Here is a 72,089-nt window from a genome sequence, read left to right on the forward strand (position 1 = left end):
ACGAACACTACTGGTCAAAAGTTTTGAAACACTTGACTGAAATGTTTCTCATGATCTTAAAAATCTTTTGATCTGAAGGCGTATGTTTAATGTTTGAAATTAGATTTGTAGACAAAAAATTTATTGTGCCACCATATTAATTTATTTCATTATAAAACTAGCATTTAATTAAAAAAAAAAAAGTTTTTGAAATCGATGACTTGGACCAAATAATAAAGAAGAGCAGCCAATAAGTGCCCAGCATAGATGGGAACTCCTTCAATACAGTTTAAAAAGCATCCCAGGGTGATACCTCAAGAAGTTAGTTGAGAAAATGCCAAGAGTACATGTCTGCAAATTCTAGGCAAAGGGTGACTTCTCTGAAGATGCTAAAATATAACACAGTTTTGATTTATTTTGGATTTTGTTTAGTCACAACATAATTCCTATATTTCCATTTATGTTATTCCATAGTTTTGATGACTTTACTATTATTCTAAAATGTGTAGAAAAAAATGTATAATAAAGAATAAGTGTTTCAAAACTTTTGACCGGTAGTATATAATGGTATTAAAGGTTTTTTGTGGTATCATAATTTTGTTTAATTGGATGAATTTTTTTTTCACCCTCTCTCTAACCCTTAAAATCAGGGACTAAAAACAAAATGTTTTTTCATTTCGGTTCATTCGTTCTGAGCAAAAACAGTATTTTTTCATTCCGGTTCAAAAGTCCTGCAGCCTCCTTTCCAAATGGTAACCCGGCAGTAACAGAAACCCGGCAGCATCAAATCTGTATTAATGCATCATATCTAACAATAATTCAGTGAAGACTTGGAAAGAGAATAGTACTTTTTACATTTAATTATGTTTTCCTTGTATCTGAATTAGCTGTGCATGTATATGTAGTAATTATACATAGTTAAAAAGGTCTTCAGTCACAGAATACGACATCCACAATGGACAATTAGGCAAAGAAATGTGTGATGCAGCAGTTTCCTTCAGGTTCAAAATTTGGCGTAGTTCCAAAATTACACTGTGATAAACTCTTAGACCTTTAGTTTCATGAAAAAATTATCGGAACAAAATTAACCGGGTATAACTGGTTTCCAGCATTTATAATTAACATTTTCACTCTGGAACAACTGAAAATCACTTTTTCCGGTTTTCATTTTAGTTCCTGCTTAAAATTAAACAGGCTGTTTTTGATGCTTTGCCTTTAAGACTTCTAACCAACATGATCACGAGGAAATTGATATGTTGCTTCTGAATGTTCATGGTCTGAAAATTTACCCAGTTCTGCTGAATTACTAACAAGCGCCATCCCCCATCAGACATTTTTGCATCAATTTCAATTATTTGGCATTACTGATGCAATAACCTCAGACTCACAGGTTCTGGTCCCATGGAAAGCAGGAAATAATCGTATTCACATAAACGATGGTGAGCGTGAGGTTAAATTTTACACCACTGACAGTTAAGTTTAGGGTTGGGATATGGGTTAGATGGCAGTGTTAATAAAATATCCATTCCTGTTGACGGTATTACATAATTTACAGCTAAAAGTACAACTCGCTTTTGGTGCCACTCTGTGGACATTTCACCCGTAAACTGGAGCTCACATGTGCCCATACATTCAGCAACCCTTCCAGCTCTGGCCACTGAAGGCAGTTGTTTGAATTTTGAAACACAGATCGGAATCAGCAGCAGAACTTTTGACTTACTGTCACCAAATTCACAGTTACTTTGTTTACATGGAGACCAGAAACCAGCATACTGAGAGAAAACTGTTTATTGCAAGAAAGTAACGTTCCGGTTTACATGCACTGTATAAGCAGTGTACTCATTACTCCCGTATACATGCGGCTCATGACCTGCAGTGGAACTGCGCTGCAATAGTGGTTTCCCTCTCATGTTAAACTCTGGGATTCCCCCAGTGTACGATCGTATATACGCGAACGTGAGGGACTGTCGATATTTTACAATGATGTGTATAAATAGGTATAGTTTGTAGCGTATGTGTTGAATCGGTATAGTTTGTTGTGTATGTGTTGACTTCTTTCTGCTGTGTTGCCTTGTTGTTGGGCTTCATAATGTGACGTTTGTTATCCGGTCTGTTCACACACATGTGCACTCTTCAAACACATCATGTTTTTACGTGGCCACATTAAGCTGCATTCTCGAGGAGAAACCCAGGGCTTTCTCTTAATCCCTTAAATGCCGTAAGTATATCAGCATTCTCGTTTAGATGACATTTCAGAATGGCTCTTTCTGCAAAAACCCTAGAATGAACTGTTCCCTATCTGTCACTCACTCGACGTTTTGTCGATGTAGTGACACTAGGGGTCACTCTTGGGAGCCCGAGACACCTCTGGTCTTTGATAAAAGGCCAATGAAAATTGGCGAGTGGTATTTGCATGCCACTCCCCTGGACATACGGGTATAAAAGGAGCTGGTATGCAACCATTCATTCAGATTTTCTCTTCAGAGCCGAACGGTCATGCTCATTGAGCTGAATACTACTGTTCATTCACCTCTGCTGGATCTGACTGCGCATTTCAGCGGCTTCTCCCTCCTCTGCACTGGTGCACTGCAGAGAACGCCCCTGGGCGCTTCAGCAGAAAAACAAGAGAGTATATTTTCTGAAAGAGCTTTTCCTCCTCTAAAAGAGTATATATTTCTCTAAAAGAGCGGCACACATGGAACGTCTTTTTAAAGACACGTCTTTTTAAAGATGCCTTTCCGATTGTGTGTTATTCCTGGTTGCGGTCGTTATCTCTCAACTTCGGATGGTCATGATCGCTGTCTTTCGTGTCTGGGTGCGACCCACACGGAGGCAGCATTTGTGGATGGTTCATGTTCTCACTGCGAGAACATGACCATGGCAACGTTGCAGTCCACTCCAGCAGCTCCCCGCCTCGGTCCTTCTACCTATGGGTATGAGGACAGCGCGGCTAGCACTGGGGGCGATTTGGGGACCCCAATGGGATCGTCTCCGCCGGGTATCCCCCCATGGACCTCCCATTCCCCAGCACGCTCGTCTGCCCCAATTGGGCTTCCGGATGAGTTCGCCGGCTCGTCTCACGGCGGGCTTGTCCAGTCAGATGCAGAAGCCTCAGCTGGGCTTCCCCCTTCGGGGACGATTGCCCAGTTACAGGCCAATGCCGAAATGATGGACATGCTTTCCCGGACAGCCACGAGCGTCTGGTTAGAGTGGAACCCTCCGCTCTCCCCTGAACTCTCGCGGCTTGATGATTGGTTCCTGGGCTCGCGGCGCCGCTCAAGGCAGTCATGCCCCGCTCCAGTGCCATTCTTCCCGGAAGTGCACGAGGAGCTGACAAAGTCGTGAGAGGCACCTTTTACTGCCCTGCCCTGATTCCACAGTTCCCCTGCTCTCACTACCCTCGATGGCGGGGCAGCCAGGGGCTATACGGCGATTTCCACGGTGGATAAGCACTCGCGGTGCACCTATGCCCGTAGAGCGCCGCCACCTGGTGCGGACGCCCTAAGCTCCCATCCAAGCCCTGTAGGCTCACGTTCTCCCTGACGGCTAAAGCCTACAGTGCTGCTGGACAAACCGCCTCTGCCCTGCACGCCATGGCTCTCCTGCAGATCCACCAAGCCAAGGCGTTGAAAGAACTACACAAGGGTAGTTCCGCCCCAAATTTGATGCAGGAACTGCGCTCCGCGACCAACCTCGCTCTCCGAGCGACGAAGGTCACGGCGCGGTCTCTCGGGCGGATGATGGCCACAGTAGTGGTCCAGGAGCGTCACCTTTGGCTCAACCTGGTCGAGATGGGCGAGGCCGACAAGACACGGTTCCTTGCTGCCCCCATTTCCCAGGCAGGCCTATTCAGCGACACCGTCAAGGACTTAGCCCAGCAGTGCTCGGCGGTGAAGCAGCAGACGGAGGCAATCCGGCACATCCTGCCCCAGCGTGGCTCAAGATCCCGCACCCCGTCTGCTCGTCACCAAGGGCCCAGCCCCAGCGTGGAGCCCACTGCAGGAAGCAGATGCCACCCGTCTCACAGCTGGCGCCTAAGAACCCACGGAGGTCCTCAAAGTGCCCCTGAGACGGGCGACTCAGGGACGAAGGAACCCACTCACATGGAGCTGGTAAAAAGACCACTCCATCCCTCAGTGGAGGGCCGGGCAGAAAATCTTTTGTTGCCTTTTTGTTTGATTTCGCTACATGCCCAAGTGGCTGCGGTACCCAACAGTTCAGCAAAAGAGCGGCTTCCTTCCTCCCTGGGTCACATACCTGGTGTGTAAGGTCATCACCACGACTACCGTCCATGGGTTTTTTCTTGCAGGATTGGCGCTCCAGTGGTGGCCTTTCCGCCCCTGAGTGCCCAGCTGTGGCAGTCTCTACGGGTTACGAGGACAGGCCTCTTCCTCCCCCAATCCCAGGCTGTTCCGGGGGTGGTCACAAGGAGCCAGGTAAGTGCTTCGATGTCCCTAGACTCAGCACGGCCACGACGTGGTGTGGCACCTCGAGCTCCACCCCGCTGCGAGGCCCCACCTGCCGGTACGTCCGACGACATTGTCCCCTTGGTCCCCCTTGCGTGGAATTTGGACGCGTGGCTCGTGCTTTCCAATCCGTCGCAATGGTTGATCCGGACCGTCCGACTCGGCTACGTGATTCAGTTCGCCAGGCATCCGCCCAGGTTCAGCGGTATTCACTTCACCTTGGTCAAGAGCGAAAACGCTGCCACCTTGCGCGCAGAGATCGCTATCCTCCTACGGAAGGGTGCAATAGAACCTGTCCCTCCAGCCGAGATGAAGAAAGGGTTTTACAGCCCCTAGTTCATCGTACCGAAAAAAGGCGGTGGGTTGCGGCCTGCGAGTACTGAACCGGGCTTTACACAGACTCCTGTTCAAGATGCTGATGCAAAAATGCATTCTGGCGAGCATCCGGCATCAAGATTGGTTCGCGGCGGTAGACCTGAAGGATGCGTACTTCCACGTCTCGATCCTTCCTCGACACAGACCCTTCCTGTGGTTTGCATTCAAGGATCAGGCGTATCAGTACAAAGTCCTCCCTTTCGGCCTGTCCCTGTCTCCTCGCGTCTTTACGAAGGTCGCAGAGGCTGCCCTTGCCCCGTTAAGGGAGGTGGGCATTTTCATTCTCAACTATCTCGACAACTGGCTAATCCTAGCTCATTCTCGAGACATGTTGTGCGCACACAGGGGCCTGGTGCTTTCACACCTCAGCCGACTAGGGCTTCGGGTCAACTGGGAAAAGAGCAAGCTCCTCCCGGTTCAGAGCATCTCTTTTCTCAGTTTGGAGTTGGACTTACGAACATGCGTGCCCAGTCGGTGCTGGCCTGTTTGAAGGCGTTCAAACAGAAATCAGCGGTTCCACTGAAACTTTTTCAGAGGCTCCTGGGGCATATGGCATCCTCGGCGGTGGCCACCTTGCTGGCTTGATGCATATGGGTTGATGCATATGAGTCCCGAGATGGGCATGGCGCCACGGGACACATCGCGTGGTCATCACACCGGTCTGTCACCGTCTTTTCAGCCCTTGGACCGAACTCTCGTTTCTTCGGGCAGGTGTTCCTCTAGAACTGGTCTCCAGGTGTGCCGTGGTCACGACAGATGCCTCCAAAATGGGCTGGGGCGCTGTTTGCAATGGGTACGCAGCCGCCGGCCTCTGGACGGGTCCGCGACTGCATTGGCACATCAACTGCCTCGAGTTGCTGGCAGTTCTGCTCGCCCTGCGGAGGTTCTGGCCGTTGATCCAGGGCAAGCATGTGTTAGTTCGGACAGACAACACGGCAACAGTAGCATATGTTAACTGCCAAGGCGGTCTGCGCTCTCATTGTGTGTCACAACTCGCCCGCCATCTCCTCCTTTGGAGTCAGCAGCACTTCAAGTTGCTGCGAGCCACTCACATCCCGGGCAACCTCAACACTACTGCGGACGCGCTGTCATGGCAGGTTACCCTCAGGGGAGAGTGGAGACTCCACCCTCAGGTGGTCCAGCTGATTTGGAGTCGATTCGGACGGGTGCAGGTGGACCTGTTCGCCTCCCAAGAATCCTCCCACTGCCCGCTCTGGTACGCCCTCACCGAGGCTCCCCTCGGCATAGACGCGCTGGCACACAGCTGGCCCCCTGGCCTGCGCAAATATGCGTTTCCCCCAGTGAGCCTGCTTGCACAGACCTTGTGCAAGGTCAGGGAGGACGAGGAGCAGGTCGTCCTGGTAGCACCCTACTGGCCCACCCAGATGTGGTTCTCGGACCTCACGCTCCTCGCGACAGCTCCCCCCTGGCGAATTTCCCTGAGGAAGGACCTTCTTTCTCAGGGACGGGGCACCCTCTGGCACCCGTGACCAGACCTCTGGAATTTCCATGTCTGGCCCCTGGATGGGACCTGTGGTGGTAGACACGATCGCTAAGGCTAGGGCCCCCTCTACGAGGCGCCTGTATGCCTTTAAGTGGCGTCTGTTCGCTAAGTGGTGTTCTTCCCGACGCGAAGACCCCCAGAGATGCACAGTCGGATCAGTGCTTTCCTTCCTGCAGGAGAGATTGGAAGGGAGGCTGTCCCCTTCCACCTTGAAGGTGTACGTTGCCGCCATAGCAGTACACCATGATGCAGTCGACGGTAAGTCCTTAGGGAAGCACGACCTGATCATCAGGTTCCTAAGAGGCACCAGGAGGCTGAATCCCTCCAAAGAGCTGCTAAGAGATTCTAAAGCTCTGCGTGCAATCCAAATAGATGCGCCTCGTTCCCTCATGGGACCTCTCTGTAGTTCTTCAGGGTCTACAGAGAGTCCCCTTTGAGCCTTTGCAGTCAGCCGAGCTTAAGGCACTCTCCTTGAAGACTGCCCTCCTGACTGCGCTCACTTCCATCAAGAGGGTAGGTGACCTGCAAGCGTACTCTGTCAGTGAAACGTGCCTGGAGTTCAGTTCGGGTTACTCTCACGTGATCCTGAGACCCCGACTGGGCTGTGTGCCCAAGGTTCCCACCACCCATTTTAGGGACCAGGTGGTGAACCTGCAAGTGCTGCCCCAGGAGGAGGCAGACCCAGCCCTGTCGTTGCTGTGTCCGGTGCGTGCTTTACGCATCTATTTGGATTGCACGCAGAGCTTTAGAATCTCTTAGCAGCTCTTTGTCTGATTTGGTGCACAGTGGAAAGGAAGCGCTGTCTCCAAGCAGAGGATCGCCCACTGGCTCATTGACGCCATAACTACGGCATATCTCGCCCAGGATATGCGGCCCCCGGTAGGGCTATGAGCCCATTCTACCAGGGGTGTAGCAGCTTCCTGGGTCCTGGCCAGGGGTGCCTCTCTAACAGACATTTGCAGAGCAGCGGGCTTGGCAACAATTAAAAAATTTTTTTTAAATTAATTTGTATATGTTAACATTAGTTAATGCACTATGAACTAACATGAACTAACAGTGAACAATTGTATTTTTATTAACTAACATTAGCAATGATTAATAATTGCTGTAAAAAATATATTGTTCATTGTTTGTTTATGATACCTAGTGCATTAACTAATGTTAATGAATGGAACCTTATTGTGAAGTGTTACCAATGTTTGTAGCTGAATTTAGACTGTAATTTAAAAGTGAATTGTGTCATTTTTTTTTTTACAATTTGAATGCCTTCAATCAAAGTTTATTATCGTTTCCATTTTAATATCTGAATAATGCTCCCAATGACAGCTCCTCTGTTCAAAATGATTTACCTTCTATACTTCTGCTGTATATCCAGCTTGGCAATAGACACTCTCATATTTCAGATTTCAACGCCAGCAGAAAGTGTTGACAACACCTGTAATGATCAGGCCACAAGTTCTGCAATGAACATGTGTGCCGTAAGCATACTGAACAAACCCCCTCACAGCAAATTTGATTAATGGCCCATTATTTGTAGTGTGACAGCGTGATATATGCTCTAATTTTAACAAAAAATACATTCTTATGTAGGTGGCATGTTATGTCTGGTTATTTGTTTGATATGCAAAATGTAAAATTTTTGAAGAGAAAAAAAACAATGAATTTAAACAATTGTTATGCCCCTCTGATCCTACAAAACAACAACACTGATAACAGCTCATGTAGGCCTATTGTATTTCCACTCAAAAATGTTCAAACCTGGTTTGACTGGGATAGACTTTCTCTTCTCTTTTTTCACTCTTATTTTCAATGCATCTTTTATTTATTTATTTTAACTGAGCAAAGAATGTTCTAGCAAATCCATGTAATTGGGAGTTTGTTTAGTTGTCTTCAGAAAGGACAATACTGCATTCAAATTTTCCATGCCTGTTATCATTATTTTCTATCAGGCACTCAGCAAGAACATTCCACACAGAATAGATTTTTTTATACTTTAAAGATATTTGGAATTTATCAGTACACAAGAACCTTATGCCATAAAATCATTCTTAATGCTATTATATATATATATACATACACACACACTACTGGTCAAAAGTTTTGAAACACTTGACTGAAATGTTTTTCATGATCTTAAAAATCTTTTGATCTGAAGGCGTATGCTTAAATGTTTGAAGTGAGTTTTGTAGACAAAAATATAATGGTGCCACCATATTAATTTATTTCATTATAAAACTACAATTATATAAAAAAATTAAAAAAAATTTTTTTTGAAATTGATGACTTGGACCAAATAATAAAGAAAAGCAGCCAATAAGTGCCCAACATAGATGGGAACTCCTTAAATACTGTTTAAAAAACATCCCAGGGTGATACCTCAAGAAGTTGGTTGAGAAAATGTCAAGAGTACATGTCTGCAAATTCTAGGCAAAGGGTGACTACTTTGAAGATGCTAAAATATAACACAGTTTTGATTTATTTTGGATTTTGTTTTGTCATAATTCCCATAGTTCCATTTATGTTATTCCATAGTTTTGATGACTTAACTATTATTCTAAATGTGAAAAAAAAAATATATATATATATATATATAAAATAAAGAATGAGTAAGTGTTTCAAAACTTTTGACCGGTAGTGTGTGTGTGTGTGTGTATATATATATATATATATATATATATATATATATATATATATATATATATATATATATATATATTTGTTAAATGCAATGTTCCTTCAAGTAAGGATCTTCATACATGATCCCAGTGGTATGATGTTGATCTGGTGTTAAACAGCAAAATATACTCTCACTGAGCACTTTATTAGGAACACCTGTACACCTACCTATTCATGCGATTATCTAATCAGCCAATCGTGTGGCAGCAGTGCAATGCATAAAATAATGCAGAAACGGGTCAGGAGCTTCAGTTAATGTTCACATCAACTATCAGAATGGGGGAAAAATGTGATCTCAGTGATTTCGACCGTGGCATGATTGTTGGTGCCAGACGGGCTGGTTTGAGTATTTCTGTAACTGCAGATCTCCTGGAATGGTGCCAAAAACAAAAAACATCCAGTGAGTGGCAGTTCTGTGGATGGAAATGCCTTGTTGATAAGAGAGAGCTCAACAGAGAATGGCCAGACAGGTTTGAGCTCACAGAAAGGCTCAGATAACTCAGATAACCGCTCTGTAAAACTGTAGTGAGCAGAATAGCATCTCAGAATGCACTACACGTCAATCCTTGAGGCAGATGGGCTACAAACGCAGAAGACCACGTCGGGAAATTTATTAGGACTATAGGGTTCCTGATAAAGTATTCAGTGAGTGTATATGTACAGTATATACATTGATGAGCCAAAACATTATGACCACGTGCCTAATATGCTGTTGGTCCTCCATGTGCCGCCAAAACAGCGCTGACCTACTGAGGCATGGACTCCTGAAGGTGTCTTGTGGAATCTGGCACCAAGACATTAGTTGCAGATACTTCAAGTCCTGTAAGTTGCGAGGTGGAGAAGGTGTCCAGAAGATCGGACTTGTTGGTCCAGCACATCCCACAGATGCTCAATCAGATTGAGATCTGGGGAATTTGGAGGCCAGGGCAACACCTTGAACTCTTCATTATGTTCCTCAAACCATTCCCAAACAATGTGTGCAGTGTGGCAGGGCACATTATCCTGCTGAAAGAGGCCACTGCCATCAGGAAATATCATTGCCAGGAAGGGGTCTACCTGGTCTGCAACAATGTTTAGGTAGGTGGCTCATGTCAATATTGACATCCACATGAATGGACTGACCCAGGGTTTCCCAGCAGAACATTTCCCACAGCATCCCACAGCCATTTCAGAGATGCTTAGACCCAGTCGTCTGGCCATAACAATTTGACCCTTGTCAAAGTCTCTCAGGTCTTTACTCCTGGCCATTTCTCCTGCATTCAACACGTTGAGTACGAGAACTGATTGTTTGCTTATCATCTAATCTACCCAGACCTTGTCATGTGGCCTTGTTAGGAGATGATCAACTTCATTCGCGTCACCTGTATGTTTTGGTTTATCTGTGTATATTAGAGCTGTGGGAATTAACGTGTTAATCACATGCGATTAATTTAAAAAGTTTAACACGTTAATTTTTCTTAATCGCATTTACCATTAATATAGCATAAATTAGCCGAAACACTTGCTGGGAGGGTGGAACCTTTGTAATGTGTCCCCCGGAGTCATTACATTGACGGACACACCACAATAGCGCTTCCCTCTCAGTGAAAAAATGATGGAGAAAGGAGCTCTTATCGCTATTTGATGTACAAAACAAGCCCAAATTGAAATTGTGATAGAAATCAAGTATTTTCAGCAAGAACTAAAAACGGTTAAAGGAACAAAAAAGAAAACTGAAAATGAACGAAATTTTTAGCAGAACATAACCGGAAACCGGAACAAAGTGATTTTCAATTGTTCCGGAGTGAAATTTTTTTTTTTAAATGCTGGTAACCAGTTGTAACTAGTCAATTTTGTTCCGATAATTTTTTCATGAAAACAAAGTCCAAATGGTTTATCACAGTAAATTTTTGAAAAATATTTCATTTTTGGTCCCTGATTTTCAGCGTATGTAAGGCACATAACCACTGAAGCATGCTAGGTCTTAACTATCACTTCGTTTTCCTGTGGAGTTCAAAGCGGTGCTGGACGCTGGCATTGACATGATGTGAATCATGAACGCAGCATCACGATTGCTGTAGGAAAGTGTATAGTCACAGTCTACTGGCAGACTGATATTGTGGAGGATGAGAGTTTAAGAGATTTAATGCCCATTGCAATGAATACTAAACCTGTGGGGACTAAAGCCATTGTTACACAACAAAGGTAGCACAGAAGATGCATCTGAAGTGGCAGTTAGGTGTATTTTCACAGAGCATGAATAAATGCATTTACACAGCAGTTGCAAATGCATAAATAATGTTATGAGATTAATATTTTTAATTTAAAATTATGAATATAGAAATATTAATGAATGAAATTATGAATGAACACTCAACCTATGAAGACTAATTATTTCAATAAGTCAACCTCCCAATTAGACTTTGGAAACATTTAATGTTAATAGGTGATGCATTTCTGTCTTTATACCGTTGAAGGCTTTGTTTGGAAAATGTTAATAAAGCATTATATTGTTACATATTGTTTTGTTTTCTTTCCTAAATGGATATAAATGGATTTTGACAGGAAAATAAGTATATATGGTGTCAAATTTCTGCATTTTCAAAATCTGCAATAAATCACAATTAATTAAAAATAAAAATGTGATTAATCGCGATTAAAAAAATTAATCGACTGACAGCCCTACTATACACTCACCGGCCACGGGTTAGGTCTGACAAATCTGGATTTCTGCTGAGGTACACAAATGTTAGGCTCACTGCAGCCTCAGTTTTCTGTTCTTGGCTGACAGAAGTGGAACCCAACATGGTCTTCTGCTGTTGTAGCCCATCCGCCTCAAGGTTTGACATTTAGTGCAGTCTGAGATGCTATTCTGCTCACTACAACTGAACAGAGTGGTTATCTGAGTTACCGTAGCCTTTCTGTCAGCTCAAACCAGTCTGGCCATTCTCTGTTGACCTCTCTCATCAACAAGGCATTTTCGTCCACAGAACTGCCGCTCACTGGATGTTTTTTGGTTTTTGCACCATTCTCTACACACTCTAGAGACTGCGGTGCATGAAAATCCCTGGAGATCACCAGTTACAGAAATACTCAAACCAACCTATCTGGCACCAACAATCATGCCATGGTCTAAATCACTGAGATCACATTTTTCCCCATTCTGATGGTTGATGTGAACATTAACTGAAGCTCCTGACCCATATCTGCGTGATTTTGAACATTACACTGCTGCCACATGATTGGCTGATTAGATAATCGCATGAATAAATAGGTGTACATGTGTACCTAATAAATTGGCCGGTGAGTATATATATATATATATAGTGTTGATTATTATAGTTTGCTTCGATGACTGTTAGTTTGACTTGCTCATCTAGTTCATCAACATCTATTCTGCAATGTTTGTCTATATAGATATACTATACAGATATCAACCTTTCTTAATAAGAAAGTTAATCTTAAGGAAGGTTAACTACGATTTAATGTGCATTAAATATGTACATATTCATTCATTTCAGTGTTTCTATAAAAATAATAATTCAGTTTGCTGTGTTTTATTATACATAGATCTAGATCTATGGCTAGATCTAAAACATTGTGTGCTGATGTTTCAATGGTTTGGCAAGTTTAAAATTTCCTCTCTTTTGTTGATTATCTCCAGAGCTCTCCTGGCTCCACTTGATTGGCTCTAGAGTTGTTGGCTTTGGGCCAGCAGGCTCTCTCTCCATATAACTTAGGAGTGCAGGCAGACAAATTCTAATAGAGAGAGGAGACAACAACCCGTGGTGGTGGACTAACTTTGATAACCTAAATTAAACAGCTCAGAAAATGTGTAAGGGATTAGCTGCCCTGCCCCAGACATGTCTGGAAAGGTAAGCTCTGTGAAACATCTTTGAATCATGATTTACACATGATTGTCAGCCAATTACTTTAAACTTTGAAACTTTTGGATAACAAGTGTGTGTAATCAGACACAGCTGTAAACTCAAATATGTTAGTTGAATATTTGTGGGAAAGTGTCTGTTACCTTGTGTTTGTATAGGTTTAATCATAATATTCATTTATTTATCTATAACATTTATTGATCATTACATGTGGGAAAATGGAACTTTATTCATTTTGGGTTGGGGGTCGGGGGGGGGGGTTTGTTTCAGGCTTGTATCCTTATTGTAGTTTTACAATACTCTTTGTATTACAATACAGTTTTTGCTGTAGTCTTGGTAGACTAACAGTCGTTGTTCAGAGTTGCCTAATTTTTTCTCTAGTTTGCCTAGTTTTGTCTCTGAATACATCCATTAAATAGACGGACCCTGAGATTTGTTTAAATCTCAGTTCATAACAGTATCACTTAAAGCAGTATTTCTGTGAGCAAGCATAGCAATTACAGTAGGGTATTGTAATTATTGGTGCATTATGAGCCATATTCTGATCAGAAGATTTGGGCTGCTGGCTGCTTCACTACACATACATAATGTCCATTATTGTTCTTGGCCCTGTTTTTAAGTTCGATTGACTTGCTTGGTGCCAAGAGAACTTCTGAAAGGTTTGTTTGTCCTTCAGTGTTAAAATTGCAGAATGAGATGGCTTGTGATTAAATATTCTCATTTTAGGATTTGTTTTTTAACTGAGAAATGTGTGCATTGACGTCAGTTATTTTGAGTAAGCTTTGGTCAATTGATCTATCAGTGTCACAGAAAGATTTACCAAACCTCAATAAATTGCCAAATTTGTCTGACATCATTGCATCAACACTTATCTGCTCAATGGGATATGAGATGTTTTCTTAACTCTACAGGGACAGTTAAGGATAGTTAAAAGGTCAACTGAACACTTACTTTCATTGATTTTTATGGGGAAAGTAGAACATGTTGTTTTAGTGTCTCATCTGTCAAACTGTAATAATTACTGTAGTGATGGAAACTAGACAGGTTAGTGAATAATAAATGCTGAAGAGAATGTTGCCATAGCTACAATGATAAATACTAAATAGCCCCAAAGATCATTATCTGACGATCAATACTAAATGTATCCTTAGAAGATAATATATGTGGCTAGGCTGACTGTCTGCAGTCTCTTTGCAGGTATGTTGTAAATGTAGGAAATGTGTCCTAATTGTAAACATCAACAACATTTATATTGAAATTAATTTATAGATGATCATAATAGTCATATAATAATGTGCATTAAAACCTTTATTAACATCTGGATTGGTTTGTGCTTGTGTTGTCCTCAGGGCTAAGGAGATCAAGACTAAATTGGGAACTTTGCTTCAGAAGCCAGAGAACTCCATCGACCTTGGCATCCCCTACCAAGAAAAGCCTGAGAAGAAACCAGAGAAGCTTCAGAAGTGAGTTCCTCTTGGCTCCCTTCACTTTCTCTTTATGTCTCTCGCTTGCAGAGGGTTACTTCAGATCCACACATGTCTTCTCACATGTCTCACATACTCATAGACCCCAAAAGTCAATAAATACATAGAGCAACTTGAAACTTAAATCACATTGGCTGTTTCACAATGTCCGTTCTTTTTGCGTTCTTATGTTCTTGTGGCTTGTTTGATGTCATCACCCACCTCCAAATAAATAAAAAAGTTAAGAGGTCACTGAATCTACATATTACAGCATATCTCAAAACTCGCAAAGATGCTTTTACGTCCTCATGTCTTCTGAGATTGCTCTTTCAAGGTAGTTAGGCAAGACTAATTTTCACAAAAACACAAGAACGAGAAAGCGTTCTTAGCATTGAGAAACACCCATTGTCTTCCATTCACATACAGCAGCCCTGACACTGAAGGGAAATTTCACCCAAAAATGAAAAATCTCTCATCATTTACTCACCCTCATGCCATCCCAGATGTGTATGGCTTTATTTCTTCCACAGAACACAAATGAAGATTTTTAGAAGAATATCTCTGTAGGTTCATACAATGCAAGTGAATGGTGATCAACAATTTAAAGCTCCAAAAAGAACAGACAGTCATTGTAAAAGTAATCCATATGACTCCAGTGGTTAAATTAATGTCTTCTAAAGCAATATGATTGCTTTATGTGAGAAACAGATACATTTTTAAGTCCTTTTCAGTAAAATTGTTTACTTCTGGTTGCTCTCCAATGTGCGTTTTTGAGAGAACTTAGTTCTTGCGTGACGTAAACATGTTGGTATGTTCACGCGAGAACTGATGCAATACAACCGGAAGGGCAGCTCGGTTTATTTACAAGAGAACGCTGTTCACACGCTTCATTGGTTTTGCTTTCATTTGAACATGCCAACACGCTTGCGTCACGCAAGAGGCTGAGTGAACTTGGTCCTCTCATGAACACGCATTGGAGAGCTAACAGAAGTAAAGAATTATAGTGAAAAGGACTTAAATATTGATCTGTTTCTCACCCAAATCTATCGTAGATCATAGAAGACATTCATTTAACCACTGGAGTCGTATTAATTACTTTTACAATGACTGTATGTGCTTTTTGGAGCTTTAAAGTGCTGATCACCATTCACTTGCATTGTATGGACCAATAGAGCTGATATTCTTCTAAAAATCTTCGTTTGTGTTCTGCAAAAGAAATAAAGTCATACACATCTGGGATGACATGAGGGTGAGTAAATGATGAGAGAATTTTCATTTTTGGGTGAACTTTACCTTTAAGTCACAGATGAAAATGCATGAATGCATTTGCATCACATAACATAACGAAATATCAAAGCAAGTGACATCTGGAAGCAAATGATTCCAGTTCCCTTTAAGTTCACACAGGTGTCCTAGCAGAGTTGCACAGGTGTAGTTCATCACATATATAGATATTTTACACAAAGTTTGACACCAAAAAGTGCCTGAATGGATTTTGTCTTGATTTGGAACACTTTAAATATTACTTTATAATGTAAAACTTAACAAACCTCTTTTTGAAATTTATTAAGTCTGGCTTAAAGTGGTAGTTCACCCAAAAAAGGGAGTTCTGTCATCGTTTACTTGATTGAAGAAAATAATATTTATACTGGCCCCAAAAAGATGTTAGGGACTTACAGTCTCAGTCACTATTCACTTTCATTGCCTCATTTTTTTTCTATGTATTGAAAGTAAAAGGTGGCTGAAGCTGTCGTTCTGCCTAGCATCTTCTTTTGTGTTCCACAGATAAGAAAGTCATTTGGGTTTGCATGAATTTCTTTATTTCTCTATTTATTTATTGGTGAACTATCCCTTTAAGTTTCCAAATACTTATTCATTTCAGGTTGATTTAGTCAAATTAAACAACATTTTTTAATTTAATAAAACAAGTTAATTTAGATGTTACCACATGAAGCACATTTTTAGATTACCTCCTAAATAAAAGACCTGAACCCCTGTAGCCTCACAAAATGTTATGTTTGCAAAAAGGGTTTCACTAGAAATAAAGGTGGAAATTCACATCTTAGGAAACATCTCAGGATGATTGATGTTGTTATGTCAATGCATGTTTAGGTTCTTTCTAGTTCTCGTAATTGACATGAGAAGAAAAATGAAGCCATCTACACATTAATTCTCCACCCATCTGTTCATGCCCATCACTGCAAAATTGTGAAAGAAAAGGTTTGACAGTGAAGAGCAAGTGAGGGTGATAGAGAGAAATTGGGAAGACTAGGTTAGTACATCATGGAATGGAAAAATGCAAAGAGATTGTTTATGACATAAATTGTGTCCAAATTGCCCATAAAAAAACATTTACACAACACTTCAGCTCCCTTTTACTTATGTAATAACTTATGCAAGTGTCATTTACAGGCAAGTGTTTTATTTGGGCAGATTCAGAACACACAAATTAAAGGTAAGGGCCTGTTCACAAGGCAAGACTTTGCGGATTGAAACCACAAGAGTTGTGACTTTACCTCAGTAATCAAGTTAGGCTGAGAGACTTGTATAAGAACTTGTGTAAGCTGAAAAAGTCTTATTAGAAAAGAAGAGACAAGAATTGAAAACAAACTGAGGACCCACTTTATATTAGGTGTCTTTAGCTATTATTTACTTAAGCATTTGGTACAATGTACTTCTTTTGTACATACATGTTGTTGCAATGTACTTACATTTAAAGTACCTTAATTTAATTACATCTGTAGTTAAACTTTTAACCTTACCCCAACCCTTTCTCTAAACCCATAAACCCTATCTCTAACCCTTAGCCTAATCATTTTGCCTTTCTGAGCATACTTTTCTGTTCACAAATAGGAACACGTTCGACACATGCACACTACAACTGCTTTGTGACACTTTTTTAGTACAGTCAATGGCCAGCACATGCGCAGACGACCCGCGCAACCTTGATTTTCTTGGCACGTGCACGCGGTCAAGCTGCACGGCTGTGCTGATGACGCAATTTGCGTCACACATACTGTGTGCGGAGTGATCCACAACGTCACACCCGAAGTATACTTTGGCCTTAATTCTAACCCTAAACCTAACCCTACTCCTAAACCTGCCCATGCCTCAGCCTCAGTAGCAGTAAATGTGAATCTAGTGAGAATTTTGCAAAACATGTAGTAACACAATAAATGCACTGTATTGTATGTATTTTAATGTTAGTTAAAGACACCTAATATAAAGTGGGACCCAAACTTAGATTGAACATATGTCTTTGTCAGTTCATTATCTCTTGTTGTATATTACATCCTCCAAAACAAATCTTGACAATAAAGGATTCATAAGAATTTATAGACATTATAATGAGGTTTATAAGGGTGACATAACCCTTTGAAAAAAGTACGGTGGTGGTACTATGATACACTGGTGGTAATGCCATGTTACTTTGGTATATACCATGGTCCTGAAATTCATGTAGTATTACCATGGTAAATGTCCAGAGGACCATAGTAGTACCAAGGTACTTCTTAGTACGTTTTTGCAAATACATTTAATTCTGTTTAGAATACGCAATGAAGCATTTGGTCATCATTTACTCACCCTCATGTTTTTCGAAATCCATATGACTTTCTTCGGTAGAATGTAAGGCAAAATGTTTTGGGACTGACAGCCTCAGTCACCATTTACTTTCATTTTATGCGAAAAAATATGCAGTGAATGGTGACTTAGGTTAAAAATAACATCTTTTGCGTTCCATGGAAAAATTCAAGGTCTAATGGTTTTGGAACTACATGAAGGTGATAAAATGATGACAAAATTATCATTTTTGGGTGATCACTTTAACACCCTGTTTTGCTGGCATAAGCACCATCAGCCAGTTGCTTGAAACCCTGAAGTTAAAAAGCCCTTAGTGAATATAGCCTTAAGGAGCAGTCACACTACACTTCGCGCTCCATTCAGTTCCATTCAAACGCATCCGAATGCAGCAGAGCTGAAATGCAAGCTCATGCAAAGAAATGTTGTTCTACTCTGTGTACCAAAGTTCAAGCTTGGTGAACTCTGAACCGTGAATTTGTATGACAAGAGGACGTGCGACCAATAGGAGACTGAAAAACTCTTGGCTCAATTCAAATGATACTTATTTCAAAGCTGCAAGATTTATAGTTGCAGGAAAGTGAGTAGACAAAATATTTTAATATTTTTAATATAATATTATTTCTTTTTTGTGATCTATTATTTACTTACACCATAAGTCCTCCCATGTGACATCATATCCTGGTCCGTTGAGTTGTACGAAAAAATTATGCATGCTCAATGCTAGCGGGACTGCCCTTTACAGTTATAATTCACGATTTTCTTAAGTGATTTCTTGAAACTGGGCCCATATTTCTGGAACACATCATATGTAATTTTTACAAAAACGTAAAAAAATAAAATAAAAAAAAACTCAATATAGTACAAACTAGTGGTTAGGGTATTGTGTTCCTCCTTACATTGCTGGATAATGTGCAATGCAAAACTGAGCCAAAGTGTTTGCTTTTTCTTGAAAACAACACCAGAACTTACCCCATATCACTGACATCACCAAACTCAGAATAGAGCATAATTAAACTACAAAGATTGTTTATGGAAACAGTCTGTTGGCCATGATTTATTAATATGGCAGAAAACTAAATTAAGAACTTTGCTTGTTTTGTCCAGACCTACACCTGAAGAGGCAGCTCAATGGCGTGAGTCCCTTGATAAGGTCCTCTCCAACAGCTGTAAGTATGATGTTTATCTTAATGGTCAATGGGTTGCATTTTGCATCTGAAATGTTCTTTCAGGAACGACCACTGATTGGAAGGTTTAGTTTATCAGTTGGGTCTGTAAAAAACATTTAGTACTTTGTTAATATCCACTGGCTGGGAACCTCACAAAAATCTACGAAGTTACACTGATGCACTTTTGGTATGTGTAAACTGCCTGTGTTTTAGCAGTCAGATTAATCTTTAGATGCTACACACTTGAGAGAATGTTCCTAAGAGTAGTTTAGTTAAAATAAATGAATATGTCTGTCTGATATACCCTTGAACACTGTGACGAGGAGGAGGGTAGGGCCAGGCCTTGACTAAGCACACCCGGCCCCCAATCGGGCTAATCAGCCGAGGAGAGGGATAAGTGCCTCGGAATGCGGCAGTTTGGGAGAGAGAGAGTGAGAGAGTGGCCCAGAGCAACAGACCTTTCGGGGAGAAAGCTATTTTGAGTTGGCCACCAAGAGCCGTTTTTGCTTTATGTTTGTGCATGTGGGTGAAGCTGAATTAGAGAATAAACACTCAACTGTTTGCTGTCTCCTGACTCCTCCATTGCCCACGAACCTACCCTTATCACAGTGGTGCCGAAAATCCAGCTTTGGAGGAGATCGCCGTTACGGAGTCCTCAACCCTGGGCGAAGTCTTCAAGACCCTCACCAGCATCAAGCCCTCACGGATGTGCACCCGGAGCCTGATCGCCAGAAAGGGGGCTGGTGCTGCGACCTCCCCGGAGCCTACCCCACCTGTGGCCTTGATGAATATTGGGCCAAATGATGATCCGGAGGCCTTCCTCGACCTGTTCAAGATGACAGCCGAGGTATGGAGGTGGCCTCCCAATCAGTGGGCGGCCCGCCTGTTGCCCTTACTCTCCGGGGAGGTGCAGCTAGCGGCACAGCAACTTCCCACCGCCAGCCTCCTTAATTACAATCACCTGAAAAAGGCCATCCAGCAATGGGTCGGTCGTAGCCTAGAGCAGAGTCGGCAGCTGCGTGTGGCTCTCTCTCTCCCGAACTGCCGCATTCCGAGGCACTTATCCCTCGGTTCGGCTGATTAGCCCGATTGGGGGCTGGGCATGCGTAGTCATGGCCCGGCCCCACCCTCCTCCTCGTCACAAACACACATTGCAAACAGACACGCATGCATCTCTTGTGTGTACTCAGATCCATACACACACCAAGGAAAAATGTTCGGTGAAGATACAAACACACACAATTTTGCCAAGATACAGTACAAACTACTCATAATTTAAAGTAGTTAAACTACAGTCAACCACCTACAGTATGGGTTGTTTCTTCAACTTTGGACTTTCAGCACTATGAATTTCTAGGAAGTAAAATCATGTAAAACAAATTAAATTAAAAAAAAAATTCACATTCCCACTAGTTGATTTATTTTGTCGACTTTATTTAAACAAAAATAATAATTATTAACGTTTTAATGATTCAAAAACAGGATTAAAGAAACAAAACATACACACAGAATCAAATTATATCTAATTATTTGTTCCTCACCCTGAAAATCTTGGGTAGGCCTAGCCCACTTTTGTCAAGCGTCCTATGTAACATACTGAAATGTAATCTGGGACGTTTACCATTCCAAATGAAGGACTTCGCTATGCTATCAAATTGCTTGAAATAAGAGAGGGGGACATCTATAGGGAGAGATTGTAGCAGGTAGTTGAATTCTGGAATACAATTTATTTTAATAACATTAACCTTCCCAGTCATAGATAAATGTAATGAAGCCTACCTGCCCACATCACTCGAAAACCTTTTTATTAAAGGGTCAAAATTAACTCTAACTAAATCACACAAATTTGCTGGGAATAAAATACCCAAATACTTAATGCCCTGTTTGGGCCACTGGAAGGCACCCAGCTGAAAAGCCAATACCGGGCAGTACGCTGTCAGAGACAAAGCATCAGATTTAGACCAATTCACTCTGTATCCTGAGAACTTAGAAAAGGAATTAATAATTCTGTGGAGGCAAGGCATAGATCTAGCAGGGTCGGAGACAAATAATAAAATATCATCTGTGTAAAGCAAAAGCGTATGCGCCACACCTCCCGCCACCACCCCTGGAAAATCATCCTCCTTTCTTATCGTGGCTGCTAATGGTTCCAGGGCAAGACAGAACAATAAGGGGGAAAGAGGGCAACCCTGCCGGGTGCCCCTATCCAGAGTAAAATAATCTGAAATTAATCCATTTGTTTGAACCACCGCTACCGGGTATCTATAAAGTAACTTAATCCATCCGATAAAAGTATTCCTGAGCCCATACATTTCCAAAATCTTAAAAAGATAATCCCATTCTACCATATCAAATGCCTTTTTGGCGTCAAGTGAGATGGCAGCGACCGGAGTCTAATCGTTCCCCACTGCCCACATGACATTAATGAAATGCCTAATGTTATCAGAAGAGTTATGGACCTGAATAAACCCTAATTTATCTGTATGTATAAGAGATGTCATAACTTTACTTAATCGGTTAGCCTATATTTTAACATCTAGCTGGATCAGGGAAATTGGACGGTAACTTTTACACTCACTTGGATCTTTGTCCTTTTTAAGAACAGACTAATCCGGGCTTGCATCATGGTTGGTGGAAGATTTCCATTCTTTAATGATTCCGTATAAACTTCTAGCAAAAGTGGAGCCAGTTCTGTAGCATAAGATCTAAAAAATTCAGAGGCAGAGTTGTCTGGCCCTGGAGCCTTGCCTGTAAGCAAGGACTTAATTACCTCACCAAGCTCCTCCAAGGTTATCTCAGAATCAAGAATTTGTTTTTTGCTCAGCCGTCAGTTTAGGAAGTTGTAATGGTTCCACAAAGTTTCTAATATCCTCTTCAGTAACGAAGATGTGGAACTATAAAGATCAAGATAGACTTCTTTAAAATCATTATTAATATCAATGGCCGAGGTATATATTTCACCACCAGCAGATTTCACCTAGGAAATGGTAGAAAAAGACTCTCTCTGTTTTATATATCTAGCCAGAAGTTTCCAAGATTTTTACACATCCTGTGAAGTGTCAATGTTACTCTAGGGGGCATACACACTTTTGCTTCACTATGATCAAGGACTGAGTCCATCAAAAGATTAAAGTCTCCTCCCAATATTATATCATGAGGGGTGTCAGCGGCTTGCAACATCCCTTCAAGATCTATAAAAAAGCCCTGATCATCAACGTTAGGTGCATAAATATTAGCCAAAATAAGACTTTACCCCTGAATTTCAGCTAAAACAATAATAACTCTTCCTAATTTGTTTAATCTCTTTGAGACATTTTAATTGTAGATATTTACTTGTCAGCATAATGATTCCCATGCTCTTACTTGAGCCAGCACTAGAAAATATGCCCACCCCATATCCTCCCAAATTTTTTAGATTTCTGCTGAGAAAGATGCGTTTCTTGAAGAAACACTGTATCATATTTCTTACGCATAAGAAGAGAAATAACCTTCCTTCTTTTTATAGGGTGCCCCAACCCATTCACATTCCATGTGGAGAGAGACAATTTATGAAAAAATAGATCATGTGTCAAAAACAAGATTATAAAGATCACATTCCAACATTAGTGCAACAATCAAAACCCGAACATCCCTCCAAACTCAAACAGTCCATGCCCACCTATGAGAACCCCCGTGACAACCTTGCCTTCAGATTGCTTAAGTCCTATATTTGCTATATAAATTTGTACCATGACATTTTTTTACATTTTTTAAATAAAATGGCTTTTACTGCTTTGTCTAGCTAAGGGTGGATTCATAGGTTACATTTTATGTATCCTAAACACACACAATTACATAATATATTCACACTTTAAACAATATATTTTTACAGCATTTATTAATCTTTGTTATTGTTAATTATTAAAAATAAAATTGTTCATTATTAGTTGATGTTAGTTCATAGTGCATTAACTAATATTTACATATACAATTTTTTTTTTAAATGTATTACTATATATTGAAATTAACATTAACCAAGATAAATAAATGCTGTAAATGTATATTTCATTGTTAGTTCATGTTAACTAATGTTGTTTACTAATGTTAACAAATGGAACCTTATTGTAAAGTGTTACCAAATGTTCTACTCACTAGTGATATTTTTCTTGATTTTTCTTTGTTTTCTTCAAACATCACTTCTCATATTTCATGTCAAGTATGCTCTTTACTGGCACATTTGTCAACTTGGTCTTGAAGTTCTGAAGTTCAAGACCAATCTTTGAAAAACTTTATTAGGGGCAAAACTGTTTTGTATGGTGGAAATTATACCAAAATCTGTATTAAATCTGTAAGTTTTAAGAAATATCAACCTCTGGCACATGGAATTTAAATCTGAAAGTGTTTATACAGTATACTGTGTGTGTGCGTGCGTGCGTGCGTGCGTGCGTGCGTGTGTGTGTGTGTGTGTGTGCTATATATACACTGGCGGCCAAAAGTTTGGAATAATGTACAGATTTTGCTGTTTCGGAAGGAAATTGATACTTTAATTCCCCAAAGTGGCATTCAACTGATCACAATGTATAGTCAGGACATTACTGATGAAAAAAACAGCACCATCACTATTTGAAAAAAGTAATTTTTGATCAAATCTAGACAGGCCCCATTTCCAGCAGCCATCATGCTAAATTCCTAATTTGGTACTAGAAAATCACTTGCCATTATATCAAACACTGCTGAATGCTATTTGGTTTGTTAAATGAAGCTTAACATTGTCTTTGTGTTTGTTTTTGAGTTGCCACAGTATGCAATAGACTGGCATGTCTTAAGGTCAATATTAGGTCAAAAATGGCAAAAAAGAAACAGCTTTCTTTAGAAACTCATTAGTCAGTCATTGAAAAACTGAAGATTTCATTACAAGGGTGTACACTACAGTCTTCAAAGACAAAGGACAACTGGCTCTAACAAGGACAGAAAGAGATGTGGATGGCCCAGATACAATTAAACAAGAGGATAAGTACTTCATTGAATTCTGCCTACTCAACACCATTTTCCTGTACAACAGTAAAGAGAAGACTCAGGGGTGCAGGCTTTATGGGAAGTATTGCAAAGAAAAAGCCACTTTTGAAACAGAAAAACAAAAATAAATGGTTAGAGTGGGCAAAGAAACACAGACGTTGGACAACAGATAATTGGAAAAGAGTGTTATGGATCTTAACCCATTGAGCTTTTGTGGGATCAGCTAGACTGTAAGGTGCGTGATAAGTGCCCGACAAGACAGCCACATCTATGACAAGTGCTACAGCAAGTGTGGGGTGAAATGTCACCTGAGTATCTGGACAAACTGACAGCTAGAATGCCAAGGATCTGCAAAGCTGTCATTGCTGCACATGGAGGATTTTTTGATCTTTTAAATAGTTTAAGAAGTTCTGAATTTTTTTAAAAACTGTAACAGTAATTTTTCACATTATTAATGTCCTGACTATACATTGTGATCAGTTGAATGCCACTATGGTGAATAAAGGTACCAGTTTCTTTCCATAAGAGCAAAATCTGTACATTATTCCAAACTGCCTTGGCTGCCAGTGTAATATATATACAGTACTGTGCAAAAGTCTTAGGCACATAAGATGTTTTACAAAAACATTTGTCTTAAGATGGTTATTTATTTCTTCAATTTTAGTGTTTCAATAGGAAATATACATTTTAGACTCCCTGCCATTCCTTTTGCTAATTGAATGGAATACTGTAGATGAACAGGGAGCCCTGCAACAGATGGCATTGCACCCACTGAGCCCCCCACTGAACATTGAGTCAGTCTGGGATTACATGAAGAGGCAGAAGCAATTGAGACAGCCTAAATATGTAGAAGAACTGTGGTAAATTCTCCAAGAAGCTTGGAACATCCTATCTACCAACAACCAAGAAAAACTGTGTCCAGGTGTACCTAGGAGAATTGGTGCTGATTTCAAGGCAAATGTGGTCACACCAAATATTGATTTAGCTTTTTTATGTTTGTTGAACTTTGTATGATGTTAACTGATAAATGAAAATTGTTTATGACATTCTCACTATGCAAAACTTTTGTACAGAACTATGTGTGTGTGTGTGTGTATATATATATATATATACACACACACACACACACACACAGTGCATCCGGAAAGTATTTACAGCGCTTCACTTTTTCCACATTTTGTTATGTTACAGCCTTATTCCAAAATGGATTAAATTAATTATTTTCCTCAAAATTCTACAAACAATACCCCATAATGACAACGTGAAAGAAGTTTGAAATCTTTGCAAATTCATTAAAAATAAAAAACGAAAAAAATCACATGTACATAAGTATTCACAGCCTTTGCCATGACACTCAAAATTGAGCTCAGGTGCATTCTGTTTCCACTGATCATCCTTGAGATGTTTCTACAACTTGATTGGAGTCCACCTGTGGTAAATTCAGTTGATTGGACATGATTTGGAAAGGTACACACCTGTCTATATAAGGTCCCACAGTTAACAGTGCATGTCAGAGCACAAACCAAGCCATGAAGTCCAAGGAATTGTCTGTTGACCTCCGAGACAGGATTGTATCGAGGCACAGATCTGGGGAAGGGTACAGAAAAATTTCTAGTGCATTGAAGGTCCCAATGAGCACAGTGGCCTCCATCATCCGTAACTGGAAGAAGTTTGGAACCACTAGGACTCTTCCTAGAGCTGGCCGCCTGGCCAAACTGAGCGATAGGGGGAGAAGGGCCTTAGTCAGGGAGGTGACCAAGAACCCAATGGTCACTCTGACAGAGCTCCAGCATTTCTCTGTGGAGAGAGGAGAACCTTCCAGAAGAACAACCATCTCTGCAGCACTCCACCAATCATGCCTGTATGGTAGAGTGGCCAGACGGAAGCCACTCCTCAGTAAAAGGCACATGACAGCCCACCTGGAGTTTGCCAAAAGGCAACCGAAGGACTCTCAGACCATAAGAAACAAATATTGAACTCTTTGGCCTGAATGGCAAGCGTCATGTCTGGAGGAAACCAGGCACTGCTCATCACCTGGCCAATACCATCCCTACAGTGAAGCATGGTGGTGGCAGCATCATGCTGTGAGGATGTTTTTCAGCGGCAGGAACTGGGAGACTAGTCAGGATCGAGGGAAAGATGAATGCAGCAATGTACAGAGACATCCTTGATGAGAACCTGCTCCAGAGTGCTCTGGACCTCAGACTGGGGCGAAGGTTCGTCTTCCAACAGGACAACGACCCTAAGCACACAGCCAAGATAACAAAGGAGTGGCTCCGGGACAACTCTGTGAATGTCCTTGAGTGGCCCAGCCAGAGCCCAGACTTGAACCTGATTGAACATCTCTGGAGAGATCTGAAAATGACAGTGCACCGATGCTCCCCATCCAACCTGATGGAGCTTGAGAGGTCCTGCAAAGAAGAATGGGAGAAACTGCCCAAAAATAGATGTGCCAAGCTTGTAGCAACATACTCAAAAAGACTTGAGGCTGTAATTGGTGCCAAAGGTGCTTCAACAAAGTATTGAGCAAAGGCTGTGAATACTTATGTACATGTGATTTATATTCTTTTTTTTTGTTTGTTTGTTTTTTTATAAATTTGCAAAGATTTAAAAAACTTCTTTCACGTTGTCATTATGGGGTATTGTTTGTAGAATTTTGAGGAAAATAATGAATTTAATCCATTTTGGAATACGGCTGTAAAATAACAAAATGTGGAAAAAGTGAAGCGCTGTGAATACTTTCCAGATGCACTGTGTGTATATATATATATATATATATATATATATATATATATATAGTGCATTCAGAAAGTATTCAGACCCCACATTTTGTCATGTTGCAGCCTTATGCTAAAATGCTTTTAAAAAAAATCACATCAATCTACACTCAACACCCCATAATGACAAAGCAAAAACCAGATATTTAATAACTTTGCAAATTTATAAAAAATAAAAAAAATAAAAATATTACATTGACATAAGTATTCAGACTTGGGGTGTAACGGTTAAAATTTCTCATGGTTCTGTTTGTATCACGGTTTTAGGGTCACGATTTTAGGGTCACGATTTTAGGGTCATGGTTTTAGGGTCACAGTTTCGGTACAGTTCAGTATTTGCCATGTTCAGAAAAAAATATATTACTGACAAATCCAAAGTAAGATTATTTGGTAACAAACACTTCAACAGGTTTTCCCTTAATAAAAATCATTGTTTTACAGTAACCATAGTTTAACTATGGTATTTGTAGTAAAAACCTAGTAACTACAAAATTAACATGGTTACTGTCATGTTTACAATATGTAGTATAATCATGGTTACTATATGGATATTACAGTATTACTGTTGTAAAACCATGGTTAATTGTATCAAAGCCATGATTTCTGCAAAGACAACCATGGTGACAGCAGTCATGGTTACTACAATATTGCTATAGTAAAACCATGGTTAATTTTCATTAGGTTCTTTAACTAAAAAAAAAAAAACAACCTTTTCTCTAATAACTAAATCAACATTTTAACTTAATACCTGAACTATTACGCTACATGTATCGACATAAAATGCATTTCAAACTCTACTGCACATATATTCAATATTACGAAGCTATACATCACTATAGAAGGAACTTTGCTATTAAAATGGAAACGAGGGATGTTGTGATGTGGCTCGATTGTTTTAATCATACATGAAAATCACACATCTTCATCAGCGGAGTAGGGAAACGTATCGTTGGCAATGAACACCCCAATCGCTTTAGTTATTGTTTTATGCTTGTCCGAATTAGCACTGAAAAAAGTGTATATAGTGTATAAAAGTGCCTCCTTAAAAATGAAAGTGAGTGTTTGCAGTTTCGGCTTATCTGCGGCTCTGTGTGTGCCGCACGCTATCTTTCCCCAGTGATTTCAGCGTAAATACCAATATACAGCACTCGCGTCGAGTGATGTCTGCAAACAGTGCCTGTTTTGTAAACGTTTTTTGACCATTGCTGTTGTAATTGACTGCAAAAAGAAAACGTCAGGGACTGGGGAACTGGCCAGGGTTGAAGGAAAGATGAATGCAGCAAAATACAGAGATATCCTTAATAAAAACCTGGTCCAGAGCGCTCAGGACCTCAGACTGGGCCGAAGGTTCACCTTCCAACAGGACAATGACCCTAAAAACACAGCCAAAACAACATAAGAGTAGCTTAGTGACAATTCTGTGAATGTCCTTAAGTTGCCCATCCAGAGCCCAGACTTGAACCCAATCAAACATCTCTGGAGAGACCTGAAAATGGCTGTCCACCAATGATCCCCATCCAACCTGACAGAGCTTGAGAGGATCTGCAAAGAAGATTGGCAGAAAATCCCCAAATCCAGGTGTGCAAAGCTTGTCACATCATATCCAAAAAGACTTGAGGCTGTAATCGCTGCCAAAGGTCCTTCAACTAAGTACTGAGTTAAGGGTCTGAATACTTATGTCAGTGTGATATTTCAGTTTTTCTTTTTAGTAAATTTGCAAAGTTATCAAAAGCCTGGTTTTTGCTTTTTCATTATGGGGTATGGAGTGATGTGGAAAAAAAAGTATTTTAGCATAGGTTTCAACATAACAAAATGTGAAAAAATGTGTTTGAATACTTTCTGAATGCACTGTATGTATATATACACAGTGTATATAATATACTTTATAAATTCATAGTAATACTTTATAATTTGAACCCTTAAATGCATGGAAATTTCACCAAACACTCTTACATATTATGTCTTTAGGGAACCGGCATGTACAGTATATCTATCACAAATTAATCTATAAAATGCTCAGATAGTGTACAATTTTAGAAAATAGTACAACAAAATATATTTAGATATTTATTTTTCATATATCAAAGAGATAATGCACCAAATCTGGAAAAATCTACAACAAGATTCATTACTTTCTAAATGAAATTTCATGAAACAACTGGCTGTCAAACACATATTTAGCTACACATAAGTAGTTTCTCAGGGATTTATTGAGTCTAAATAGAGGCACAATTTACATACTGTCATGTCAGTAGTGCACCCAGTTAACAATAGTCATATCATCGTGTTCAAATGTTGTACTTGCTATAGTTTACTTACATGAGCGCAGTCAGGAGTGCAGTCTTTAAAGAGAGTGCCTTAAGCTCAGCTGACTGCAGGGGCTCAAAGGGGGCTCCCCGTAGACCCTGAAGAACTACAGAGAGGTCCCATGAGGGAATGAGGTGCGGTCTGGAGGGATTCAACCTCCTGGCGCCTCTTAGGAACCTGATGATCAGGTCGTGCTTCCCTAAGGACTTACCGTCCACTGTGTCATGGCGTGCTGTTATAGCGGCTACATACACCTTCAAGGTGGAGGGGGACAGCTGCCCCTCCAACCTCTTCTGCAGGAAGGAAAGCACCAACCCGACTGCACATCTCTGGGGGTCTTCGCATCGGGAAGAACACCACTTAGCGAACAGACGCCACTTCAAGGCATACAGGCGCCTCATAGAGGGAGCCCTAGCGTGAGTGATTGTGTCTACCACCACAGGTGGTAGGCCACTTAAGTCTTCCGCATCCCGTCCAGGGGCCAGACATGGAGATTCCAGAGGTCTGGTCACGGGTGCCAGATGATGCCCCGTCCCTGAGAAAGAAGGTCCTTCCTCTGGGGAATTCGCCAGGGGGGGCTGTCGCGAGGAACATGAGGTCCGAGAACCATGTCTGGGTGGGCCAGTAGGGTGCTACCAGGATGACCTGCTCCTCGTCCTTCCTGACCTTGCACAGGGTCTGTGCAAGTAGGCTCACTGGGGGAAACGCATATTTGGGTAGTACAGGGAGCCAGCTGTGTGCCAGCACATCTATACCGAGAGGTGCCTCGGTCAGGGCGTACCAGAGCGGGCATTGGGAGGATTCTTGGGAATCGAACAGGTCTACCTGTGCCTGCCCGAATTGACTCCAAATCAGCTGGACCACCTGAGGGTGGAGTCTCCACTCTCCCCTGAGGGTAATCTGTCATGACAGCGCGTCCGCTGCAGTGTTGAGGTCGCCCAGGATGTGAGTGGCTCGCAGCAACTTGAGGTGCTGCTGACTCCAGAGGAGGAGACAGCGGGCGAGTTGTGACATTCAACGGGAGCGTAAACCGCCTTGACGGTTGATGTATGCCACCGTTGCCGTGTTGTCTGTCCGAACTAACACATGCTTGCCCTGGATCAACGGCCGAGACCTCCGCAGGGTGAGCAGAATTGCCAACAATTCAAGGCAGTTGATGTGCCAATGTAGCCACGGGCCCATCCAGGAGCCAGTGCTGAAGCGGCCTCATATGCATCAACCCGAGCGGAGTGGCCACTGCTGAGGATGCCATATGCCCCAGGAGCCTCTGAAACAGTTTCAGTGGAACCGCTGTCTTCTGTCTGAACGCCTTCAGACAGGTCAGCACCGACTGTGCGCGCTCGTTCGTGAGGTGCGCCATCGTCGAGACTGAGTCCAACTCCAAGCCGAGAAAAGAGATGCTCTGAACCTGGAGGAGCTTGCTCTTTTCCCAGTTGACCCGATGCCTTAGTCGGCTGAGGTGCGAGAGCACCAGGTCCCTGTGCGCACATAACACATCCCGAGAGTGAGCTAGGATTAGCCAGTTGTCGAGATAGTTGAGGATGCGAATGCCCACTTCCCTGAATGGGGCAAGGGCTGCCTCTGCGACCTTCATGAAGACACGAGGGGACAAGTACAGGCCGAAAGGGAGGACCTTGTACTGATACACCCGACCCTCAAATGCAAACCGCAGGAAGGGTCTGTGTCGAGGTAGAATCGAGACGTGGAAGTACACGTCCTTCAGGTCTACCGCCGCGAACCAATCTTGATGCCGGACGCTCGCTAGAATGCGTTTTTGCATCAGCATCTTGAACAGGAGTCTGTGTAAATCCCGTTTCAGTACTCGCAGGTCCAAGATTGGCCGCAACCCACCGCCTTTCTTTGGTACAATGAAGTAGGGGCTGTAAAACCCCTTCTTCATCTCAGCCAGAGGGACAGGCTCTATCGCACCCTTCCATTGGAGGGTAGCGATTTGTGACACAGATGGGCGTGCAGGGGCGGGGAGACCACTGCTGGAGCACCAAACCTGCCGAAATGGAATGGTGGATGGTGATCATGATGATAGCCATGCGTACCGGGTATGTGACCCAGGGAACAAGGAAACCGCTCTTTTGTTGAACTCTTGGGTACCGCAGCCATTTGGGCATGCGGCGAAATTAAATGAAAAGGTAACAAAAGATTCTCCTCCCGGCCCTCCACCGGGGGATGGAGTGGTCTGCTTACCAGCTCCAGAGAAGCGGGTTTCCTCGTCCTTTGGTCGCCCATCTCAGGGGCACTGTGAAGCCTTTCTCGGGTTCTTGGCGACCAGCCGTGAGACGGGTGGCGTCTGCTTCCTGCGGTGGGCTCCACGCTGGGGCCGGGCCACGGGGGTGGGCTGCAGCAGAGCCGGTGCAGTCACCGCATGAGGATGCCCTTGGCGACGAGCAGACGGGGTGCGGGATCTTGAGCTGCGCCGGGACAGGATGTGTTGGATAGCCTCCATATGCTGCTTCACCGCCAAGAACTGCTGGGCAAAGTCCTCGACGGTGTCGTCGAACAGGCCAACCTGGGAAATGGGGGCGCTGAGGAACCGTGCCTTGTCGGCCTCTCCCATCTCGACCAGGTTGAGTCCCAAGGTGGAACTACCCTCGTGCAGTTCCTTTAGCGTCTTGGCTTGGTGGACTTGCAGGAGAGCCATGGCGTGCAGGGCGGAAGCGGTCAGGGACGACGTTAACCTACAGGCCCTGGACGGGAGCTTTGGGCGCCCACGCCAGGTGGCGGTGCTCCACGGGCATAGGTGCACCGCAAGCTCCTTATCTACCGGGGGGATCACAGAATACCCCTTGGCCGCCCCACCATCAAGGGTAGTGAGGGTGGGGGAGCTGAAAGATCGGGACCGGGCAGTAAAAGGTGCCTCCCATGACCTTGTCAGCTCATTGTGCACTTCTGGGAACAAAGGAACTGGGGCGGGGCGTGGCTGTGAGCGGCACCATGGGCCCAGGGGCCATTCATCGAGCCGCAAGGGTTCAGGGGAGAGCGGAGGGTTCCACTCTAGCACGATGCTCGCGGCTGCCCGGGAAAGCATGTCCATCATCTCCACGTCAGCCTGTGACTGGGCGACCGTACCCAAGGGGGGAAGCCCAGCTGAGGCTTCCGCGTCCAACTGGACGAGCCCGCTCTCCGATGCTGCTCTCGTGAGCTCATCACCTTCACGGGCTCAGAACAAGAGGTCAAACTCGCCGTGAGACGAGCCAGCGGACTCATCCGGAAGCCTGATCGGGGCAGACGAGTGTGCTGGGGAATGGGAGGTCCGTGGGGGGATACCCGGCAGAGGTGGTCCCATTGAGGTCCCCAAATCGCCCCCAGTGCTAGCCACGCTGGCCTCATACCTGTAGGTAGAAGGACCGAGGTGGGGAGCCGCTGGGGTGGCTTGCTTTCTTACGAAGGCAAGCCGTGACCACAGCATTGCCATGGTCATGTCCTCGCAATAAGTACATGACACATCCACGAACGCTGTCTCCGCGTGGGTAGCGCCCAGACACGAAAGACAGCAATCGTGACCGTCAGAAGGTGAGAGATAACGACTGCAACCAGGAATAACACACAAATGGAAGGGCATCTTTAAATAGACGTTCCATGTGTGCCGCTCTTTTAGAGAAATATACTCTTTTTTTTTTTAGAATATACTCTTTTATTTCTGCCGAAGCGCCCAGTGGCGTTCTCTGCAGTGCACCAGTGCAGAGGGGGAGAAGCCGCTGAAATGCTCTGTCAGATCCAACAGAGGTGAATGAACAGCCGTGAGAATTCTGCTCAGTGAGCATCGACTGTTCGGCTCCGAAGAGAAAATCTGAATGAGTGGTTGCATACCAGCTCCTTTTATACCCGTATGTTCGGTGGAGTGGTATGCAAATACCACTTACCAATTCCCATTGGCCTTTTTTCAAAGACCAGAGGTGTTTTAGGCTCCCAAGAGTGACCCCTAGTGTCACTACATCTACAAAACATCGAGTGAGTGACAGATAGGGAACCTTTGTTATCCATTCAATTATTTGTTTCATAGTCAATCTGTTAGGTTTAATTGTAGTGATTTGCTTTGGTATAATTATTAATTTTATTTGTTGGCAGACTAAACTTATTCATCAGTCTGTATTGAATGTATCTACAGTGTGTATGTACATACACACACACACACATTCAAACACACAATGCAGTAGGTTCTTTGATTCAAATATAAGAGCTTTTCAGTTGTTTTAATGCTAAAACAGCCCCTGGAGATAATTGCTATTGTGAAGTCTTTATCCAGTCCATTTTGTCCATTGTTTGGATTGAATTTAGCCTAAATGATGCCACATTGTGCATTCTGCATTGGTTGTTAAAGTTTATTCTCACACAAACTATTGTGAGCTGATTTCTTTGAAAAATCTGTATTGAATAGTCAATAATTACAATCATTTATCCTTTTAATGCACAGTGCTAAATCAGGTGCCACTTGAATGCCACATACTGTTATACAACATGGACTTGACAGAGATTACATTAAGGGATGTGTGCCCTAGGCATGCACGACAATAATGTTTGGATAAGGATTTTAAGAAGTGGGACATGAGTCTCCGCTGGTAGTGTCTTGCCAACACATTAGTCCAAAAAGAACACCCAATGCTGTACTCTCTAATGGCTTTTCCACATTTTGTATTCCATAGATGGCCTGGCCACCTTCAGGAGCTTCCTGAGATCTGAGTTCAGTGAGGAAAACATTGAGTTCTGGGAGGCTTGTGAGGACTTTAAGAAGACCAAGTCCACCCTGAAAATGGCCACTAAAGCCAAGAAGATTTATGAGGACTTCATTCAGACTGGTGGGCCCAAAGAGGTTTGTTGTTTTGTCAAAGATTTTTGTATAGTGCTAATCACACTCGGATTTCCCTTTAAGAAAAAAGCACAGTGCTTCAGAGGTAGGAGGAAGCAGTCTTCCTTATGCCCCTTACTCATGTCCTGTGAACATATGTTTGATATCGCTTGTTTAGATCACAGTATACGCCAAGGCCCATGTTCTCACTCTAAGCATCCCCGTGGAGCTATATAAAGTCTTGAAAGGGATGGAATTTCAGCACGTTTAAAAAAAAAAAAAAAAAAAGGAAATGAACTTTGATTAAAATAAATTGACCTTGATAAAATTTAGAAAGGTTATTAGAGAGCTCCACATTACCCTCTGTACTGCATAAATAAGAGATTTTTAGTTAAATCAAGTATTTCGGTAACACTTTACAATAATATTCTGTTTGTTAACATGAACTAACAATGATTTTTCATTCATTAGACTTGGTTAATGTTAATTTATCAAAATACTATAATTCAGTGTTAACTCTATGTTAGGTCATATTGCATTAACTAATGTTAACAAACTCAACTTTTAATGTGAAAAAATATATATTAGTATATGTAGAAATGAACATTTATCAAGAATAATGAATGCCGTAAAAGTATTGTTTACTGTTAGTTCAACTAATGTAGTTAACTAATACAACATTATTTCAAAGTGTTACCAATTTCAGTTTCAAAAGGCACTTTGTATGAACAGCTCAGTAAAGCTATTTCAAAGTCAACACAAGTTTGCATTGTGTGTCCAGATTACATCTACCAGGTTACTTAAAGAGGGTTACATAAAGGGGTGTAAGTTACATTTACACTTGACACCCCAGCAACTTGGGCTCTATCTAAAGAGAAAAAAGTGACACAACCTAATGAAAATCAGGCTTTATGAATGTGACTGCTTATTTTTTTCTACAACAATATTAGCCAGGTCACTTATTCAGAGCATTAGCAGTGGGTGTATACATGAATCATACTCTATGTACAGTATATATATTTTTATTATGGCTGTAGATTTAATGCGTTAATTCAGTGCGACATATAAAAAAATAAAGCACTGGACCGTAATAAGGAATATTCCTGCCATCGGAACAGTTCAACCTTAAAATACTATCTGTTTCAACTGGGTGCAGTTAGCGAAACTCCAGCTGTATAGGCAACATGCAGCTGTACAGACAACAAACCAAACACAGGCTTGCTTGACACTAGCAACAGCTCAAGATGATGACGCGTTCTTGCGTTCAAACACAGCTGGATGGAGCGCAATTCCAAATGCAGAGATCTCGAGATGTGATTTTCTAAGCTGTGTGTATGATGTGTTGCAAGCAAAGTGAGACACTCAAAAAGTATCCATCTGATGCATGTGTATATTGACTCCTCCTTAGAAAAGCCCTTATAACAAATCTGTCTTGGACAGTGTGGCGGAATGATCCGCCCCTCTGGTTCGTCATCGTCGCCCCGCCTCTTAGGGCCTCCCTTCAGCCAGGCTCATGATGGGAGTTGGGCGGGAGAGCGAGAAGAGGTGCATAATTAATAAGCCTCGTTTGGTCAGTGGTGAATGAAGCACACCTGATGGGGATAATGCTTCATCACCGCTGTCTTTAAAACGCAGTGCGCACCTCTTCTCGGGGAGCTGGCTTCAAATCTCCATGTGTGCACACTCTGGCATCCTCGCACGCCCAGGACCAGAGCTGGGAGGGATTGGATGAGTGGACGTGCTGCCGGACCCGTTCTTCGGGCCCCCGGATGCCGTAATGAGTCGCCGTGGGTGAACTGCTCACGTTGCCGCCGACGGGCTAGATGCCGGGCCGCCTTCCCCTCACGCTTGCTGCAGTCCTGGGAAGAAAGGCCGCCAGTGACGCCACCACGCGCCGTGGACTTTAGAGGGGAGCATGAGCAGCCGACTGACCCAGCCCATGCCTGGGCTTTCCTATGAACACTACCCCGCCCCTTTCACGGAGCCCCGTTCACCGCGAGGATGCCAGATTCCCCATTTATTATGAACACTATTCCCCCTTGGACGCTTTATTACCCCTTTTGGACATTTTTACGTTTATTATTTTTTCCAATAAATGCCTCTCCGAGGCTTGACGCCACACCCAGTGTGTCTGTCTCTTGCTCACCCTGCCACAACAGATTGATAAATTCAACTGCAAAACTGATTGCTGTAGACTATAGGCCAATGACTGGCTTGTGTTCAGTAATATGGAAATAAACAATATATTGCATTTTAAAGCCACTTTTTGTATTGTCTTCTCAATGCTGTACTTGTCTGTCACAATAATGTAATTCAGTTATTTGAATTATATTTAGAATACAAATGTGTTATATTTATAATTATTGAAATATAATTGTTTAATCATTATATATTTAATTCTTGTTATTTGGGGGGCTTTCTCTGCAAATATTTATAAATGTGATTCATTTGATTAATCAGCTTGTCCTTTAATTAATTTGATTACAAATTTTAAGCAGTTGACAGCCCTAATTTTTATATAACAAATGTCCAAAATGTCCAAACTTTTTCTATTAACTGAAATGTTGCAGGTTCTAATCATATACTGTATGAATAGAAAAGTCACATAGGCTGTCCTTGTTTTAAAAACTGGCAAATAGTGTAATAATGATCATGACATTACTGATATTAAACTTAAAGAAGTGTTATTGAAATGAATTTGAATTAAAACATCAAAGATGCATGCTTTTTGCATTAGGATACTGCTGTGTGCTAAGGTGAAAATCAAATGTGTTATATAATAGTTGTTACATAATATACACACTCTAACCCTGATCATTTAACAAAATCTACTTTCTAGGAAACCAAAAATATTTTAAATCACTGGATTGATAATTGATTCTCACCATACTATTTTAAACTGACTTTAATAAGTCTAATTATATCTCCTCTGCATGTGTGTTCTGTTACTTAATTTTTAGTTCCTTCTGTGTGCATTCAGTGATGATCCAATACTTTGAGTCTACTTATTCCAATAAAACCTATATTTATAAATACACATATCAGGCAAATAAACCAATATTTTTAAACCATGGTATGAAAGGAAATTTATCAGATCAGCAATGACACAGGAAATAACAAAATAATTACTTCTATATATTTAATTATGTAGTTAATTAGATTGATTATTAAAGACAATAAATTAACAAATTTCCCAGCGAGGTAAATTACATGTACAGTGGCATGAAAAAGTATGTGAACCCTTTGGAATTACCTGCATTTATGAATAAATTTGTCTTAAATTCTGGTTTGATCTTCATCTACTGTAAATTACAATTAAGCAACCAAACACAGTCTGTTATAAATAACTAATAACACACAAATAATTGTATTGTTCTTGCACATACTGAATACATTATTCAAACATTCAAAGTGTATGTTGGAAAAAGTATGTGAACCCCTAGGGCAATGACGTCAACAAAAGCTTATAGAGTCAGGAGTTGGCAGACCTGGCATCCAATTAATGGAACAGAGGTGTGGATTAGAGCTACTCAGACTTATACAAAGCATTAAAATGTTTTGAGTTTGCTATTCACAAGAAGCATCTGCTGACGTGAACCACGCCTTGCAAAAAAGAGATCTCAGAAGACCAACGATCAAGAATTGTGGCTTTGCATGAAGCTGGAAAGGGTTACAAAGTTATCTCTAAGAGCTTAGATATTCATCTGTCCACAGTTAGACAAATTGTCTATGAATGTAAATTATTTTGTACAGTGGCTACTCTCCCTGTAAGTGGCCATCCAGCCAAGATGACTCAAAGGGCAAACCGCAGAATGCTCAATGAAGTAAAAAAGAACCCTAGAGTGACAGCTAAAGACTTTAAGGAATCATTAGAACTGGTTAACATCTCTGTTCATGAGTCTATTATTCTGAAAATATTAAACAGAATCTGCTGCTTCCCAATAAAAACATTACTGTGTGGCTGAAATTTGAAAAAGACCACCTTAACACTCCACAACGCTACTGGGAAAATGTTTTGTGGACTGATGAAACTAAGCCAAGTCATTTTTATTTGTATAGTGCTTTTCACAGCACACATCGTTTCAAAGCAGCTTTAAAGGATATCATGCATTTACAAAAACAAAAACAAAAAAATTAAACTGTAATATCTATAATGTCTTACAGTGATCATTGTGTTAGTTTGGTTAAATATGATTGTAAAATCATACTACGGTTGAATTGTTTGGGAAGAACATGCAGCACTACGTATGGCATAAAAAGGGCACCACATACCACTTTGAAAACATCATTCAAACGGTGAAGGACGGTGGAGGGAGCATCATGATTTGGGTCTGTTTTGCTTCTTCTGGGCCTGGACCGCTTGCCATCATCGAGGGAAAAATGAATTCCCAAGTTTATCAAAATATCCTACATGATAATGTCAGGGTGGCTGTGTGCCAGTTGAAGCTAAGCAGAAATTGGGTGATACAGCAGGACAATGACCCTAAACATCGAAGTAAATGAATGGCTTCAAAATAAGAAAATCCACCTTTTTGAGTGGTCCAGTCTGAGCCCAGACCTTAACCCAATGCTGTGGAATGACCTCAAGAGAGCCGTTCACACCAGACAACCTAAGAATATGGCTGAGCTGAAGCAGTTCTGTAAGGAACAATGGTCAGTAATTCCTTCTGAACATTGTGCAGGTCTAATCCGCAGCTACCAGATCGACCAGGAATTAAATCCAAGGGTTCACTTACTTTTTCCACAGCACTGTGAATGTTTAATGGGATGTGTTCAATAAAGACATGAAAGATTATAATTGTTTGTGTGTTGTTAGCTTAAGCACATTGTGTTTGTCGATACTTGTGTCTTTGATGAAGATGAGATCCCATTTTATGACCAGTTAATGCAGAAAACCAGCTAATTTCAAAGGGTTTACATACTTTTTTTTTGCCACTGTATTTATAAAGATATGCGTCAAACTATAATTAAATTACAATGACGAGCGGCACTATACAGTCACATTTCAGCACTCACAAATGGACACTTAAAAGCACTTAAAGTTTTTTTTTTTTTTTTTTTTTTTTTGCGAAGTGCAGTTTTGTTCGTTACATCACACATAGAGAACGCTCATAAGAGCTAAGATCAATTGTTATCGGGAAATGCAGCCCTGGCACATTTGTCTTTTGGCCATTGGTCTCTCTTAGTTAGTGCTCTCTTTGTTAAAGCAAAGCCTGCTTGGCAAGCTATAATAAGAGAATCTATTACATCACAGCTCATTTTTTTTCTAGAACTATCTAGTGCAACCTTTACACAGGGAGAAAACAGGTACCTGTATCTGTCTAATTGGTCTTGTCGTTCTGCTTTATATGGGCTGCTTGCACCAGCTATTGTGGAAGACTGACTACTACACAGCCCCCCTTGACTTCTTAGACACTGTCAAATCTGTAATAATATGTTTCTTACTCATTAAGTTTGTTGACCAGTTTGCAGAATCCAGCACACTTTTAATTAAAAAGAAGAAAGAAAGAAAGAAAGAAAGAAAGAAAGTTGAATATACATATTTATTTTCTCTCTTATTACTTATATCATGTTTTCAGGTAAACATTGACCACTTCACCAAAGACTTAACACTGAGGAACCTGGTGGATCTTTCTCCTGCTACTTTTGAGCTGGCTCAGAGCCGGATCTACACCCTGATGGAGAAAGACTCCTTTGGTCGGTTCCTGAGGTCTGAACAGTATCAGGAACTTATCAAGTAAACTGACTTAACCAGCTGCAGTGGAGGGAGGAGGGAGGGGGGAGGGGGGGAGGGGGGGTTACACAAGAAATAGTTAAAAATCAGTGCCACAAAATTGTCTCATATGAACTTTATTATAACCTTTTAAATTCATGTCATGCAAAATGCTACTTTTATTTTTGACAAGTCATTAATCATTAAGTCATTAAGACATTTCTGAACCTCAATTAACAATACCACATTGTTTATTTGTTGAAATTAGAAAACATTGGGTACAAATGCATTTGTCTGCCTGTAGCTGACTGAATCAGCCCATTGCTAATGAGAACATCTTAACATAAATTGTTTAATTAATGTTATTCCTGCCCAGTGCTCTGAATGTCAAAGTCAAGAAACTCAATAAAGAAGTTATTAATCAGGGATTAAGAGGCATGTCACTCTCCATAAAAGTGTGATTTTTCATCAGCAAACATTTAATTGTGCAAGTGCCAAAGATTTGAAGCACGTCATAAAATATTGTATATATGTCCTATTATTTGGAGTTTTCTGAACCCTGTAGACTAACTGAAGCTCTGAGACGATGCCCACTTGTAATTCATTGATTTTCCGGTAATTGCAGAAGTAGTTCATGTACTTTTGATGAGGACATTCTGACCTGATAGAGTTTTGTCCAGTTAGTAGAAGCATCTAAGCAGCATGTTCATCTAAAATGAACATATGGGAAAGTGCTGGGGAATGGGATATGGGAAAGAAACATTGTTATTTGTTTCTTGGAAATCTCTGTTTTAATATTAAATTCCCTAAATGGCAAACAAAGGAAAACATGGAGAAACAACACACTTAGTATAGGAAGCTTCACTTTAAGTCAATGTAGAGAAATCAAGTGATGTGCTAAGATGCACTGCAGTCTCTGGGAACTTGTTGGCTGGTTACTGTTATTAAAAGTTGCTAAAATGGGAATATCAAGTAGGAGGGAATCTCTATAAAGCACTGGGCACAGTATCTTTTTATTCTAAAGTCAGTGTTCATCCCCATGCCAGTTGAAAAGCAGATCATGGAAACCCGAAACATCCAAAAACCACCAAAGGTTTTATCAGAATACGTCCTTAAAACTAGTCTAAACAAGAATTATCAAACTTACAGCAAATTGTTATACAACTATTACATCTATAGTATGTACTGTTATTACATCCTATATAATTATTAAAACTTCCTTTGCCCTTAGCATGTGCAACTATTAGAGTGCAGTCATACATTTTGAGAAGTATGCAAGTTATTACAATGTGAAAGGCATATTAAACACCAACACAAGTGTGATATTCAGTATACTTTTGCATTTGTTTGTTTTTTATTTTTTTTATTTTTTATTTTAATGATTTAATGTGTTTTACCAGACACAAAGACTCCTGCATGTTTTTATCTTTAGTATACTATTGTGTTGCTGTTTAACTCTATAATAAGTTCATTCATATTCATTTATACATGAGCACTGATAAGCAGGTGCTTCCAGAAGTCCTTACTGATGCCCCACAAAGGCAATTTTTTCTTTAGTTCACTGCAGGTCAGGATAAGTCTAATATATCATTGATTGAACTTTACCAACAAAAAAAGCCAACAATAAAGTGATTCAGACCAAGAAGAGTTTAATTCATTGAATATGAAGGAATTTGATCTTATTACAATTTTATAAGGAGTATACCATTTGAACGACTTTATTATTATTAATAAAAATAATAATAAACCATATTACCATACTGTATAGCTTTTTATGTTATTCATTTGGTCAAGCTTTAAGCATAAAGCATAAAATTGCATAAAAAATTAGGTAAATGCTGTTTTGTTTTTTTGTTTTTTTTAGATTGTCAGTAAGAACTGACAGAGTACCTTGCTTCTACAAGAATAAAACTATATGCATGTATGTTTGTAATTCATTTGTAGATCATATAAAATCACTAATCACATTAAAGTTCTGAAGATGTATTTCTTTTTCATATGTACATATCGACTGTTTGCAACAATTGATTTTAATTTATTCAAGAAAACTTGTTTGAGTGTTTAATCCTCAAGTTGAATAGTTAAAAGGTAAGAGATTGTCCTTATTGATGAAAAAAAAAATTTGAGGCCTGAACTTTTTTCTTTATTCAGCAAGGCTAGGAATTGAGCAAAGGTAATTTCAACACTTTAAAGTCTAACTCAATAGCTTTGGATTTACTTTGTTGTTCTCCTCTAAATGATAAAAGTTCAAGAAATTACTCAAATTTGCTTGATGGCACTGCATTTTAACAAGCATGGAATTTCCGTATTATTTATATTCCTGGGTGAACATTTGTCTGAATCTTTAAAATGCCAAATTTAAATAATAATGCATCTGCTTCCTGACATTTCCTGAGCCACAAGCTGTTTCCTTCACAGCCTTTTCATTTAGCCACTTGACCAGAGGGCTTTGAGGTGATTGAGTAGATCAGTGTGGTGACTAGAAAGATATATGAAGTAAAAGATATACAGTGGCAAGAAAAAGTATCTGAACCCTTTGGAATTAGCTGGTTTTCTGTATTAATTGGTCATAAAATGTGATCTCATCCATATCAAAGTCACAAGTATAGACAAATACAATGTGCTTAAGCTAACAACACACAAACAATTATCATCATTAATGTCTTTATTGAACACATCTCATTAAACATTAACATTTTCCCTCGATGATGGCAAGCGGTCCAGGCCCCGAAGCAGCAAAGCAGCCCCAAATCATGATGCTCCCCCCACCATACTTCACCGTTTGGATGATGTTTTCATGCTGGTATGCAGTGCCCTTTTTACACCATACATAGTGCTGCCTGTTCTTCCCAAACAATTCAAACTTCATCAGTCCACAAAACCAGTAGTGTTGTGGAGTGTCAAGGTGGTCTTTGGCAAACTTCAGTTGCGCAGCAATGTTTTTGTTGGAAAGCAGTGGATTCCTTCGTGTTGTCCTGCCATGGACACCATGCCTGTTTAATGTTTTCTGTATAGTAGACTCATGAACAGAGATTTTAACCAGTTCCAATGATTCTTTCTAGTCTCTAGCTTTCCCTCTAGGGTTTTTTTTTACCTCATTGAGCATTTGAGTCATCTTGTCTGGACGGCCACTTATAGGGAGAGTAGCCACAGTACTAAATCATCTCAATTTATAGACAGTTTGTCTAATTGTGGACAGATGAATATCTAAGCTCTTAGAGATAACTTTTTAACCCTTTCCAGCTTCATGCAAAGCAACCATTCTTGATCGTAGGTCTTCTGAGATCTCTTTTTTGCAATGCATGGTCCACGTCAGCAGATGCTTCTTGTGAACAGCAAACTCAAAATGTTTGAGTGGGTTTTATATGTCGAAGTAGCTCTAACACACACCTCCAATCTCATTTCATTAATTGGATGTCAGGTTTGCCAACTCCTGACTCTAATAAGCTTTTGTTGATATCATTAGCCTAGTTCACATCCTTTTTCCAACCTACACTGTGAATGTTTGAATAATGTATTCAATTTGTACAATAACACTACAATAATTTGTGTGTTATTAGTTAAAACAGATTGTGTTTATTCATTATTGTAACTTAGATGAAGATCAAATAAGTTTTTTAGAAAATGTATGCATAAATGCAGGGTGGGGGGGTGTAGGGAGGGGCTGAGTCAAAGCAGATGGGCAATGGGACATTGCCAAAATAAACATTGTCAGACGCAAACATGTTCCCATTCATTACCACTCATTTCTAGAAATAGACATATGACTTGTGACTGTGGGTTAAGACCCTTGTGTACTGGTGGAGCTGAAAAGATATTCCTTCTATTACAGAGTTGCATCACAAGACACCCTTTTCCTAAATGCCAAACAGAAGAGCGTCTCCATTTTATTATGGTGATGCTGACCTACAGTTTGAACAGAGCTGTTCCTTATTCAATTTTGGGTTGTACTTAACATTTCATAACTGCTCTAAACACACAATAACATGACATGCAGTAACTCATTTGATTTGAACAGCAAATGCAAACATCCAGTTAATATCTGCTTAAAATAAAATGAAAAGGTCAGCCTCAATTGCACATACCACTAAAAGCTGACAAGAAGGGAAATCAGCATATTATCTAAAGTCAAATGTAAAGTTCTAGTCATATAGAGACTTTAGGGTTGTCACAATACTATAATCGTATCTTACGATATTATACCAGCTAAAGTATCACCATACCACACGATTGTGTGTTAATTCTTATCAAAGTTTGTCATAGTGGTTCTTAGAAACTAGCCATTCCACTTGTTGCTCCAGAAGTGGTGAAAATAACTGGTGGATGAACTAGGAAAAGGCTCAAATGGACTAACTTTAACCTAATACATTTTTTGTTTGATGTAAAAAAAAAAATACAATTAAAAATAAATACAATAAAAAACCTTTGCCACATCAAAACAGCCAGTTAAAATGGTAACAGCTTTAAACTTTTATTCGATTATTTGATTATTTGAATGTTGGTAACATAAAAATACAGATATTGTTATGTTGAAAATTGTTTTGAGCGACTGTTTCATTATTACAAACGCTTCAGCCCCTCTCTCCTGGCAAACAGCAGCGCGAAAGCAGATTCCTCCAAGTACTCCTCGCTGCAGACTATAGCGCGATGATGTAATGGATCTAATCCCATGCGTATCGGATTTTAAATCACAATATGACATTGTGCGATTATTAAACCGCAAAGGGCTACTATGATTGAATTGTTAATAGATAAATCAAGCTGTTCGCTTCAAAGTCTATGCACGCTGCTCTGTCCTGTCTGTATTGTGTATAAGCATTATTTCAGTGAATTCACGGGTCTGATTCAAATGATGGTTTTAGCAAAAAATTATATTTACTACCGAACATAGAACCTAACTTACGTTACTACCATTTAAAAAATACTGTGGCACCGCCAGTATTTTGAAGCTTTAGGATCGCGATACTACCATAGCACTGGTATACCGTGCAACCCTAAGAGACTTATTAAATTATAGCGACTAAAAAGAACCACACCAAATGGAAAGGTTTCTATATTATCTGCTCCTTTTAGAAGTACTGTTTCACAAGTTCAGTTCATGGTTATGTTAATTAGAGAGTATGGTAACTTGAGGCCTATATATAATGCATTTATCACATAATATATGTTTTAAAAGTACTCATAATTCCTTATATACATTGTTCACTTTAATATAATAATTGTAACCACAATTATTGCTCTCATTATACTTTTTAGTTTGGCAGTCTAAAAAGTTACAGTGTTATGATATAAAAGTGGTCACAATTGCCCATAAGAACATATATTTGATCATAAGGTGTATTATAAAGCATCATAAATGCAGTGAAATGCATTAAGAATGCATTTATTATACATATATACAGGCTTCAACTGCCAGATTCCTCTCCACACTGGGTCCGAACAAAATAAAGCCTTGTCCAGGTGTCAATGTAGGTCTTACGACAGCTCAGACGAAGCTTAACAAGGCAAGTGAAGTAAGATTCACTGGTGAATGATTTACTGTATGTGTGTGTGTGTGTGTGTTGACCATGATGTTAATCATGCCCTAATGGCACGATAATACTTTGCCTGCTATTTGTGCATGCACACAAATGGGAAATCTTTGTTTGTGTTCAGCAGAAGAAAGCCATACACATCTGGGATGGCACGAGGGTGAGTAAATGATAAGAGAATTTTAATTTTGGGGTGAACTATCCCTTTAAATGTTATTTTTTATTTTTAATGGTTCAAGAACCTATTAGCACACATACTGTAGAATTTTCCCATTACCCAGATTTTGCTCTGCATACAAACCCTTTTACTGGCATTCTGATAGCTTATATCTTATGTGCGCATGTGTTGTGTTGAAAGTTATCAGCATATTGTTGCACGTTAAAGCACTGCTGGTCAAGTTACAGTAATAAAGCAACCTAATGGAGACAGCATCCCGTGGACTGCCAGCATCTTGATTCTTGTTTGGTTCAAGGAAGTTCATTTCTGCTCTGCGTGTATTTGTATTTGGGTGTGTGTGCTGTAGCCTGGCATTTCAAAAGCTGCTCACTCCAATAACAATGATCAAACAGGCTCTGCAGCACCTGAAGCGCCAGAGCAGCATTTAATTACATCAAGCCCTGTGCTGGGCAATAATGAGCAGCCGGTAGTCCTGCAGCAAGGTTCTACCACGAAACAGAACAGAGAACAGAGAGAGAGAGATAAACCGTTCAGGAAAAACAGCCTGTCCTCTGTTCCACCAGACACTCATTTACTAATCACTTTTACTGCCGGCAAAGGAAAAGCATGCAATCTCTGTAGATCAAGAGCATTGCAAAGTCACACATTTCATTTAGGATGTTAAAACAGCTATGTACAGTTGGTAGTGATTAAACTATTCATTATTTTTTTTTACAGCAGAGTTCAAAAGAGTCCACATTGAAAAATCTAATTTAAACCTGGAAATAGACAAAGCTGTAGGATTTTGAAAACATTTAAAACAAAGAAATGATATGACATACATAATAAATTGGAAAGGATGTGACATTTAAAAGGATTGTTCACCCAAAGATGAAAATTCTCTCATCATTTACACACCCTCAGGCATCCCAGATATGTATGACTTTCTTTCTTCTACTGAACACAGACAAAGTTTTTTTTTAAAGAATATCTCAGCTCTGTAGGTCCATACAATGCAAGTGAATAGGTACCAAAATTTTGAAGCTCCAAAAATCACATGAAGGCAGCATAAAAGTAATCCATACAACTCCGGTGGTTAAATCCATGTCGTCAGAATCAATATGATAGTGATGTGATGATTTTCCATTTGAAAAAAAATAAAATAAAAAAAAAATGGAAAAAAGACATTTGAACCCTATATTAGGACTTCATAAAATGTTTACCCATAAGATCAATTTCAAAATGCTAATTTGCATTGTCACAATGTCAGTTTCTTTTCATTCAAATTCATCAGCAATATTTTTTCTGTTTAACTCGCATTTCTCCTTTAAGGTGAATTGAACAAAATGGAAAGCATCAGCTCTGAATGAGACATATAGCAATACTCAGTATTAGTCATTATTTTGACTCAGTACTCCATTTGAGTTTGTTTTCTTCTGACTGCGACAAATCTTTGAAGTTTCACATCATTGTTCACATAGACTTTCTCTGCTTCTTACTTCAAAAAGGAAGCACAAAAAAGATCCGAACTAAATGTTCCCATCCAGCAGTTTTCTTATAAATAACCCACTCCAGCTCAGCCTCTTATGCACTTTGATTGGCTGTAAATCTCTCAGGATTCATTTAAAAAGACAAGAGAGCATAGGAGAGAGAGAATGGATGAAAATATTCCAAATCACATATTCTAATAGAGTATCAACTGTCCTCTATCAACTAACCCCACTCCACCATGTAATAAGTGAATACATTGTAATAAGTCTTAACAATACTTCTAATTACGAGCATGTGCTTGCACACGTCATCTTGCCAAAACAGAATCTTTTGCTCTATTGCTAAGATGTAGTTTAATAGTAGATAATTAGGAGAGAGGAATATTTTATACCCTGTAACCCTGAAACCAAGGGGACATTGCTGAGTTTGATAAACAAAGTTAATCTACGGCAGTTGTAACACTTATAAGGTTGTATACATTAACTTTAGTTACAGCATAGATATCATGAACTTAAAAATCAACTATTTTTCTTTTTTCTTTTTTTTTCTTTAATGTTAATTTATTAATACAATTTTGATAGCATGTTAGTTCATACTGTGCTAACTATCCTAACTATCCTTTAAACTAATGTAAAAAAAATAAATAATAATAATTCTATTAATCAAGATTATTTTGGTAATTATTAGTTCATTCCAACTATTGCATGAACTAATGTTAACATTTACAATCTTATTGTAAAGTGTTACCAATCCAGTCAATAGAAAAACTGAAACATACTCTTTTCATTACTGAAATAAATAGTTTTAATAGTCGAAATAAAGAGTCTTGCTACACAGTTTTCAGGTAAACACTGTATTTGCACAAATTCTCCTTAAAAAATACCCAACTTATAGTTTTTGAGATCTGAACTTTCTGTGCTCTTCACTCAATGTCCTAAACACCCACTTACAGCATATGACAATCCTCCATTACGTCATGCTCAAGTCACACTGGTGCTCATTATACTGTTATGTGTTTTGAGAGAAAATGGTTGTTGACTTGAATTTTTAACAACATAATAAACTATTTTGTGCACTTTCAAGACTCTGCTGTCATTAATGGAAATGTTTCTCCTTACATGATGGCTACCAAGGCATTTTTTAGATTTTAATACTGGTTTGAAATAGGTCCTTGTAAAACTCACAATACAAATCTGTAAATTGTTATAGAAACAAAAAAATCTATATGAAAAGAGTTACTGTGATGTTTTTGTATAATGATTGAATGCTAGTTAAGTTTGTACCTGTGAGTTTTTTTAAGTCAATTTTTTATATAAACAAAAGGTTATTTTATGACTCACAGTACACTTTTTTTTGTCCATTTTTCTCATAGATTATCAACACTAAATTTTATCACATATGATTATGTGGTTTCTGTGTTTTTCTAGACACAAAATGCTTGAAAAGCCAGTAGAAAATTTACATAGAAGTATATCATTTGTGTGTTTTTGGCATTGTTGTCTGTTTGATCTTTAAGTATTTCAGAGACCATTTGAATTCAATTTGAAGTTATTTTATTCATAAATATGACAAAATAAATATGGCACCAGTAAACAAATATGTAAACAACTGACATTTGGCCATTTATTCTAATAGGAGCATATGTTTTTTCATATGTGAAATCTTATACTGTTTCACTACATAACAGAATGTAAATCATTGTCAGTGACAAGTTATACATTGCACATACACATTTATAACATTCACTTGTCATTTGTATTCTATAGATTGTCAAATAATGGGCAGCCAACAGAAAATAAAGGAATAGGAAATGACATCACCTGTAAAGATGAGAGAGCTTATACAGAAACATATATAAATATGTTACACAATTTTACAGTAAAGAAAATATACTTGATTATTATTAGTGACGTTATTCATGTTATTCTCATCATAGCTCAAAAAAATCCTCAGCAGAAGCATTTTTCAATCTGTAACAGTCATTTAGTTGTAAACTACGTCACAGGTATACTGTTTTCCTAAGCCAATTCAAAGAAATGTCAAGGTTGAATTAGAGTAGGTGTGGAGTTTACCTTTGTTTTTATAAAAACATTGCCTGCACACAATGCTTTTAGAAGATGATGTCATGCTTAAGCAGCGATTAGTTACACACTTCAATAACACTGCTGCAAAGCTAAAAATGGGAAATAAATTTTGTGTAACAAGTACTGCCCATTTGGGTCTTCATTATAAGGAAAATGTTTTACAATCAATCACATTGGCTGCACCATGGTTTTGCAACATTGCTGTGGTGGCTGGTTTGTCCCTTGCTTAAAACTCCACCTTGTTACTCCTAGACCTCAGCAAGCTTAACAAACCTAAGTCAAATGAGTGAAAGTCGAATAACGCAAAGTTCAGCATATGGTTTGTCCATCTAGGAGGAGATAGGATAGATTAGGCATAACTTGGCAGGCACTGACTGTGGTCAGAAATATTTTGCTTTCCTCTTTTGTCTAAATCACAAGGTTTATTGTCCATTGGTGGTTGAGACAGTTCCAGGAACAGTTGGGATTTCAGGAAGCGCCTGTATGAATCCTTTTCCATGAGGGTGAAGATCTTACTCTGAGCCTCATCGAAGCAGGATCCATCACAGCTTTCCAAATTCTTTCTAGTATTCTCTCTGGTGGAAGAATCTAAATTCACCTGAAAGATTTGTTTAAAGTTATTAGTACATTTTCTACATGGGTCTATTCTCTCATTCACATATTGTAGTCAAGCAGCATTCTCACCTCTTTCGGTGAATCAGCCTCAACATATTGCTCAAATATCTTTCTAGCTTTCGTGTCCATCTTGCACACTGATGTCTGCTTAAAATCCTCACAAGCCTCCCAGAATTCAATGTTCTCTTGACTAAATTCGGACTGTAAAAAGGCAGCGAAAGCATTCCGACCAACTGAAAGGAAAAGAGTTTTGCAGTTAGATACGAGTGAAACTCAATACAGTAACACTGCGAATCCATGTTAAAAGGCTATTTTAGCTGTATACAATACATGCCCTTTCAATATTTTTCTATTCTTTTGTGGAACACAAAAGAAGATGTATATACCCCTTTACATCTTCTTTTGTGTTCCACGAAAAAACAAAATCAAGGTTGAGTAAATAATGACACAATTTTCATTTTTGGGTGAACTTTCCTTTAAGGATATTTAGTTTGGTTAGTTTCATTTACCATTCTCTTTCACTGGATTTTTTTTTCTATACAATAAATGTGGATGGTGACTGAGGCAGTCATTCTGCCAAGCATCTCCTTATATGTGATAAATTAGTAAATTATGGCAGAATTTCCATTTTTGGGTGAACTATCACTTTAATTTGACAGTAAATCTTACAAGACTTTCACACTAACTGTCTGAAGACGTCTTAATCTCGCATCTTTCAGCTACATTCATTATTCTGAGAGGAAGGGGATGCTGGTGATGCTAAGGAGGTTAAGAAATGAAGATGTCAGGATTCTAAGTCTGGGGGAGATTCTCTGAGGACTGCCCTTGTGGTCAATAACCCCTATAGCCCACCAGAGCAGAACTCTCAGGCTTTCAGGGGCCACATAGTGCAGTCAGCGGACACGTAGCACAAGCTCTAGAGCTTGAGAAAACATAGTCACGGTCCATCAATGTGACAAAGCATGGGGCCAAGGGCTCTTTGATGGCTAAACCAGGGTCAGTTCTTCAGGGCTTTCTTATAAGTCACAGGTGCCACAGGTTTACCAGCCTGTTCATTACTAACTCATTAACCAACACAATCTCATGACGAAGCGTCACTGGAGAAACTTTTTACCTGCACTACCAAAATGTCGCCTTTGGTCTGTATTTAATTAATTTCATAGCATTCCATTATTACTTTACACACAGGTAATTTTTTTTTAATTATTATTATTTTACTTGAAAATTCTATCATCATTTACTCATTGCTTAATTTAATTTTGATTTTATTTGCCGTGGGGCATAAACTCAATAACATGCTTGTATTTTTGGATCAGAACTGTTGATTTTATTTAATAACCAAATAATCTTGGCACTTACCATCATTTTTAATCAGGTTGCTGAATGATGTTTTCCATTTCTCAGTTTCAACAGGCGAGATTCTAAAATCAGAGAAAGAATAAATAGCATAATAGTGATGGTGAATAAATGTAAATATACAACACATATATATATAAAGTATAGGCGTATATTAGATTATCTTCAGTAAGGCTTAAATAATACATTTCAAAATCATTATGCATATACAAGTATTATATTATATTATATTATATCATATTATATTATATTATATTCACTTTTACCTGTTCACCACTGTGGCCTTTGCCTTCTCTTTCAAAGCCTTCTGTTCTTGAGGGTCTGGCTTTTGAAGCAGGAAGCCAATCTTATGCTTTATATCCTTGGCGCTGTTGGATTAAATATATGTAATTCAATTAGTATTTTGAATTTGGTAACTCAATTATGGAAGAAAAAAATAGAGGAAGCAAAAGCCAATGCAGCTTATGAGCAAACTGAATTGTAACTTTAAAACAAATCTCAAAAACATTTCTCAAATGTTTGCTCCTAAGTTACTACAAGCATAAGAAAACATATTTTTCCTATTAATAATCACATTTAGATTTTCTAAGCCAATTTGGGTTTTTCAAACCCACATAACAGCCTTTGCTAAAGGTCAACACAAAAGTATACAGAGTACAACAACATATAATCTTGAACAATGAACCAAGGATATTAATTATCTATGCAGATCTACAATAATATCCGATGAGGAACAGTTCATACCTTTTCAAGCATGTTGCAGGGAGGGCGGCAAGCCCTTTACACATTGTGCTGATGCGTAATAAAAATCCAACAGTAAGAGAAAACAAGTCTGAGTGTCACAAAGCAGATCTTCACAATCTCAATGCAGTCTCCTCCTCCAACTCTGCTTTTATACTTCCCCAACCCTCACAACAAAGGAGCCAGCCAATTACAGCCTAGATAGAAACAAAGGAGATGCACAACAGGTAGTTTTAAGCAAAAAGTGTGATATACGATGATCTTTTTTTTTTTTTTTTATGTAAAAAAAAAAAAAGTGGAATTTTGTGTGACTTAATTTATGTGTAATACAAAAGGAGATGAATGGCAGAATGGTAGCATCAGTCACCATTCACTTCATTGCATCTTTTTTTCAATACCATGAAAGTGCATGCATAGTGACTGAGACTGAACATTCTGGCAAACATCTCCTTTTGTTTTCCACTGAAGAAAAAAAGTGATACGAGTTTGAAACAACATGAGTAAATTTCCTTTTTTTTTCCATTTCTATTTTTCCACATCCACACCATGAAAGTGCATGTTTGCTGAGACAGAAAATTCATAGAAGAAAGAAAATCATACAGGTTTGGAGCAATGACAAAATGATGGCATAATTAAATTTTTTTGAAAAAAGTGAACTAACCAATTAACTTGTTTAAAGGCCTAAATTTGTTATTTGTTTATTAGGACTAAATCACTTTTTTTTTACAAGTTATTTTATTGTACGTATATTGCATAAAAAGGACACTGCATCTACGTGCACTTCCACAGTCAATTCGGAATGGACTTCAAAGACACTTAATCATTAATCTTACAGTTCAATCAATATCCTTTAGTGTTAAACATTGCCCACCAACATCTACTTGTATTACACATAGATAACTAGTTTTGGGATTATATTCATGCTGTATAGCCAGGGGAACTGGCTCCCCCAGCTGAGCCTGGTTTCTCCCAAGGTTATTTTGCTCCATAAACTAACATTTTATGGAGTTTTGTGTTCCTTGCCACAGTTGCCTTTGGCTTGCTCACTGGGGGCCTAAAGACAAATAATTTTTAAAGCATGATTTTCAGTCACATTTTCATTTGAACTGCTCAAGGAGGACTTTTGAGACATTACAAACATTACTGCATAATTTTCTGTTACAGCATATTTTTCTGTTGTGAAAGCACTATACAAATAAAAATAACTTGACTATTGTAAATATTTTCATCTGCAAATGTAATTTTCTTCATGTCTACAAATGTCATAATATTGCTACCATTATTCACCATAGTGGTCTGAATAAATATCCCAGAACATATCTATCAACTTTAGACTGACCTCTTAGATAGCATGGTGCCCCTTAGGTCAAGGCAGGAACATTCTCTGAACTGTCAAATATCCATTGTCTCCATGCTCTATTTAATTGCAGCATGCCCTCCAATTCCCTAAAGCAATCTATTAGGACTGCTACAAATGAAAAGCTATAGCAGTGCTTAAGGCAAATAAATGTTGTTCTCGACAAGTCATATTAAATAAATGTACTTCTCTTTACTTGAAATCCCCATTATTATTTTGAACTGATACACTCACTCATGTTACAATCCCCTAAATGGAAAAACAACAACAACAAAAAAAAGTATTAAACTGCAGTCAAAGGACAAAGTACAAATTCTGCAATTATCTGGAGACAGGAAGAGACCCCTAATCAGAGCCGGGTGTAATTTAATACAAAATAATTACCGTGACGTAACTACATATCAGATCATAACAGCTCTGTGTTAAAGCCAGTGCCAAAGATATCTCATTAATGACCCTACCTCACAAAGAAAATGTAAGCTAAAAAACTTTAACTTACAAAGTGTTTTATGAGGTGACATCTAAATTAAATGGTTTGATACAAGTAAAAAATATTATTTAACTTCACTGCATCAAGATGAATACATTAGGCTACACTAACCAAGCTAATTTTAAGGGTTAGATCAGGTAGAAATAGCTCATTGGGGTCGCAATTAAAGGTTACCATGCTGACTTCATGGTTTGAAATGAAATTGAAAGCATTGAAATGAAATGAGTTCTTGGTAAAGTGAAGAGGGGTTTTTACTTCAAGTGCACTGAAGTACTATTTCCATAATATTACATATTCTAATCATTACATTTTCTAACCAGGTAACATTGAAAACACTTTAGAATAAGGTTCCATTTGCTAACATTAGTTAGCAACATTAGTTGTTGGACTAACATGGACTAACAATGAACAATACTTTTATAGCATCTTGGTTAATGTTAAAGGAATAGTTCACCCAAAAATGAAAATTCCCTCATTATTTACTAACCCTCATGCCATCCCAGATGTGTATGACTTTCTTTCTTCTGCTGAACACAAACAATGATATTTAGGAGAATATCTCAGCTCTGTAGGTCCATACAATGCAAGTGAATGGTGACCAGAACTCCAAAAGCTCCAAAAAGCTCCATTGGATTAATCAATGTCTTCAGAGATGATCCAGTTATTTTTGGGTGAGAACAGACCAAAATGCAACTCCTATTTCACTTTACATCTTGTCATTGCAGTCTCTAGGCAGGATCTTGATTTCAACCTCGATTGCACTTCCTAGCGCTTGAGGCATGCGCAGAGCTTTAGATGGCGCTATAGTGTAATCGAGCTGGAAATAAAGATAGCCCAAAAGACTGCTGTCAAGATGTACAGTGAAAATTGAGTTCTATTTTACATTTGGCAGACGCTTTTATCCAAAGCAACTTACAGTGCCCTTATTACAGGGACAATCCCCCTGGAGCAACCTGGAGTTAAGTGCCTTGCTCAAGGACACAATAGTGGTGGCTGTGGGGATTGATCCAACAACCTTTTGTTTACCAGTTCAGTGCTTTAGTCCACTATGCCACCACTACTTGTGATTTTGATCTGTTTTAACCCAAAACCAACTGGATCTCTTCAGAAGACATTGATTAAACCACTGGAGTCTTATGGAGTATTTTGTGCTGACTATATCTCCTTTTTGGAGCTTTTGGAGTTCTGGTCACCACTTACTTGCATAGTATGGACCTAGAGAGTTGAGATATTCTTCTAAAATATTAACAAATAAATGCTGTAAAAAATATAGTGTTCATTGTTAGTTCATGATACCTAATGTATTAACTAATGTTAACAATAGTATCCTTATTGTAAAGTGTAACCCATATTTCCTCATGAAACAAAAAGCAACCACAATAACTGAATGTGCCAGTTGAAATTTGTTTTAATGTATAGCACAAAGATTCAGTCATCTTTAATCTTGCTTCTCACATAAGAATAGATTTTGACCTATTTTTTGCTCACAAAAGTATTTTAAAAACACGTCTTCCCTCTCTATACAGTTCAAACTGTTGAAACATCCATACGAAGTATTGAACCTTCCCTATCAGTAGCTTTAGTAAGTCAGCTGCCTGGAGAGATCTGAAGCCAGAACACCATCGCCACTGTGACATAAGACCCAGAAAACCAAAGACGTCAGACTGTAAATTCCAGATCATTCAACTAGTCCACATAAGGCACGTATGAATGAGCAATAGTTTAGACAAGGACATAGTGAGAATGTAATAACTGAGTTCATATGAGGTCACATTCAGGGGAAAAGTCACCTCCCCCTTGTATTCCCCCATGCTTTTCTTCTTATCATTAATCACTTGATCTTACCTGTGGGGATGTGACTCAAAGCATGCTGGCCTTTCAGGTCCATTAAGCTTTAACTAGATATTGGAAATGCTTTAGCTCCGATATTGATGTTTATCTATTATTTGTGATGTTTTTTATTGATTGGTCATTCTTAATGCAGTTTCTTTCCCCACAGTGATGTTTTTTCATTGCTACTAGATTTTTTTATGTTGTTTTGTTTGTTCTTCTTAAACTTTATAATTAGCAGTTTGACTAAACGAATAGGCTAAATTAATCTGTAAACAGACACTCAAAACAAAAACAAAAATCTCATTAGATCTTTTCCCCTACCATCTTAGTATTGTTTATTTATTGCATAGTGTATGACCATTATAGGTTATTTTATAAAAATAAATAAATAAATAAAATTTCCATCATAATTTACTCACTCTTATGTTGTTCCAAACCGTATGACTTTTTTTCCGTGGAAAATAAAGGGAAATGTTAGGCAGAATGTTAGCCTCAGTCACCATACTTTTTCATGGCATGTTCTATAACATTCTGTCGAACATCTTTTGTGTTCCACAAGAAGGTCATACAGTTTTGGAAAGACGTGGATTAAAAGACGAGACATTTTTTTTGTTTTTGTTTTTGGGTGAACTAAATGAAGTTTTGACATCTCTTCCTAACTGCCTGCCAGAAAATCAGACTGAATTCCGCTGCCTTTGATTAGCATGTTGTTAAATAGCAGCTGTTAAATACCTTCGGGTGTTTCATTAGCATACACATGTAGATGTTTAAAAGCTGGATCTGTGCCTAGAACAGGATGTACAAGAGTAAGGATACAGAATAGGGCAATTTCTGAAAATTGTTGTCTGATGGTACTGTTCACACCTTAGAGCAGCACAGGCTAATTGATGGAAAACAGCCAACTTGTCTTGGACACTAGCAAATGACCTCTCTCGATTTTTTCTCTTGTGATCTGTGGTTTTGCACACCTGCCTAGTTCTTGCTGTGTGTTTACTTTTTTGTACCTTAAGCGAGGAACCATCGAACACTTATCGTTTGCAATGTTTACACTCAATTAGTTTCCGGTCATAGCAAGTGGTCTGGGAAAGGATCCAAATCATGACTCATTTCACATGAAGGAGCTTGACTCCTTCAAGCTCAGTATGTTGTAGATGATTTCACAAACCCTTCTCAGTTCATACAACATTTGATGCAGAGTTGGCAAATTGATCAAGCAACCAGACTTCAGATGAGAAGTAATCCTGTGATATGAGATCATCACTCTTGACTTGGCAGTGTTTAATGTCACTCTATATCTCTGTCTATCAAATCATGGGGAAAAACAGAATGGTTCACCCCAGAGGACTGGCATGGCAAATAAGTTCCAGCTCCTATTTTAACACATGTGTCATGGTGGCCTTAGTTCATCCATGTCATTTCTCACCAGGAAACTCACCATTCATAAACTGAGGATTCAGGCCATGGCTCAAGAGGGGCAGTAGGATCAGACAAGTTTTATTTATTTATTTATTTTTTTTTACGTTTTTGATGGTTCAATAACTCATAAAACAACCTACACATCTACTTTTACATCTTTCAAGGTACACTCAATATTTTTCAGAAAAATTTCATGAAAATTTCCTGACAGTGGTGACATTTTTGCAAAATTATATATTATATTTTTTGTTCTGGAAGAGTGTGACGTGTTTTTTGTAGTAGCATCACTTGTTTTGTTTGATTTGATATTATTTTATATTATTGTAAACACTGCTCCTGTTGTCACTTCCTGTTCCTGTTCCTGCTGCAGACGGCACGCTGCACGAGTGTTTGTAGCTTATTATATAAAAAGCTTTGAATGGTCTAGCTTAGGGCTGGGCGATATGGCAAAAAATATAATTACAATATATTTTTCCATTTTGATCAATATTGATATTTATCACAATATATAATTTGATAATGCTGTCAGTTTGAAGAGTATCCCGACAGTGACTGAAGCCTGAAGAAACCAGAGGGTTCATTAATTACATTTTAGAATATTAACAAAAATAGAATAAAATAACGTACACTTTTAACTGTGCAAAAATGCTTTAACTGCCTTAACAAAACAATACAAGTTAGGTTGCCTTGTAACTTATTAAAATAGTGTAAAAACTAAAAGCTGTGACTACTATCACATCACTTTGCATCTTTGTCAGGGCAGCAAACATCTCAAATATTTGAAGAGGTACAACCAATAAAAAAAAAAAAGTCAACAAGTGGATCACTGTAATCGTTTCTAAGTTTGTGGGCAATGGAGGAGTCAGGAGACAGTCAATGTGAGTATTTTATTACTCTCTCAGCATCATACAAAACAAAAAGGGCTCTCAGGACAGTCCTCAGACGTTGCATATGCCGCCACCAGTCATTATTATAAATTATAATATCGTCTAGATATGCGGCGGCATATGCTGTATGCAGTCTGAGGATCTTGTCCATGAGGCGCTGAAATGTGGCCGGGGCTCTGAACAAACAGAACGGAAGCATCACGAATTGGTGTAATCCAAATGGTGTGGAAAAAGCCGTTTTTTTTCTTGGGATATTGGAGTTAAAAGGAATCTGCCAATAACCCTTTGTTAAGTCCAGCGTCAAGTAAAATTGATCCGCACCCAACCAATCTAGTAACTCAATTCGCGGCACTGGATAAGCGTCAAATTTGGACCCCGCGTTCACTTTCCGGTAGTCAACACAGAACTGGACCGAGCCATCGCTCTTTGGTACCAGAACTACCGGGATGGCCCAATCGCTGTGTGACTCCTGTATTCCGCCCATTTCAAGCATTGCCTCTAATTCTTCCTGAACGATCTTTTTCTTGCGTTCAGAAAGATGATAGGGGCGGCTACATACCACCACCTCCGGTGTGGTCTCAATATGCTGCTCTGTAAGTTTCATGCAACCGGGAAGGGGTGAAAACACGTCAGGCAATGTCTGTAAGCTGTGACAGTGAGAGGTGGTCTCAACAAGGGATCGGGGTGAATAAATTGGGTTTTGGAGTCACCACTGGCCCAAGCCACGCCCTCTCCGGAACTACCGTCACCAAGGCTACAGGTACCACCTCCCTCCATGGTTTGAGGAGGTTGAGGTGGTAGATTTGATGTGCCCCTCCCCTATCCGTTCGCCTAACCTCATAATCGAGATCTCCAACTCGTTGTGTGACCTCAAAGGGTCCTTTCCACTTGGTGAGTAATTTGAAGCTCGAAGTGGGCAGCAATACAAGCACTTTATCTCCCTGTGCAAATTTGCGTAGTTGAGTGCCCCTGTCGAACAGTCGGCGTTGACGTTCTTGTGCTTGGAGCAAATTCTCCTGTGTTACCTGCCCCAGAGTGTGGAGTTTTGCTCTAAGGTCAAGAACATATTGAATTTGGTTTTTGCTATTCGAAGGTCCTTCCTCCCAAGCTTTCCGTATGACGTCAAGCATGACCGACGCCCATACAGTAGCTCAAATGGGGAAAACCCTGTGGAGGCTTGCGGGACCTCTCGTACTGCAAACAGCAGGGGTTCAAGCCACTTATCCCAATTTTTAGCATCTTCGTGTACGAACTTACCAAACATGTTTTTCAAGGTCTTATTAAATCGTTGCGGGTGATAAACGCTGGTGCGAACTGATTTAATGCCTGATCGGGGGTGGATCAGTGTCCCCACCTCCATCACCAGACATTGATCCTGGCAGTGCCCGGCTTCACCGCAGCTCCGACAGACCGGCCCAGGCTTTCCTATCACACTCATGGGGATGGTCTTGCCAACCTGAAGAGGAGAGCGGAGGGAGATGGGGGAGTAGGAGGGACGGACAAAGGAAGTGGTTTTGGCGCAACTGAGAGGGATGAGAGGGGAGGAAGAATGAGACACAGGGGGTGGAGAGAGAGAAGAGGGAGAAGAGAAAAACACTGCATTGCTGCCTCCTGGAAATGCGGCCATGTAGTCCTCTGCCAGCTGGACGGCCTCCTCCGGTGATGCCGGGCAGTGGCACTGGACCCATTCGGACATTCCTCGAGGAAGCTGGGAGACGAACTGTTCCAGTACTACCAGATCGACGACATCCACAGTGTCACGGGTTCCCTCTGCCAGCAACCACTTCCGGCCGGCATCTCGGAGCTGTTGGGAAAAAGCGAACGGACAGCCATGCCTCCCAAAGCTCAATGACCTGAAGAGCTGACGACTCTGTTCGGGGCTATGACCAACCCATTGCTGGATGGCTTTCCTCAGATGTTGATAGTTAAGGAGGCTGGTGGCGGGAAGTTGTTGTGCCGCTAGCTGCACCTCCCCGGAGAGTAGGGGCAATAAACGGGCGGCCCACTGGTCGGGAGGTCACTTCCATACCTTGGCCATTTTCTCAAATAAATATAGTAAGGCCTTTGGGTCGTCATTTGGCCCCATCCTCATCAGAGACACAGGTGGGGTGGGCTCTGGAGAGGTCGCAGCACCAGCCCCCTCTCTGGCGATCAGGCTCCGGAACACCTGCCGGTCCTCTGCTTGTGCCTGGAGCAGGGCTTGGAATCATTGTTCCAGCTCCAGGCGTAACTCCATTAGGGCTCGGTGTTGGTCTTGCTGGATGCTGGCGAGGGACTTGATAACTTCGTCTAGCGGTGTAGACTCCATAACGGCATTATCCTCCAAATCCCGGGTTTCTGCACCACTATAATCATTTCTAAGTTCATGGGCAATGGAGGAGTCAGAAGACAGCGAACAGTCAATGTGAGTATTTTATTATTAAAACTTAAACAAAAAGAGCTCTTGGTGGCCAAAACACACAAATGGGCCAACAGTGTTTGTCGTATAGCTTCACAGGAACAGCCTCTGGACTCTCTCCCACTCTGACGCTCTGGCATGCTTTTTCAGGTCTCCCTCTGCCATCACTATGATTAGAGACAGGTGTTAGAGTACTCACAACCCAGGTGATGAGCCTTACCACTCTCCCTCTCCCGCAGACCAACATATGACCATGCCCCCCATGCCACAATCACAAAGGCTCTGGCACATTTAAATACAACTGTGAGATAAAATATAAGTTCAAAAATATTAATTATTTACATCTCTCAAATGTTTTAATGGTAGAAATCTGAGTTAAAAGTGTAAAATGTAAATATTGTAAACCAGTCAGTATGCTACATCTTTTAGCCAGTGTAATTTATTAAAATAATGTAAAAACTAAAAGCTGTGACTACTATCACATCAAATTCCTTTGGCAGGCAGCTCAAATGTTTGAAGAGGTACAACCAAGACAAAAAAAGTAAACAAGTGGATCACAAAGGCCCTGGCACACTTAAAAACTGTAAGATAAAATAAAGTTAAAAAATATTAATTATGTACTGGTTTTTCATCTCTCAAATATTTGAAGAAATATGAATAAAAGTGCAAAATGTAAACATTACAAACCAGTGATTATGCTACATCTTTAGCAAGTGCACATCATTTATAACACCATTATAGTTTTTTTGCCAGAAAGACTAGTCTGTCCACAATTTCTGGCTTTAAAGCTGCCCTGTGGCAGGACACAATATTGCCACTAGTGCTAAAAGCACACTCTGAGGGTGAGCTGGTGGCAGGAATACACAGGTAGAGCTTTACCAGGAGGCTCACTCTGGGGTATGTTGTTGAGGTGATCTTCAACCATGCGAGGGGGTTGGTCTCGCTGTCTGCATCAGGAGCTAGCAGGTAGCTGTTCAGTTTAGCCTCAATAGCCTGCTGGTCTGTAAGATTAGAAGTAGCAACAGAGTAGGACTTCTTGAAAAAGCTGCCCAGTGTCTTCTTCTGCATTTTGGCTGGTGTAGTTGCAGCATCTCCTCTGCCTCCCCCCCGGTGACGGTCACGATCACTGTCTTTCGTGTCTGGGCACTGCTCACGCGGAAACAGCGTTCGTGGATGGGTCAAGTACTCATTGCGAGAACATGTCCATGGCAACGATGCGGTCACGTCTTACATTCGTAAGAAAGCAAGCCACCCCAGAGGCTCCCCACCTCAGTCTTTCTACCCACGGGTATGAGGCCAGCGCAGCTAGCACTGGGGGCGATCTGGGGACCCCAATGGTACCACCTCCGCCAGGTATCCCCCCGCGGACCTCCCATTCCCCAGCACGCTCGTCTGCCCCGATCGGGCTTCTGGATGAGTCCGCCGGCTCGTCTCATAGCGAGTTCGACCTCTTATTCGGAGCCCGCAAAAGTGATGAGCTCTTGAGCACAGCATCGGAGAGCGGGCTCGTCCAGTCGGACGCAGAAGCGTCAGCTGGGCTCCTCCCTTCGGGTGTGGTCGCCCAGTCACAGGCTGATGCAGAGATGATGACATGCTTTCCCGGGCAGCCACGAGCGTCGGGCTAGAGTGGAACCTTCCGCTCTCCCCTGAACCCTCGCGGCTCAATGATTGGTTCCTGGGCTCACAGCACCACTCAAAGCCACGCCCCGCCCCCGTTCCTTTCTTCCTGGAAGTGCATGAAGAGCTGACAAGGTAATGGGAGGCACTTTTTACTGCCCGGTCCCGATCTTTCAGCTTCCCCGCCCTCACTACCCTCGATGGTGGGGCGGCCAAGGGCTATTCGGCAATCCCCCCGGTGGATAAAGGCGCTCGCGGTGCACCTATGCCCGCAGAGTGCCGCCACCTGGCGCGGGCACCCAAAGCTACCTTCCAAGGCCTGTAGGTTTACGTCATCTCTGACGGCCAAGGCCTACGGTGCCACTGGACAAGCCGCCTCCACCCTGCATGCCATAGCTCTCCTATAAGTCCGCCAAGGCGCTAAAGGAACTGCACGAGGGTAGTTCCGCCCCAGGATTGATGCAGGAGCTGCACTCGGCAACTGACCTCGCTGTCCTGGCGACGAAGGTCATGGCGCAGTCTCTCGGGCGGGTGATGTCCACCTTGGTGGTCCAGGAGCACCACCTTTGGCTCAACCTGGTCGAGATGGGAGAGGCCGACAAGGCACAGTTCCTTGCTGCCCCCATTTCCCAAGTTGGCCAGTCCAGTGACACAGAGGATTTTGCCCAGCAGTTTTCAGCGGTGAAGCAGCTGACGGAGGTTATCCGGCACATCCTGCCCCAGTGCGGCTCAAGATCCCGCACCCCGTCTGCTCGTCGCCAAGGGTGTCCCCCTGCGGTGACTGCACCGGCTCCACCGCAGCCCGCCCCTGCGGCCCGGCCCCGGCATGGAGCCCACCGCAGGAAGCAGACGCCACCTGTCTCGTGGCCACCAAGAACCCGCGTAAGGCTGTGAAGCGCCCCTGAGATGGGCGACCCAGGGACGACAAAGCCCGCTGCTCTGGAGCTGGTAAGCAGACCACTCCATCCCCCAGTCGAGGGCCGGGAGGAGAATCTTTTGTTACCTTTGCATTTAATTGTGCTGCATGCCCAAGTGGCTGCAGTACCCAAGAGTTCAGCAAGAGCGGTCTCCTTGTTCCCTGGGTCACGTATCCGGTGTGCACGGCCGTATGTCCAGGGGAGTGGCATGCAAATACCACTCACCAATTTTCATTGGCCTTTTATCAAAAACCAGAGGTGTCTCGGGCTCCCAAGTGTGACCCCTAGTGTCACTGCATCGACACAACTTCTCGTTCCCTCCATTAGGGACGTTTCTCACACTTCCCTCTGAAGATAAAGAAGAAAACAGAATATAGACACATAGGCAAATATGAGTATACAAATTAGTTAAAAAGCTTTTGTGATAATAAATTACAATTTTGTGACATTTTCAGTACAATGAGAAACTACATTTAGACTTCACACACTATGGCTGACCCTTTTTTTTCCACAATTCAAGTTGAGTTCAGTAAGATTGCGAGATGAAATTTTGAATTCCAACACATCATTGCAGAGCCAAATGTTTGACTATTATAATAATTATAATCATTATTACCTCTATCAAGGAGATAATGAAAATATCTTGTCTATCTGTCTGTCTGTTGGTCTGTTACCAAGATATATCAAAATGTTCTGAACCTTATCATCACTTAGTTAACCATCTCTCCTCAGTGAACTGCCTCCTTGGCGGAGGCCTGCGCATTTTCCAGTTTAAATATACAGTATATCTGAATAATGAACAAAAAGTGACAGCCTTAAACACTAATACAATATGTGCCTTGTAAAATCAATTAGGATATATTGTAATTCCTCATTGTGTGCTATTTTTAGAGCTGAAAACATTTAGGCATAGCTCTTTTCTCAGATGTGTTTATTAACTTATCAATGGCTAGATGCAGCCGGTGACCGAAACACTGCAGGCGAGTCCAATCTTTAAGTGAAACAGCCTTGACAATGTTTGTCCCATTGTCCATTGTGATACACACCTGTCGGTCCTCAATAAGGCCCCAAGATGCGAGTGCATCCTCCAGACCCTGGCACATTATTTCGGCAGTATGGATCTCTGGAAAATATGCCGTCTGCAAGCATCTACTTTGAAGAGCCCACTTCTCGTCTATGTAATGAATGGTGAGGCTCATATATGGCTCAGATGTACGGCAGGACCATAGGTCGGTGGTAGTGGCAAAGTATCTCATGTCCCTTAGCTGAATTTCCAGCTTTCCACAGCACTCTTCATAAAGATGAGGCAGTGCAGTTTGGGAAAAGTATTTTCTGCCTGGGAGTTCATACCTGGAGTCCAGCACTTTAATCAATTTCCTGAACCCGTCATTCTACACTGTGCTCAGGGGAATCATGTCTTTCGCAATAAAGTAAGAAACTGTGCTTGTTATATCCTTGCTCCTTTTTGATCGCTTTTCATATGGGGCAATGTCCGCAAAAGACGACACGATTGATTGTTGTTTTGGTACAGCCCCACTAGCGCTTCTAAAATTTGTGGACGGATTAACATGGGTCAGCATTTTCATACTCTCTGTGTGTTCGCTGGGATGGTACCTTTTCAGGTGATGGAAAAGATTTGTTGTGTTTCTCATCTTGGTTGGCACCGACCGACGACATATTTTGCAGACAGTCTTAATCTGAGCTTCATTGTTTTTAAGATATCCAAACCACTTCCATATAATTTATGTTGTGTTACCTTTCTTGTCAACAATTTTCTCTGCTTTGGAGGATAACGCGAGTTCAGTTTCATCGTCACTTTCATGTCCCTCACCGGTTCCACTCTCCTCATTTCCAGAGCTTTCTTTACCAGTAGCTGAAACTTTGTGGTAGGCAATGGGCAAGTACTTTGATGTGCAAGCCAAAAACTGCAGACTGACTGGCTGTTGTCACGTTTATTTTTGCTGTGTGATAGGCTGTTTGATTTATCCATATCGAGTAAAAATGTCCAGAGCTTATCATCATTATCGACCTAAATTTGATCGCGATCCAGTTTTGAGACCGTTTTATCGCCCAGCTCTAGTCTAGCTCCACAGTACATAAGTGACCTTCTGACACGCTATATTCCATCACGTTCATTACGATCACAAAATTCTGGCTTGTTAATAATTCCAAAAATATAAAAATCTACAAAAGGAGGTAGATCATTTTCATACTTGGCTCCTAAACTATGGAATAGTCTCCCTAACACTATTCAGGATGCAGACACACTCACTCAGTCTAGACTAAAGACTCATCTATTTAGCCAGGCATACACCTAATTTATTCTTCAACTCACAATTAGGCTGTTTTAGTTAGGTCTGCTGGAACCAGAAACATCCATCATGATCTATAACTCTGCATAAAATTGAATGGAATCTATGCTAATATAAATTTTTTGGTTTCCATGTCTCAACCTTGGGATTCATTTCCCGAGGTTACCAGAGCCAGCCAGATCCAGCTCTGGTCCTGCTTGGTGTCGGACTCCACTGCTACGTGTCGATGAAAGATGACGACAAACTACAGCCGGTGCCAGCCAGACATCACTTCAGTCTTTTGACTTCAGAGGATTAACTGATGCCAACTCCAAATGTAAGACATGGGATACTTCATATGCCACTGCCAGAACCTTGGACTTAGGATGGACACCACCAAACCTCACCGAAATGACCTGCACGTTGAACTGCGATGCACCTCATTAATTTCTGCATGCATCACCTTTGTCTACTGATGTAATATAATCTTAAAAAGGAATACATAGACTATCATTTAATTGCCAACAAAAGCCTTCATCAGCCAACTAACAAAGGACAATGCATCGATGTGAAGTTCTGCAGTTAATCCAGGATGGACTTTAAAAGACATTAGTCATTAATTTTAAAGTAAAAAAAAAAAAAAAAAGTTTCTGTTTGTTTTTTGTTTTTGTTTTTTTAAACAATGGGCCTTAACGCTTACTTAATTTACTAATTTAAAACCATGACTTGCACTGTACATAAATAACTAATATTGGCATTATATTCATGTTGTTTAGCCAGAAGGGAACTGGCCCCCACAGTGAGCCTGGTTTCTCCCGAGGTTATTTTCCTCCATTAACCAACATCTTATGGAGTTTTGTGTTCCTTGCCACAGCCGCCTTCAGCTTGATCACAGGGGTTCTAAATACAATTTTTATTTAATTATTTAATTTCTATACACAATTTACAATCATCACTCTAAGACTTTATAGATATTACAGTTAAATTTTTTGTTAATGCATGATTTCCTGTAAAGCTGCTTTGAAACGATGTGTGTTGTGAAAAGCGCTATACAAATAAAAATGACTTGACTTGAGAGACTCAGCTAAACGACGGTGAGAAAAACTGCAGCACTTTCAATACAAAAGAACTGTACAGTTGTACAGGTTTAGTTAAAACGTTAAAAGTGATTTCCTTATATTTCCCTTGTGATAAACACTATTTACTGACAAAACAATGACTCTAATCCAAGGAGAAATACACTATTTTCATGTTAAGCCTTTTATCTCCTTTTCTCTTCCTTTATGGTCATAATATTTTCCTTATTAAAAAAGTTTAACTCCTAAAGACATGAATTGTAATTTTGCAATATATGAAGGAAATCATGACCACTTACATTAAAACGAAGATTCCAGTCATATCAGTAACCTTATCAAGCTGTTTTATTCTACATGGAGAGAGCCCGCACATGGGGGCTGCCATGTCTAGAATCACATGACCAGCTGAATACTACTCACTTTCTCAGTAACCATCCAGTTATTTGACACTTTCACTTACTGATTAAAGTAATCATGGCTGACTGTGAATATTACATTTCTACAATCCCATCTGAAACTGAAAACTAATTATTTTAAATGATGCTGCATCCAAGCCACTTGGTGTCAGTGTAAATCCAAGATGACACAAAGACAAAAGTTACTGATTGCACCTTTAAAGTGTTTTCATTTTAAGCGTAGTAGGGGCCGTTCACACTAAACATGCTGTTTTTCCAATGTAAACAAGCTCTAGATGGACCTCTTTAAACGCTGTGCAGCGTCTCACATAGGAGCGCCTGTATATATACTGTATGTACCAAGATGCAGTACCGCCAATCCCTATACGCAGATTACGCAGTCTGCTTAGTGCACCAACCCCCAAAAAGTCCACTGAATGACCTTCCTCGCATGTTATACATCTTTGAAGGGCCGATAGTGGTCAAGGAACACTCTTCCCATCAGACAATGGTTCATTTTGCTAAAATTTAGGTATAGTAACGTGATTCTATGAGACCAGATTTTCCTTGTTAAAAAGAAAATAACATTTTGAAAAACAGGTTTTAAATCATGTGCACTCATATGAGATGAAGACTCCAGTCATATCAGCAGCCTAATAAAACCTGTTTAATGCTGGAGCTAGGCTGCCTCATGGGGAGCGACACGTTGAGTTCACATGACCAGCTGACAGAGGTGGGTAGAGTAGCCAAAAACTGTACTCAATTAAAAGTACAATTACTTGAATGTGTTTATATATATATATATATATATATATATATATATATATATATATATATATATATATATATATACAGTGCATCCAGAAAGTATTCACAGCGCTTCACTTTTTCCACATTTTGTTATGTTACAGCCGTATTCCAAAATGGATTAAATTCATTATTTTCTTCAAAATTCTACAAACAATACCCCATAATGACAACGTGAAAGAAGTTTTTTAAATCTTTGCAAATTTATTAAAAAATAAAATAAAAAAAATAATATAAATCACATGTACATAAGTATTCACAGCCTTTGCTCAATACTTTGTTGAAGCACCTTTGGCACCAATTACAGCCTCAAGTCTTTTTGAGTATGTTGCTACAGGCTTGGCACATCTATTTTTGGGCAGTTTCTCCCATTCTTCTTTGCAGGACCTCTCAAGCTCCATCAGGTTGGATGGGGAGTGTCGGTGCACAGTCATTTTCAGATCTCTCCAGAGATGTTCAATCAGGTTCAAGTCTGTGCTCTGGCTGGGCCACTCAAGGACATTCACAGAGTTGTCCCGGAGCCACTCCTTTGTTATCTTGGCTGTGTGCTTAGGGTCGTTGTCCTGTTGGAAGAGGTCCAGAGTGCTCTGGAGCAGGTTTTCATCAAGGATGTCTCTGTACATTGCTACATTCATCTTTCCCTCGATACTGACTAGTCTCCCAGTTCCTGCTGCTGAAAAACATCCCCACAGCATGATGATGCCACCACCATGCTTCACTGTAGGGATGGTATTGGCCAGGTGATGAGCGGTGCCTGGTTTCCTCCAGATATGACGCTTGCCATTCAGGCAAAGAGTTCAATCTTTGTTTCATCAGACCAGAGAATTTTGTTTCTCATGGTCTGAGAGTCCTTCAGGTGCCTTTTGGCAAATTCCAGGTGGGCTGTCATGTGCCTTTTACTGAGGAGTGGCTTCCGTCTGGCCACTCTACCATACAGGCCTGATTGGTGGAGTGCTGCAGAGATGGTTGTTCTTCTGGAAGGTTCTCCTCTCTCCACAGAGAAACGCTGGAGCTCTGTCAGAGTGACCATCGGGTTCTTGGTCACCTCCCTGACTAAGGCCCTTCTCCCCCGATCGCTCAATTTGGCCGGGTGGCCAGCTCTAGGAAGAGTCCTGGTGGTTCCAAACTTCTTCCATTTACGGATGATGGAGGCCACTGTGCTCACTGGGACCTTCAATGCTGCAGAATTTTTTCTGTACCCTTCCCAGATCTGTGCCTCGATACAATTCTGTCTCGGAGGTCTACAGACAATTCCTTGGACTTCATGGCTTGGTTTGTGCTCTGACATGCACTGTTAACTGTGAGACCTTCTATAGACAGGTGTGTGCCTTTCCAAATCATGTCCAATCAACTGAATTTACCACAGGTGGACTCCAATCAAGTTGTAGAAACATCTCAAGGATGATCAGTGGAAACAGGATGCACCTGAGCTCAATTTTGAGCGTCATGGCAAAGGCTGTGAATACTTATGTACATGTGATTTTTTTTTTTTTTTTAATAAATTTGCAAAGATTTCAAACAAACTTCTTTCACGTTGTCATTATGGGGTATTGTTTGTAGAATTTTGAGGAAAATAATGAATTTAATCCATTTTGGAATAAGGCTGTAACATAGCAAAATGTGGAAAAAGTGAAGCGCTGCGAATACTTTCCGGATGCACTGTATATATATATATATATATATATGTATATATATATATATTGAAAGTGAATGGTGACTGAGACTGTCAGTCCCTAACATTCTGTCTAACATCTTTTGGGTTTCACAGAATACAGAAGACCACAAGCGTTTAGAACAACATGAGGGTAGGGAAATGATGACAGAATATTAAATTATGGCTGAGCTATCACTTTAAAGGTGTAGTTCACCCAAAATTGAAAATTCTCTCATAATTTACTCACCCTCATACCATCCCAGATGTGAACACAAATTAAGATGTTTAGAAGAATATTTCAGCTCTGTAGGTCAGTACAATGCAAGTGAATGGGTAAAACATTTTTATGCTCCAAAAAGCAAATGCAGGCACCATAAAAGTAATCCATACGACTCCAGTAGTTAAATCCATATCTTCAGTAGTGATATGATAGGTGTGGGTGAGAAACAGATCAATGTTTAAGTCATTTTTTGCTAGAAGTTCTTCTACCAGCAGGGGGTGATATTCAGAGAAGAATGTGAATCACCAAATTACTAGAAATGTTTCCAAACCTCTCTTTTTATTGACAAATTCATCCAGATCTGACAAGAGCCCTTAAAGGGATAGTTCACCCAAAAATAAAATTCTCTCATCATGTACTCACCCTCATGCCATCAGAGATGTATATTACTTTCTTTCATCTGCTGAACACAAATGAAGATTTTTAAAATAATTTCTCAGCTCTTTTTATCCATACAATGCAAGTGAATGGGTGGCAACATTTTAAAGCTAAAGAAAAATCACATAAGTCAGCCTAAAAGTAATCCATAAGACTCCAGTGGTTAAATCAATATCTTCAGAGGCGATATGATAGGTGTGGATGAGAAACAGATCACTTTCACATTCTTCTTCTTGTGTTTAATTATTATGGTGAAAACGTAAACAATGTCCCACAGGGACATTATATATAATGCTGAAATATAAACCAAAGCAAGATCATGTTTTGTTAATGCCTTCTTTTGCTATTTCATAGCTTTTAGTTGTTAGTTCAGTGTAGTTACAGTTTTCAGTGATGAAAGAATTTAGACCATCTGCAGAAATGCTGTCTGCTCGCCCTCCAGTTGTCAATAACACGATCGGTAGAGCAAAAGGCATTTACACTTAACGTTGATGTTTACATGGATTTATACAATTAATCAGTCCAAAGCAGCTGCTATAGTTCCCAGTACACCTGCAAGAGTGCAGGTTAAATGCGTAAATACTGCTCATGACATGCGGGACAAAGCACACTGATATATTGCTGCAGATTAAAAAATGTACACTTAAAAACTGATGTCACAAGAGCCCATATTTACAGAATCACCTTGAAAATGACCATCACCATGTCACAGAAAAGTCTGCATTGTCATTAGAGCCAAAACTTACCTCAGCATGCTGCCTTAAATTGGGGCTGTGATTTTAATCTTGAAATATCTGCTTGTCTTGGTGTTAAATGAAGGCACTACATGACAAATTTATTATTTTTTACTGTGCAGAGCGAAGAAAGTGTTTCACTTAGTTAGAAGAGCACAATGCAGCAGCAGTGATGAACTCGTCTTGAGTGACAGTCAGTGACAGCATGCACAGCTGTGTGAACTTCCAGTGTCGTAAAAGTCCCATTCAATAATCTCTCAATAAATTACACATTAATTAAAATTAAACCCAGTAATGTAACGACAGGAACGCTGCCCATTGTAATGAAGTAAAAGTTAAAAAAAGTCATTAGAAATTTACTTGAATGAGAGTAAAAAGTACCCACTTTTAAACCTACTCTAAAATAAATTTTTTTCTTCCAAAAAGTTACTCAAGTTAATGTAACGGAATAAATGTAGTGCGTTACTACCCATCTCTGCCAGCTGAATGCTATTTATGTCATCTGGGTAACCCGCCTGTTATTAGAAAATTTCGCTGGTGGAAAAAATGAATCATGGCTGAATGGGAATAGTGCATTTCTAAAACTATTGCTTTTGCGTGAAGATACAACCACGCCACTAGGTAACTGTCATATCAGCCTCTTTTTTGTTATTCAAGAGTTAGCCCATCAGCACTGCTTTTATACACTGCCTTGTGTACACATTTCTTCTTGAATGAGAAACAGGTGCTATTCGGGGGCTTAGTCTTATCGGGACCCAGATAAACTCTCTGCTCCTGAGAGAGAAAAACACTGTGCTGAACACTCAATCAGCATCTGACTGAAAGAGCTCAATAAAAATGCTGCCATGGCCAGACAACTTAATAACAGTCTTCCGTTGTCAGTCCACAAACTGGACTGAAGGGTCAATGAAGCTTTGCAGTGCAGCGGCTTGTTTGTCGTAAGTGGATAAGAATGTTCTGGCTTTTCTGATCGTTCTTTTATGCTGTGGGTCCAAGCCAGGTTTTTGGTCACGTCTGTGATAGATTGGAACTACTTGTTCTATCAGAAAGACTTGCAGACTTAAGTAAAGTTAACATGACATTTATTTGATGAATATATGAAACAGGAATGTAATGTCTTTTTTTTTTTTTTTTGGCATAAGCCCTGTCTGGCGGTCTAAAGAAATTGCTACTCGAATTGTCAGATCCTGCCAGATATAGGAGGCAGGGGCGAGGAGCGTACCCCCGTGCAGGACGGGACTCGACTGGTGGTGGTGGGGAGGTGGAGGTTGCTGTGTTGGCACACTGAAACAGCAATTTTTATAGATTGTAAGCAGACTTATAAAGCAATGGCTGATACATGATTGGCTTGGAGCTACCTAGATGATGGCGTGATGATGTACATCTGTGAGTCTTCCCGCTAGAACTACGTTACGCTTACATTTCCAAAAGTAGCTTCAGAATAATGCTCACTGATTAGAAATGGTGACAAATGTTTACTCATGCTTGTCAGATTTTAAAACCCCATTGTGTGATGACAAACAAATGTAAACAAAACAGCAGAGGCATAATTCAATTCTTACATTGTGGGCTCAGTTACTATATATGGAAAGGCGAAAATACCCATTCCCCCTTGTTTTGATGAAAATGTAAACTATTATTACTACAGCATGTTTGAAGGATTTTATTTGTCATTTAACACACATTTTTTCATTCAAAGTGCAGTGCAATGAACTGGAGCAACATACTGATAAAAAAATTATAAAAACCCCTAAGATCCCATTGGAGTATACTAGGTCTAAAGTTCAACCGCTGCTTATCTATTGTATTTCAAAGACTGATGCCTTTACTCAAGACAGAAGAGAAATGCATTGTAAAATGATCAGTTAAACTAAGCTTACTCTATAACACACCTAAGATTACATAATGTTTATG

The 72,089-nt window shown here is 40.3% G+C and overlaps 2 protein-coding genes across 2 annotated transcripts; one reads left to right on the top strand and one right to left on the bottom strand.

Moving 5' to 3' along the window:
• Positions 1–12,731: 12,731 nt before the first annotated feature.
• Positions 12,732–39,718, top strand: rgs5a (regulator of G protein signaling 5a). The gene is made up of 5 exons (XM_051706785.1): positions 12,732–12,854; positions 14,216–14,329; positions 19,016–19,077; positions 33,815–33,981; positions 39,537–39,718. Exons 1-5 carry the CDS (start codon positions 12,811–12,813, stop codon positions 39,696–39,698), a joined length of 549 nt encoding a protein of 182 aa, XP_051562745.1. The 5' UTR covers positions 12,732–12,810; the 3' UTR covers positions 39,699–39,718.
• Positions 39,719–48,385: 8,667 nt separating this feature from the next.
• rgs4 (regulator of G protein signaling 4) lies at positions 48,386–51,784 on the bottom strand. Its single transcript, XM_051705859.1, has 5 exons — positions 51,649–51,784; positions 51,171–51,272; positions 50,908–50,969; positions 49,618–49,781; positions 48,386–49,531 (listed from the first exon to the last, which is right to left on the bottom strand). The coding sequence occupies exons 1-5, from the start codon at positions 51,690–51,692 to the stop codon at positions 49,283–49,285; spliced, it is 621 nt and encodes a 206-aa protein (XP_051561819.1). The 5' UTR covers positions 51,693–51,784; the 3' UTR covers positions 48,386–49,282.
• Between the last annotated feature and the right edge of the window lie 20,305 nt (positions 51,785–72,089).

This window comes from Myxocyprinus asiaticus, chromosome 9 (genome assembly GCF_019703515.2).
Source record: "Myxocyprinus asiaticus isolate MX2 ecotype Aquarium Trade chromosome 9, UBuf_Myxa_2, whole genome shotgun sequence".
Lineage (NCBI taxonomy): Eukaryota > Metazoa > Chordata > Actinopteri > Cypriniformes > Catostomidae > Myxocyprinus > Myxocyprinus asiaticus.

What these genes read in the sequence shown, in the direction of transcription:
- rgs5a (XM_051706785.1), top strand. Translation starts at nt 12,811, where the DNA reads ATGTGTAAGGGATTAGCTGCCCTGCCCCAGACATGTCTGGAAAG. An exon ending in AAACCAGAGAAGCTTCAGAA is followed by an intron (nt 14,330 to 19,015) that starts GTGAGTTCCTCT and finishes TGTTTTGTCCAG; the next exon opens with ACCTACACCTGAAGAGGCAG. An exon ending in TAAGGTCCTCTCCAACAGCT is followed by an intron (nt 19,078 to 33,814) that starts GTAAGTATGATG and finishes TGTATTCCATAG; the next exon opens with ATGGCCTGGCCACCTTCAGG.
- rgs4 (XM_051705859.1), bottom strand. Translation starts at nt 51,692, where the DNA reads ATGTGTAAAGGGCTTGCCGCCCTCCCTGCAACATGCTTGAAAAG. An exon ending in CCTGCAACATGCTTGAAAAG is followed by an intron (nt 51,273 to 51,648) that starts GTATGAACTGTT and finishes TTAATCCAACAG; the next exon opens with CGCCAAGGATATAAAGCATA. An exon ending in AGGCTGATTCACCGAAAGAG is followed by an intron (nt 49,532 to 49,617) that starts GTGAGAATGCTG and finishes CAAATCTTTCAG; the next exon opens with GTGAATTTAGATTCTTCCAC.